The sequence below is a fragment of the Anopheles coustani genome, chromosome 2 (assembly GCF_943734705.1).
Source record: "Anopheles coustani chromosome 2, idAnoCousDA_361_x.2, whole genome shotgun sequence".
NCBI classification, from domain to species: Eukaryota; Metazoa; Arthropoda; class Insecta; order Diptera; family Culicidae; genus Anopheles; species Anopheles coustani.
In genome coordinates this window covers 37500883-37572139 of record NC_071289.1, presented here as the reverse complement: position 1 = coordinate 37572139, position 71257 = coordinate 37500883, and the positions used below count along the sequence as shown (strand labels likewise).

At 43.7% G+C, this 71257-nt stretch overlaps 5 protein-coding genes across 5 annotated transcripts; 3 read left to right on the top strand and 2 right to left on the bottom strand.

The window, feature by feature from the left end:
* The first annotated feature begins 13840 nt into the window (after positions 1 to 13840).
* LOC131261881 (stress-induced-phosphoprotein 1) lies at positions 13841 to 15964 on the top strand. The gene is made up of 2 exons (XM_058263730.1): positions 13841 to 15045; positions 15126 to 15964. The coding sequence occupies exons 1-2, from the start codon at positions 14138 to 14140 to the stop codon at positions 15196 to 15198; spliced, it is 981 nt and encodes a 326-aa protein (XP_058119713.1). The 5' UTR covers positions 13841 to 14137; the 3' UTR covers positions 15199 to 15964.
* Positions 15965 to 20592: 4628 nt separating this feature from the next.
* Positions 20593 to 47426, bottom strand: LOC131262942 (arf-GAP domain and FG repeat-containing protein 1). The gene is made up of 9 exons (XM_058265046.1): positions 47410 to 47426; positions 44122 to 44301; positions 24793 to 24981; positions 23870 to 24624; positions 23046 to 23623; positions 22856 to 22964; positions 21337 to 21570; positions 20828 to 21255; positions 20593 to 20742 (listed from the first exon to the last, which is right to left on the bottom strand). Exons 2-9 carry the CDS (start codon positions 44283 to 44285, stop codon positions 20698 to 20700), a joined length of 2502 nt encoding a protein of 833 aa, XP_058121029.1. The 5' UTR covers positions 44286 to 44301; positions 47410 to 47426; the 3' UTR covers positions 20593 to 20697.
* A 2710-nt stretch (positions 47427 to 50136) lies between these two features.
* Positions 50137 to 51806, top strand: LOC131262767 (reticulocalbin-2). The gene is made up of 2 exons (XM_058264836.1): positions 50137 to 51072; positions 51150 to 51806. The coding sequence occupies exons 1-2, from the start codon at positions 50249 to 50251 to the stop codon at positions 51319 to 51321; spliced, it is 996 nt and encodes a 331-aa protein (XP_058120819.1). The 5' UTR covers positions 50137 to 50248; the 3' UTR covers positions 51322 to 51806.
* A 229-nt stretch (positions 51807 to 52035) lies between these two features.
* On the bottom strand, positions 52036 to 60026 carry LOC131267503 (dedicator of cytokinesis protein 7). The gene is made up of 7 exons (XM_058270396.1): positions 59891 to 60026; positions 59692 to 59776; positions 57172 to 59610; positions 54764 to 56788; positions 53632 to 54676; positions 53166 to 53565; positions 52036 to 53087 (listed from the first exon to the last, which is right to left on the bottom strand). The coding sequence occupies exons 1-7, from the start codon at positions 59929 to 59931 to the stop codon at positions 52883 to 52885; spliced, it is 6240 nt and encodes a 2079-aa protein (XP_058126379.1). The 5' UTR covers positions 59932 to 60026; the 3' UTR covers positions 52036 to 52882.
* Positions 60027 to 60823: 797 nt separating this feature from the next.
* Positions 60824 to 62711, top strand: LOC131263253 (glucoside xylosyltransferase 2). Its single transcript, XM_058265420.1, has 3 exons — positions 60824 to 61322; positions 61396 to 61711; positions 61801 to 62711. Exons 1-3 carry the CDS (start codon positions 61171 to 61173, stop codon positions 62470 to 62472), a joined length of 1140 nt encoding a protein of 379 aa, XP_058121403.1. The 5' UTR covers positions 60824 to 61170; the 3' UTR covers positions 62473 to 62711.
* Positions 62712 to 71257: the final 8546 nt, after the last annotated feature.

The following is a 71257-nucleotide window of genomic DNA, read 5'->3' as shown; positions in this document are numbered from 1 at the left end:
GGGGGCAAACAGGGGCCGCGGAAAGTGCTGGCGGGAGATGGAAAAAATGGCTGGAAAACAAAGTGCTCCCAAGACCAGACGGGGAACGCTGATGTTTGCCGTAAGGAAACCAGCGTGGGGAAATGCTCCTCTGGCCCAAAACGTGCAGAGTAGGTTTGCTATAATGAAAACTTATTGTTATGCAACTCTGACTTTCCACACACTCTAACGTTGCACTTCGCTGCACTACAGTTTGTGAGTAATGCAGTTCCCATCCGTCTGGCTGGCGGGTCCGTGCTACGGAGCTTTCGTTGTGAACTGTCTGTTTGTCTTGTGATGGAACCCGGAATGGAGTCGGGATCCTAGTCCCTTCGCCCTCGCTTTGGCCAAAGTGCACCGTCCACCTGCACCATCAACTTCCATGGTCCCATGTGAAATAAACTCACTGCGTAAATTGTGCATGTGTGTCATAAAAATCGAGTCACGATAGAAATGCTACCGAGAGGATGCATAAAACGAACGAAAAAAACAGGATTCCATTTCTTTCAAGCCCAGCACGAGCAAAAGGCACCCGACGTACCGCACGTCGTCGCATCGGTAGGACGAAAAACTAAGAATCCCAAATGCATCCCCGTGCCGGTAGACTGGGCCGGCAGATTTCCAAGCATTATCATGACTACGGGCCATGCAGAGTATCACCGAATCATAAATAAGGTTTTGATTTGACATCATTCCCTTCCCGGCACGATCCAGCACCAGGAGAAGGGCTGGAGGGAGCGCAGTGGGACATGTTTGAAATAATAAAGTCAAAGGCGGCCGGGGGTGGGGTGTAAAATGTTGCGATGACGTATTGTTGACATACTATTTCGTTGGGAAAGTTTGCGGCAACACATTCAGCTTCGCTCATGCTGAACTGACGCTGTCGAGCAACATTATAGCATAGCCTTCCCCCTCACTGGCAACAAAGAAGCTGAGAAATTGCAAACGAATCATGCTGGAAGCTTAAAGCTGAACAGAAATCTAGAACTCTTTAGTTTTTTGTGTCTAATCTAGCTGTTTTATCCGTGCTTGTTATTTTGAGGATTTTAACCCACTTCCAAGAAAGCTTGACATGATTCTGTGAGAAATACAACGAACATGATAATGCTAAAGGATAGCATGGATTCTAGGGATAAGAGTTCAGTTTTTACTTTTATTCATCCCCCTTTTAATAGCATGCCTAGTAAAATTATTAACTGAGATGCTTTGGAAGGAATTAAAAGCAATGCATGCATAAGTTTCTCAAAATTATCAAAATCTATATCCAATTTTGTGGCAAAAAGTTTTTACTAAATGAAAATTATTTTCTCAACTATTCTACAGAATCATTCTAGTGTTAGATAACGGACAAACTGTTAACAGACTGTCATTCAAAGATAGTTAGGTAGAAATGTTCAAATTAAAGTGAATAGAGATTTTTAAACGTGCAGCAAAGTTTTTCTTAGAAGAAATGAAAAATCAAATGTACTTTTACGATTTTTTTTTATAAAATTGCTTACACAAGGGTTTGATCTGTTAATTTTGTTCAAGTACCTTGTAAAATATGGATCCTTTTTAGCTTGCGCTATCAAAACTTACAGTCTTAACTCACGTTTTTTTTTACTTTTTACCAATGAATAAAATAGTGAATAATTAATTTAAACGAGAGAAAAAAGCCAACAATAATGAGAGTAATAAAGAAGATTGGAGATTAGAGAATGCATTATACCATCTGATTTGGATCACAGATCATATTTGAAACTTTTTTTTATAAAACTTGCTAAACTCTTTGCTTGTGAAAAATGAATCAGTAAGGTGTTTAATTTATTTATGTGCAATTTGTAGAGTATATCACACATCGTAATTAAGAAGTAGCGTCCAACATCCGTTTGTTCTACAAAACTGAAAGCATTTCGTTATATTTTTGATTAAATTGGTCTTCAAAAGCTACAACACTTGGTTACAAAAGGTAGTACAAATAACAAGTACGGTAGATGCTTTTGACGGTAGAATAACTTTCTATAAAATGGAAGTCCACTAATGGAATCTCGTTAAACGTAAACAGACCAAACAAGTTGTTGAAGCCTCCGTGCAGTATAAATCTTAGCGCAAGCCCACCTCTTTCGCGCACCGCAGCAATCAAGCAACGCAAACAAATGCAATCGGCTCTATTTAGCGAGAGAACGCGCGGGCTTTGATTAGGATGTCAATATGAGCGTGCGTTTCGTCGAGTGGACGACGGAATGCATTAATTTCAATTTCCACCTACGGCACACGGGTGCATCTTTTTTTTCCTGCTGGGCGCTTACGGACACCATCGGTTGGAGTGGAAAGCGGTGGGCGTGGAAAGTGTAGATAAAAACAGCTCGTGGAAAAAGTATATCGTGGGTAAAATATGTTACTATATTGCGCGCGTTAAATGTGTTTACACTCACTCAGCGCGGCGTACGGACGCGGAACCGTTCACGTATGAACGCCACCATCAACGCATCGAGCGCTCATCCGCGCGGAAATGGAATAAACTTCCGGCGATATGATGATGGCGGCAAATGGGATCGACCGAGGGACAGAAAAAACAAGCTGCGCGTCGTGGCCGTGCCCGATGGAAAATGATAGAAAAACATTGCATCCCAATACCAAATCACCCGTTTAATTGGTACAAATTTAATCTGAACAAATTGAAAAATCTATCTGATTGGAAATCGCGTGCAAGTGGTGGAAAAACTGTTGGTGTGGGAAGTGGAGAAAGAATTTCCCACTTTTTTATCGCCATCGGCAGAGCGCCCGAATATGTGCCCCAAGCACTCGGCACCCTGAAAGTGGTCACTGATGAGGATAAATTTGTACAATTTATTTCATACAAATTGATTCAAATTTAACGCTGCATCTTTTTTTTGTATTTGCTTTGGCCTTCCCATCGGTGAAATATTGTTTCGACTGAGGCGTCCCGCTCTGTTTGATGCCGACTGCGAGCCAATTTTATTACGCCACTCTTGAACGGTGAATTATAGCGTAATATTTGTGCGCTGCTTCCGTTCGGTGCATTTAACTGTAATGAAGAACCTGCTCGATTGTTCCGCATGGCGAACATCCGTTGTGCAACAGGACGTTGCACGGTGAGTTGCTTTAATCAAGAGTCCAAATTAACTGATTCCGAAATGAAGCATTTTTACAATGCTTCCAGTGCTTGAAACATTCCACTTCAAACCAGTAACGTAAAATTAATTTCTGCTCCCAAATATACAAAGTGTTTTACACATGTCATCGCAATGACATCTTCTTCTTCTTCTTCTTGGCGTAACGACCTCTTGGTCATGCCTGCCCCGTTAAGGGCTTACGAGACTTGTTTCCCTGTTGTACGTGGATAGTCAGTCCTCTCGTACAGGGTAGAGTCCGGTCTCAGTTGGGATTCGAACCCACGCCGTCGAAGTGGTGGACCCAAAATGACATATAACTGTCAATTAAAAACACATTCCCTAAAATGAACAGAATTCGTTCGCTTGAAACGATGTTGATAGGAAACACTGCCGAAAAACTAGTCTTGTTTAAGGATTGGAAGTCACGAACGTTAATGTTACCTAAGACTTTATTGCGTTACCATTGAACGGTTAAGCATAAAAAGTAGTTATTTATTTTTTTCTAACATCATTGAACGGTTAAGCATAAAAAGTAGTTATTTATTTTTTTCTAACATCATCAAATCTAAAAAGAACAATGATAGAGTCCCTGTAGCAAACAACATGGCCGTTAACGTGTTACCAAAAAAGGCTACATCACAAACCTTGTAAAATTGTTTGCGGTATCGATAAATATAAAAACCGATTTTTATTATATTTTCAATGGTACTCATACGCTCGGGAAAATTTTATTCATGATTCGATTTTTATTTTCATTTGAAATATTATCTGTCAGGAATTGGATAACGAAACTAATCGTGCGTTAATCAAGTGTAACTTCTAATCTTCCATGATAGGTTTTATTTTCTCGACTACAATAATTGAAATGAACGATGTGAAACTTTTCTTCAATTTTCCTTTGATTTTAAGTCAAAAAATTACGGTGCGATTACCGTGAAAAGGAGGAACAATTAAATTATTTTGAATTTTGTGTAGAAAAATAAATAAGAGGTGTTACTAGATTCGTTCGAAATGAATAATCAATTTAAAACTAACCCAAAGGAGACTCTTCCCAATCAAAACTGGGTTTGGCTTTAATTTGCTTTAATTAATTTAGTGATAATAAAACTCACCCTTGCAACACAGATTTCAACTAAAATTTTAATGGATCTAATGAACTAACTTTCCGCTGCACAGTAATCACGTCATGATGAGTATGAGGTTTTATGTAAAAAAGAAATAAATCCTTGTGATCGACTGACAATATGTGTTCGTCACAAAAAAAGCGAAGGGATGCGCCATAACACTCCAATCCTGGACCGGTCCATTTATCGCGGTATCGTAATTCCCCCCCACTCCCGGCACTCATTCGCACGCTGTCGATAGATTTATGTAAACGGTCGTTAATCATATTTAATGTGACACTTTTAACACCGGGAGAGCATACATCATCCGCTATTAATAAGCACACGACGGACAGCGTGCACCATGGTGGTCAGTCTCCGGTCTCTTCCGGTTTCGTCGCTGACGTTGGCTCTGACTTATCGAATCCTTTCGAACGCGCCAGTCCTCACGGGACGCTTCTGCTGCACATTTCGTGCGTTCCGATAGCGTTCGGAGGTTTCTCCGCACCCTGACCACCTGACCCAACCGCTGCGGCTGACTTTTGATCCCGGGTGCTCGCGCGTATCCTGGGGTGCCTGTGATCAAAGACCAGCACCGGACCAGATGCTGACCGAACGCGATTAAGCCCAACGGGCCCTATTAGCAGGCTCGAGCCCAATCGTTGCTCCGGGCATCACACCGGCTCGGACATCCTGACTGCTTCAGTCGATTCCTGGAGGGTGCATTATCCCACCGACTCTTTTAGATCAGAGCCAGTTGCTGGGTGTGTGTATGCTTGAGCCTCCTTTTTCGAACCACCTTCCCCCCCTGGGCCAGCTGTGTCTTGCAGCAGCGCTTGAAATGTTCGACAATCGGAAAACGCTTCGCAATCGGTCGAATCATATTATATTTTCAATTATTTCCAGCGGCTTTTGTCCCGGTAATGAAGTTAATTGTTTCGAGATTAGCTTTCGTTCAATTTGTCTTTGCGCAGGACAAACCACGGCTGGAAGATGCGACCGAGCCATCGTCGGCGTTCCCAAAACCTCGAGCAAGCCTTCAAGTTTTGTCGCCAGAAACTACGTTTAATTGAATCCTCAGTACGATCAAGGCCGCGGCACGGTATGTGTCTCCGTGTCCCCGGTGGCAGCCCCGATCGGCATCGGCATCAGACAGGCAAAAGTTGCTGATTCCCGCCGTTGCATGCCGGGACGGGCTCGGGCAAGGAACCATTGTTGGCGTTTGCCAAAGACAAAATTCCTACGACGAGACAACGGCACCTTGGTGAGGGGCAGATCCTGGATGGGGTTGAAAACCTTAAAAAGCCGCCGATACCACGGCTAATGCCCCGTGGGCTGGCTCGGTGCCTGCCTGGCTGGCTGGCTGGCTGGCGCAATGTTTGATTAGAGATTTCGCCAGTTGATAATGTTTAAGGTTTGTGCCACCGTTCCAAACCGCAACAATAATGATGCGGTTTTGTGGTTCCGATTCACCGAAGCGCCGGCGCTATGGAGATGCCCCGTGCTGGGATTTGGGGATTCTCCAAGAAAGCACAATAACACACACACACACACACACACACACGTACAGCGTATGGGCCGGAGCATGGGGAAAGTTCCTGCGGGATACGCCGGGGTGTGCCTCGAGGGCGATCCCGATTGAATCACAGCGGCACGGCGGTTTTGCAGGAGATGAAAACTAAACTATGCTTATTGATAATCTTTAATTAATCCTGCGGCGGGCAAACAGTGAACTGATTATACGGACGAATTCCCGGCGAGATAACGGTGCTTTCTGTTCCGGATTGTGCCGGATTGGGACGTGATTAGTGCGACTATTGACGTATTGATCTGAAAACTTGGCGAAAGGATATGATGAAAGCTTATTCAACGGAAATAACATGACTTTTACCTCCGAATGGAATTGTCTTCATTATCGCGTGTTAGCCAAACAAACTTTGGGGGGATGTACAAACTAGCATAATATGAAAAACAGTGTTTGATTTAACAAACAGCTTATATATTAACTTTGAAGAATAATGCAAAATGAGAGAAAACAAAATAAAAGGAAAAGAAAAGTGTACTACACTAAGTTTATATTGTTGCGAAGTTATACGCGATATAAGAGAAATATTTTTATGATTAAAATTAAACTCATTGATAATTGTTGGGATAGATTTCAATCGTAATTATGCATGTATTAAAAAGCATGTTTCCAAGCTTAAACTTTAAATTTACATAGCTTTGTTTTCAAATGTACTGTTCAGGTATACTGATATTGTGTTGGTTACTTAAAATTGATCTAGGGTTTCTTATATAATTTTACAAATTCGAAAAGGATAATCTTCATATAGAAATGTTTTTACACTCAAAAATACGTTTGGCGAAATGGATTTGGTTTGGATTTCTTTTAAAATGACTTATCAAGGAGAGAATCATGACAGAGTTTCTTCATGCTCGTGTTTCTCGTTAGTTGAAAGATAATTTTGATCCTCTTGAAAACTAGTAACGCATATTTTCATTGTTTTATTTAAAGTTTGAATATTAGATCATCTTTATATTTTTTTAATTAAATGAGTAAACAAATCAACTACCTTACAACAAACTAAGAATCAAGCCGAATAATTTTATTACGACCCTTTGCTTACTTTTAACAACCGCCAGTAATGTAAAACTCCTTTCGCGATCCACCCCCGTTTGAAGTAATGTTACAAATTTGCTACTCTTAAGCATCATTATTATTTCATACGACTACCATCTACTCTAATGTCTGCATTACACCACGGATCACATCATGTTGCGCATTCAACCCAGACCCCCAAAGCCTTGTTCGCAACGACGTTCGCTCACAGTGAAAGTTACCTTTTAAATTATACTCCTCCGGGATGCGTAGGTACCGGCTGCCCAACTTTTCTACCGAGAGATCTGCCACCATGGATCCGTGGATCGTCGTGTAAGATCTTCAATTTCACTTCGAGCTCAGTTTTGTCAAGCATTATCTGACTAACAGCGTAATAAACATATAAACAATATAATATCACTTATGCTACCCCACCCGGGGGGATGGCCTTCCTTGTTGGTTCTTCCGCGTTTCGCACACGGAACAAACGGTCCGGGGGATGTTTTCCCGGGACGAAAGAAGCTTTTTACTATCTGTCGTGTGTTTCGGTGTGTTCCTGTCACTATCATCCCCGTTTCCGGGTTCCCGTGGATAAGCGCCCGGCAGACAAATGGGAGAAAACTTTTTTTTCGGAACGCGTCCCGCCAGAACGAGTGAAAGCGCTCGTGTTTATGTTTGTGTGTGCATCGGGGGGGGAGGGGGCACAGGTTTGGTGCGGTCGAGTTCTACACTTTCGGCAAAGCGCCATTGTTCAAGTGCCACCGCCAGTACAGCAAACATAAACACACGCGGCTTCGTGCCGAGAGCATCTAGCGCTTCTGGGGAAAGTTTCAACTGCATTCAACACTTTGCACAATGTCCCCCGGCTTCCTCACCCACCCCGTGCGACCGCCTTTTGGCACGAGCGCTCGCCGTTTTCCCTACATGTCGTGTGTAAAGTTTTCTATTTGCAACTACGGCAAGTGAAAATCCTATCTGCATTGGATTTCAAAAGTTAACTGAAATTTCAAATAAAACGTGTGATGTGCATGTGGAACTGGAACCGCAATTCACACCGCTGATACCTGAGGCATGGCGTATGAAGCGATGTTTCATTAATGTTGGACTCCATTTTCACCCGAGTGGCTGGTGGAAAGTTTTCACAGCCAAATTAAAAACACCCGATAGTCTCAATTTACCAACAACTAATGAACAGTCCAACACCGTTCGATCGACCATGATGGCATGAACATTCGACGAGCGGTCTATGTTGGCACCACCGGATGTGTGAGGCATGGCCGCCTGTCTTCCAGGAGCGTACGCTCGCCCTGGAAAGCCCCTCGGGCCGTGTTCAGCTAGGTACAATGCTCCGGTGTTGTAATCTTTGCCATCGGAGCGTCAGCTACAGAGCTCCCGTAAAATCTTTCCCATTTGCAGCGTCCTGTCGGAGCCAAAACGGAGCTGGCGAGAGGGTAGGAACATGGGAGGAAGTATGCCTGAGGTGAACATTTTTACCCTCCTCTCCCAGTTGCCACAGTACTTCCTCGTCCCGTGGAACATGCGCCAACAACAAGTGCATGGGAACGGCTCGGAATGAAGCAACAGCATTCGGGCGCCATAACCAAATCAGCCACTGCTTTTGGGATAGCTTGAGTGTTTTGCTGGTTTTGTGTCGGGTTTTTCTTCCCTCGGTTCCCGGGTTTCCAGCAACCGAGGTGTGTAACCACCGACCGGGCGACTACCGCTGTTCGTACGCTTGCAGCTGCGTTCCCGTCAACGTCCTGCTGATTCCGAAATGATCTGCATGTGTGAGCGGAGGGAAGTTCGCTGGAGTCGGTGAATAAAATGTTAAAACGTTGCTGTTGTTGTTACTATTTCTGGCGCTCTCGGCTCACGGGGATGATGTTCTTTCGCATTCGGCGGCCATCACCCACGTACGGCACTGCAACGTACACGCTGCTACGATACCAGAAAATGTGTAATTTTGTTGTGCCAACGTCGACTAGCGCCACCTAATTCGCCCGAAGCCTTACTCCGGCCACTAACACCTAGCGCTTGCCGACGGAATGCGTCGGTTCGGTACATCTGCATCTTGATGTTTCTACCTTTCCTCGGATCCTGTGTTTTTTTTATCATGTTTTTGGTCGGCGCAGTTGCATCCCGACCGTTGAAGGACGCGTTGGTTCCTACGGCCAAAATAAGACGTTGGGCAGAAGGCAGAATGTATCCTTTAAAATGAACGTCGCCACACCCGCGGCCGGAAAAGCGGTGGTGCCGAAGCTGCATTCGACGTTGGTGGTGTTTTGTTAATGAAGAAATGCTTATTAGTGCACGCTAGTCGGCGGTGGCGGATCCGTTGGCTCGGAAAGAAAGTAAATTAACGCACCGCGAAGCAGACACAGCAGTCGTTTTCCGGCAACAAGGTAACAACAGATAAACACACCCCCTCCGAGGCGGGAGTCGTCAAGATACTCGGCTTACAGAGGCGGCCAAAGTTTCCAGACAACTAATTATCAAACTATGTGGAACGTACGGAATTGTTGCGAACTAGATCGGTGAGAAACAGTTTGTGCACTAATTAGGTGTTAAGGTGGATATGGTACCCGAATTAATTATTCATCGTCGCTTCCTTCCGTTTATTAAGTTTGAGAAGCAGTGTTGTTAAAGTTAAAGTTAAAAAATTGTTTACGCATGTCAATATTTATTTTTTTTTTATTTTATGCACCTAATGCATTCAGAAAACAATTTATCGTCCTTAACATCATATTAAATTGTAAAGGATCAACTTAATCATATTCATACTTCGGTTCTTGCAAAACAATATGTCGCCAAAAGCCTCGCATAGACTTTTTAATAGTTTAATCTTATTACAAACATTTCTAGTTTTACAGATGCTTTAACACTAGATTCGCCAATCAAACATAATCAATCTTAAATCGGTCAGGAATTTATATGTAGTTTGTAGTTACTTTGTAAATCGAAAATCTCTTTTTCAAGCAATGATATTCGACAAAATAGAACGCCTAGTTTTGAATTATTAATTTATGAATAATGCCTAAACTTTGAAAAACATTTGCTATAAATTAAGGAGTGATATAAATTTAAAATATAGCTCCAAATTAGGGCTGGAATTCAAATTATCTTATGATTCTGTTCCGAATCCTAAATTTAAGATGAAATTGGTCTCTAAAACAAATTCAGGCATATAAAATAAAAACACCGCAAACCTGTAAAAGCCTTCCCAACGCATTATCGGCACAAAACGCCACCGAGAAACAACGCGACTCCCCGAATGGCAGCCAAAACCGAAAATTGAAAGTCTATGTTCGCGAGGCGTTAAGAAAAACAAACTCCCGAGGGCTTTGCGCGTGCACGTGCGAAACAAAAACAAAATATTAATGCATTTCCGGATGGTTCGTAAAAGATACCGCTCCGAAATAACTAGCATCGGTGGCCATAAATAACTGCGTATGAGTTGCTCGCTGCTTTGTAGGAAAATCGATTGAAAAAGCACCCTCGGGCGACGGGGGAAAGGATGCGTGGACGGGTGAATCGAAAGCTTTTTTGTTGGAATGTTCGAATAGGATCCCGCACCATCCCCCACTCACTCCTTGCTCACTGATTATTAATATGAACAACTATTTGGTGCCCACACGCCGGAGCTCGGACCGGAAAAGCCATTCTAAAATGTTCCCACTGGCACCTGATCTACATAACTTATTTATGGTGCTGTTATTGTTATTCTGTGGACGAATCAATTCCTGCATAAAACTATAAATATTATTTTGTCGCCTTTGCGGATCGGTTGGCTCGTTGTTTCGGTGCGAAAACGGGACCGGGTTCGGGTAAACCAGGAAATAATGTTAGTTTTTCGTTTCGTTACTTCGAAGTATCATTTGCTCGGGTCTGAAAGGGTGCTTTTAGCCCGCGGGGTGCAAATAACGGGCCAATTAATGCACTCGGCACCGTTCGATGCCCTGGGAAATATTTCAATTGCTTGAATGCATTTTTTCCCATTGTTCCCACTACTCCATTCGCGATCGTAAAACTTTCGACAAACGAACGTGAAACATTTTAAACTTTAATGAAACAAAATAAACACGCAGTGAAAAATTCAAAATCATGCACTACTGCAAAACCGCCACGCTGTGCCGAGTCGGGAGCAGTATACCGATAAACGGAAATTAAAAGTAGCACCAATGGCGGACGAAACTGCATACTGCAATTGTGCAGGTGCACTGCACTGGTGTTTATCATCGTCGCTCTAACGTGCACACGCTGGAATACAAATGCCGAAAGAGCCGAACCAACAAAAAAATGGTGGGGAAAAATGACTTTCAAAAATCGTTTGAAAGCGGAAATGCCACGAGCGGAGCACCAAACGATGAACATGCGCTGAGAGGGGTACGACGGAATGAAATTAATTTATTTCAACTCACTATTAACGCTCTCCGCGGAATGTTGTGTGCTCCATTTTCACCACGCTGGCGCCACTGATAGGAAAATCACAATGACTTTCACAGGGCGGGGGATGGGGAAGGGAATCGCACTGGGAACGGTGTATGCAAGGACAACTGTATGTGTGCACCCCGCGGGCTGCAGGTGTAATTTAACGCCTGGTTAAATGCTAGAGGTTGATTAAAATTAAAGCATCGAGTTGCAACACTCGTAACGATCAAGCTCCAATTCGTCCACCAGAGGACTCCCGCTGGTGTGTAATCATATTATCTCCCCTATCACTGTGTGCACATATTCGGTTTAATTATGACCTAATGCGCCCTTGGCCACAGGGTATCCTGTGTCCCGGAATCGTCGACGTCCACATCCGGTCCACAGCTGGTCCCGGCCTTCCAGAGGCAAGTCCTTTTCAAGTAGCCGGCAAGTGATGCTACTGCCCGATCCCACCCGGCACTCGGCAATGATGCAGAAAATACTTAATTGAATCGGTGTTTGGTCCTTTATTAATACAGCTGTGGGAATTTGGGTTGGCGGGGACCATGTGTGCGTGTATTTATACTTTCAATTGACAACCGACTGGGATTAGGTTAATCACCGGCGTGCACCACCCTAATCATCGGACTATTCACGCCGATTAAGTTTATTCACAGCGAAAGTTTCATCAACCATCAACCTCCCAGTATGACCTGCCAACGGACAATTGTAGACGTCCATCCAGCATTGAGGTGACACTCAGGGGTTTTAACTAACTCTCACACAATGCCGACACTTTTCGCTTAATAAAACACCCGTTGTTAAAGATTTTTCTTTTCATAAATAATGTATTTATGCTGGGTTTAAAATTTACATTACATAAAACCCCTATAGCTTACAAGCTGGGGAATAATGAACTATTCTCTTTATCACTACTTTAAGTTGTTTTAGTGTAACATTGAGTCTATGAACTATCGTTTTGTTTTTGACATTATCATTCAGGTATTTCCAATTCGAAACGAGCTTAAGCTGCTTATAGAATATGATTTATTGACCCATTTTATGTCTTGCTTAACTACAAGTTTTATTCGTCTGATTGTTCTAGTTATGCGCCGCACCACGTACGCTGTTTCAATGTGGTTATGCACCATTAGCACGATGACATTCCCAAAACGCAGTCTATCATAGGCTGGATCTGGCACCAAGGGCTAAAAAATAGGTTACAAAACTTTATCGACATGCCCAGTTACCCAGTACCACAAACGAGAAGTGGCAAAGCAAAAATACACGATCTCCATTTGGTCCATTTTGGTTTTCCACTTCGACCCTAAAGGCATGTTATTTATTCAGCTCTTAACCACAAATACATTTCAGTCCAGGAAAAAAACACACAAACGTGAATGGTGTGGTGGACTGATAACACGATTTGGAGTTGGTGCAGATAGTTAATAAAAAAAAACGATGGGGCTGACGAAACCAATGCCCTGCGATATTGCATCGTACTATAATGAAGCAGGCTTTAAAAATTGACAAAGGTTTGCAAACAAAAAGGTTAATGTTTTATTACCATCCAGGTTACAATAAAGATTTATTTTATCCAAACACTCAACAAAGGAGGGAAACATAGAAAACAATTTGGAAACATCAAGATTTTAACGTATGGCGGGTTTTTTTGTAGATTTTTGCTCTTCATTTGGATATTATTGAAATGAGGTGCAATAATAGAAAGAAATTCCAATGCCGTTAAATTTACTCGTGCAACCCAATGACAAATTATGTGTATTGAATTGTTTAGTAACCAAAAAAAATGTTTATTCAACCAATTATTCAATGATGGAGACGCCTGGTGCGCCACGACATCCTGAGGTAACGCAGAAGTTTTTAGAATTGAACTTGCAAGGAAGTAACTTTTCACAGTTTGAAGCCTAAGCATGTGTTAGTCAAAAGCACTGGAGATATGACAAATTGAACGAACAAAATATATTTACGAAGTAAATCTAGCGAATATAAGGAGCGGCCAATCATTAATATTATCGCCAAATAAAGTGATGGATAAACATGACTAGTCTTGAAACAGATCTTTGTATAACAAATACAACGCTTTGCGAAAATGTTACGTTCCAACCAAAACTGGTTTGCAACAAGTTCATAAATTTAAAAAAGTCGGTTGAAAAATCATTGTCCATTTTTTAAAATTTGACATATAAATATGCAACCCAGTGTAGCTGTCAAAATGAACGGCAGGTTACTGCAACAGAGCAAAACTACAAAAATTGAGAGCTTTGCTTCGTTCTGGTAACCTTGTGCGAATTTACTAAAAGCTGGTATTTATGACATACGCGTTTGAAATTCTATAATTAATTTAACTAATATTTTGTACTACAAATTCGAGAGGTAAATCAATTAAATTACAATTTCAAGAACTTTCCTATCTATGTATCTTTACCAACCGACGATTCGAACAGCGGAAACCGTCAAAAATGACATTTTGTAAAACTTGTCAAAATCAAGATAAAGAGCTCAAGAAATGCTTCGTTCCAGTAACCTTAACTGCAAAACATGCTTTTCGTTCTCGATTGTTCCACACATTTCACGAGAACACCAGTTCTAGATCTTGCAGCTGACGGTGATTTTACCATTTCGGTGCACAGTTAAAAACCAATAGTCGACGTATCGAGAAGAATTGCAACATCACGGACGTGTGTTCGGTGATACGATAAAATAAAGAAAAGTTGAATCATCGACGTAACAACTCAACGTTTGGCAGTGTAACGAAGCGGAAGAAAAAAGAAAGACCGGGTTTACGGAAAGTGTGGTATTTTCTCGTTTACTCGCTATCCTTTGTCCATCGCATTACCGAGCAGTACCGCACAGTGATTTGAAGGCCAAAAATGGCAACCTCTGAAGAAAATAAGGCGCTGGCGCTGAAGGAAAAGGATCTCGGCAATGCGGCGTACAAAAAGAAAGACTTCGAAACAGCGCTTCAGCATTACCGGGCCGCCCTGACGCACGACCCTACGGACATAACATTCCACAATAATATTGCGGCGGTGTACTTCGAGCAGAAAGAGTTCAAAAAATGCATCGAGGAGTGCGAGAAGGCGGTTGAGGTAGGTCGAGAGAACCGGGCCGATTACAAGCTGATTGCAAAGGCGTTCACGCGCACGGGCAATGCTTACCGGCGGCTGGAGGATTACAAATCCGCCAAGACCTACTTTGAAAAGTCACTGTCCGAACACCGAACACCGGAGGTTAAGTCGTTACTAAGCGACACGGAGAAACGAATCAAGGATATGGAGCGTCTGGCCTACATCGATCCTGCCAAGGCGGAGGAAGAGAAGGAGAAGGGTAACGAGTTCTTCAAGAAGGGCGACTACAGTATGGCCGTGAAGCACTACTCGGAAGCGATCAAGCGCAACCCGGACGACGCGAAACTGTACAGTAACCGTGCGGCTTGCTATACCAAACTGGCCGCCTTCGATCTCGGGCTGAAGGATTGCGAAACCTGCTGCCGGCTGGACGAAACGTTCATCAAAGGATGGATCCGCAAGGGTAAAATCCTGCAAGTGATGCAGAAGCCCTCGGAAGCGCTAACTACCTACCAGAAAGCGCTAGAAATTGACCCCAACAATGCGGAAGCACTGGAAGGATACCGGGCTTGCTCGGTGGCCGTGCATGCCAACCCCAAGGAGGTCATGAAGAAAGCCATGAACGATCCGGAGGTGCAACAGATCCTGAAAGATCCGGCGATGCGCGTTATCCTAGAACAGATGCAAAACGATCCAAAGGCAGTGCAAGAGTACGTGTGCCTCGGTTACAGTGGACCAAAATGCATTTTCTAATGTTTACCTTTTCTTTTCTTTTTACTGCTCATTTCAGGCATCTCAAAAATCCACAAGTTGCTTCCAAAATACAGAAACTTTTGGAGTCTGGAATCATTCAGATCTACTAAAAACGCTTATCGAACGCGATGGTATATGCAACGCATCAACTCTAATATCCCCGCTCATTCTCTACTGATACTACAACGATCCCAATCCGTACGGAAAGCGTGCTAGAAAATCGAAACAAGACCACACCATGACAAACACCGGCGCAAAAGGGACTGAAATTCGCCCTCCAACTACTGTTACATTGGGACATGTGTCTTAATTTAACATGCGGAACCGGCTTTTAACCAACATAAAGTCCTAGGGGGAGTTTTTGTTCGTTCCTTTCTGCGCATGTGATTGTTTACGATAACAGCAGGAGACCGGGATAACGGAAGGTTTAAACCATTGCCGGATGGTCGTTTTTTCGTTTAAATTTTACGTACCCTTAGTTCGTTTGGCCATTGAGTTATGGGTTTTCCTAAGAGTTCGTCTTGCGAGCGTTTGTTTCAGTGTTTATCCTCACTTCGCCATTAAGTTTGCTATTGCGTAGTTGAAAGAATATATCATCAATACAAAGGCTAGAGCGCTGTGGCAAGCACGGAGAAGGAGGTGCCCAATCTTTCCGACGTTCAGCCGCACTATTGCACCGCACCGCAGAACCGCCTAAGAACAACTGTTAAGAATCCAACTAAGCTTAGGGATACGTAAAATTTACTAATAGTTCAGTAACAATAAAACTATAAGGAAGCGATGATGATAAGAGAGTGCGCCAGTTTGAAAATAAAAATGTAGTGGTAAAAGGCGAAATAAAGGAAAATAAAATATTTCTACAACTAAAACCGCATTCAGTAGGAACTTTGTTTGTCTCGTTTTATTTTTAAACTATTAAACATCGGGATGACCGTTGTTGGTGTAAGTCTACTATAGTCTTCGGGTATAAAATTAGATTTACCGATCGAGAACGTAACCGTGATCTGGCAGAAAACTTGTTTATTGCGCCTCTGCATTCGAATTTTCCAGATTCGTAAAACCACAACGTTTAGATTAGGTAAAAATAGACGTGTCCTTACTTCTTGTCGTAACGACCGTCTTCGGCATTGTCTATCCGTTAAGGGCTTACTAGACTTTTTTCTTTTGTGTACGTGGATAGTTAGGCCTCTCATCAGTCTCCACGTCCGTGGGGAGGGTCTTTCACGGTTGGGATTCAAACCCACGCCGTCCAGGGAGTCCTTCGGCATCCGCGTTCTGATTTTTTAACCTGCGTAACCACTCGGCTATCGCAGACCCCCTGTGTCCTTTTTATTGTCCATTTTTACCCTTTTACCATTCCGGCAAAATTCAAACTAAGCCTTGCAAGCCGTGTTCAAAGCCGGCTACACCTGCTGTAAGACTATTTGGGTTGGGTGGGGGTTTCATTCGAAACTTAACTGGTTAATTAATATGTAAAAATTCATTAACCTGTATTCAACCTTCATTGCATGATTAGTTTAAACCGTTATGTTCTTTTAAGCGTTAGCGTTCATATATTCGAATGAAGAATGCATGTGTCACGCTTTGCATATCTTCATGCGCAACAGCGAGCAAGTAGGAAGACGATATTTTTTATCGATTGATAAATCCGCAAAGAATCATGGATCACCAAAGATTAATGAATCTTTTTCAATTTTTCCTTCATTAAAGATTCACATGAATAAATTTCACCCAAAGATTCATAAGATCCAACTCTAGTTTTGTTTAGTTTTAGATTGCACCGATTGCATACATTTAGGAACATCGTTTTTAGCAGGCTCACCAAAAACAGAAACCATATAGACATTTTATGAAAGATACATCTTAATCTATAGCAAAAAATAACTTATTCTTTCAACAATCTCATAGAAAACCAACCGTCATTTGTGAGAAGAGAAGATTAAATCGAATTGTGAGAATTGAGAAACCCAAACACAATCCATGTGTCACCTAATAAATATTAAATATTTTTCTTTATTTACGACTTTTGAAACATAATTAGCTCATAAACTTGTAATCATATGTTTATGTATAAGTATATATATAGACGAATCTTATCTTTTTATACCTCAAATGTTCCATTTCACTCTACGGTACCATAGTGTTGGTTGTATAATAATTTTTGTTCAGTTTAGAAGATGAATGTAACTTTTTCGATTTATATCGCTAGATCGCTTTAGTTAGTAGTTCAGTTTGAAACTTTGTGTTGAGTTAAAACCATTGGCTTACATAGTAGTTTTTCACAACAATTTGTTCATCTTTTTTAATTATTCGTGTACTTTTCCGTTCCACGTCTAACCAGCTCGTAAGCACGGCTTGATACCTACACCATACTACTTCAACCAAGAGTGAGAGTCTATCCGGCATGAATCGGTTTCGCTTTAGAGAAATTGATCGAAAGCAAGAAAGGTGTTTTCCATTAATGGTAATTAAACCATTTACAACAGCATTTTGGAAGCAAAATTTAACCGGACAAAGAACTTCTCTACTCTGTTAGGGAAAAAAGTATAACCGATACGAGGAAGCTGAAGGAATCATTATTCAATTTTCCAACTGGTCTCCGGCTAATGCCATCCGGAGAAATATAAATCTGTTTGCTAGCTCCCGTCCACCAGTAGCGATGGGAAACAATTTTAAAATGCACTTAAAACACAGTTGTTGCAAATTAAGGCACAACACAGTTGGATGTGTATCCATCTATCTGAAAATCACATTCACGTCAAATCACCAGTGCGTTACGCATAGATATACAAGCAAACAATCGTAAATCTGGTAGCCAAATCGCAATTGTTCATGTTTTGTTTGATATTTTCCGGTTGCGAGATACTCCATTGCTTAAAAAACAACCAGTAATTGTTCATTTTGTTCCGCTTTTACGATTAGAATAATAGATTATGCATTAAAGAAAGCGTTTTACGAGAAAATAAAAAAAATAGGAAGAGTAAATTTACTGAAAATGTCATTCGTAACCACATTTGTCGGTCGTTTCTTACTTTTGTTTTTCTAAGCGGACCATTTTCGTTCCTAATTTCTTATCTATTATATCTCACTATCACTTCGCTATTTATTTTTAGAAGGCGGTATTTATTATGCTCATACCAATTTCTCGTGTGTTTGCGCTATCACTTGCGTAACGTTTTAATATTTTTTATCTTTTCCGTTATGTTATTTAATATATTTCTTGATTTTTTAGCTCATTATGCGACACAGACGGATTAATCCGTATTCTTTCGCGTTTTCACTCTTAAAGTTGATAGTGAATTTAAGAACTTTGATTCGAATTAGAATTGCTAGCCAGGTAACTGCATGCAGTAAGGTTGATTCTGGAAATTTGATAAAACCCCTTCTTTCCGTCTTCTTAAAATCCCCCTCGGCTTAGTATATTTCACCTCATGATCATTCTAGCATGTCCACGAACACGCGGGACATCGAATAGGTACTGCATTTGGTTGGTATCCTTGGTGTTAGTCTTTTGCAGTAGCTGTTTGTCTATACTCTACAAACCTTATGATGCGATTTAAAAATCGTATTTAAGAGCGTTTGCTGGTTACGTTTTATTCTTGTTGTTCAATTTAGTATGTTTTTAAATATAAGGCCACATGAGCGTTTTCTTTAAAATCCACACTCTTTCGACCTTCGAAGCATCGGAGCGGAGCTTTGATCGCTAGCTGTAGGATTTATAGTTTTGTTTTAGCTATTTTTAATGCTGTTGGAGTTAGTGGCAATCAATCAAAACGAGACAAGATTGAGCAAACATTTGGTAGGGAGTGTGTTCCGAGTAGTTTTCCTCGCGACGTTTAGCTAACACCATTTCTTTGGCTTAAACGTTCAACTTGGTTTTCGCCCTTTCTATTGATTCTACCAACGATGGGTATAAATTCTTTAAGTAGAGAGAGAGATATATATATGTATAACATAGTGTAGTGGATTCAAACGCTCCTAATGTGTTACATTTCTTTCTTATTTGTAGCCCAATGACCGTTAACGTTTCTACTATCTTTATTTAACACCACGTCACACTCTCCGCATAAGGGAAGGAGCATAAGTCACCGTAAATAGGGCTCCTCTAGTGGCAGAAATCGTCCAAAAAGCTTGGTATCTAATACTCATATTTTATCACCGTTGCTCGCATATATAAATTCCACGAATTGTGAATGCTATGGATAAAACCAACTCTTATTAACTCCTACTTTGCGTCTATTTTTACAACCGTTCCTGTAGTTCTGATGCGCTTCACATTTGATTATTATGCGTACGATTATCGACTACTCTAAGAAGTTATAGGATTTCTTAAAAGTACCATAAAATCGCCTTACATTTGTTATTGGTCTGTAAACCGGTTGTTAAACGTTCTTCGATGTGATAGCTAGGCTACACGTGCTATGTGCATATTTTCTTATGCAACTTTTCTCTGCGTAAAAAAACTATACATTGACATGAAAGACTTAACAAGCATGCAGAAAACCCTTCCCGATCCATAAGGTACGGTAAAGCGGAAAAAAATCGTTTCAAATGGACTTTATCGTATCGGTCATTCGATCGAAATAGAACATACGTGTCCAAGAGAATGATGTGTCCGATTCTGAAATGCGTGACTGTCACATTAGCAAGTCTGCTAATAAAGAGGACGCCATGATATGGGGCACCGCAAGACCGCCGTCGATTCGAAAGCGTCCATTATCGTTCGTAGCGCCGGTGCGTACGAACCCAATGGAAGTATTTTGGACGATGGAAGATGTTCTCCAGTAAGGCTGTTTGAGTATTTTTAACACACCTTTTCCAGCCACCATATCGCACACAGCTTTGCAAACACTGCCAACGACCCTGGGGAACCGTGGCTTGCAGATGCGTCTCGTTCCGCATGAACATCCTATTTTGAACACTCAAAATCGGTACTGCAGGGGATTTTTTTTAACTATTGCACCTATTGGGTATCATGGCTAACGTACTGTCAATATACATCTATAATTGTAAATGGTATTTTCCGCTTGTTTGTTTTGTAAAATCAACGCTGAGAAAATTCAGCAGATGCTAAGCCGAGCTCGCTGCTAGAGTAAAGTGAAACCTCACGCATGTATGTGGACGATTTTGTGTATGTTTTAAAGCTCCTCGAATTCAAATCACTCACTGTGTGTGGTTGTGCCGATCAACGGATGAAAGCTAAGCCGGTGTCCCGAATCGCCGTAAAGCTGCATTTGCGTAATATGTCATGGTATAGCGAAGGTTGTCCGCCGGTTTGTTTACAGCATTTTGTTCTTTAAACTATGCCTTTCGTCGGAGTTTGCTTGCTTGTTCTACCCTCCTCGTGCGCATTTGATAGTTGATGATAGTTTGTTAAGTTAAAATCTATGTACACTTCTTCTACAACCACACCGTTGTAATCTCGTTCTGTCGGTTTGTCTCTGCCAGCATCCATCCATACGATTAATGACTTGCATTGTATGTTTCCAACTCGGTGCCTTCACTTATTTTCCAATCATCTGTGCAGATAATTTCATTTACATGTCGGTATTTGTTTTTTTTTTTTTTGTAAAGCAGATAATTTACTATCTATACAAGATCTACGCTACTCATAAGAAAGGATTATTCGAGCTTCCTGCTGTCGTACCGGTGGCCTAAAACAAAGGAAAAACGAGAGTGATATGTGTTATCAAACCATCGGCTTACAGTAACAATGGATCCTCATTCGAGCTTCCTTACCATAAACGGGTTTCCAAAGTTTCCAAAATGATGCACCGGGTTGGAGTTAACGCCGGGTACTACTCCGTTTAGCGTAGCATTAAATTGCCCAGCATGCAAGCCACCGTTCGGGCCACCTACTGCCATCGCGTATCCATTACCGTTCGGTTGATGGTACCCGGTGGGTAGATAGCTACCGACGGCTCCGCCAACATTCCCATTGGCCACTGGGGTACCATTGTACAGCTGCGGACTGGAACCGTGCACAAATCCTCCTTGGTACGGTGACGTCGCGTAGAAACCAGCTCCATTTGGCAGCGCCTGATCTCGCGGTGTCCCTCCGTTCATACCATTAACTGGCCATGCCATCGTTTGCTGCTGCTGTTGCTGTTGCTGCTGTTGCAGCTGCTGGAACGGATTTGCCGTTTTGAACGGGTTTGCCGTGGACACTGTGAACGTAAATGTGGAAAAATTGTATGAATATCGGATCGGATCGGAGATTACACACGGCACCGGCGCCAAAAGCATACCTTGGGACGCGTGAGGATCGGCTGTACCATGACCATTCGTTATGCCGTTGGACGTCACCGTATTGTTGTTTGCTTCGGCCTGCTGTTCTAATTTTATCTCCCGGAACTGTTCATCCAGATCCTTCAGTGCGGCGTATCGATCGACGGATGGTGTTGAGTGCATGGACGTATTGCCATTGTTGGTGCCGTTCAGGTTACCATTTGAACCGGTCGCTCCAAGCGGCATCGGAAGACCTACAGGCGGAAGAACATCAATCGGTTAGAGAAATGTTGCAAGCAAAACACGGTAACAGACACTCTTTTATGAAAAACTCAAACACTATTTCAGTATGATGCGTTATAAACACAAGCTAGAAAGGAATGTAAAACTAAGATTATTAACTGCAAAAATAAGCTTATTCAATGCAATCCACATGTATAAGTGTTAATAAAGATAAAAATGTTTGCAACCATTATTGTAACGAAAAGCGCGATCCTACAGAACAAAAAATAAATGTCTGATAACAAACGATTTGTTGCTAAAGCTAATAAGAAAATGTTTATCGTTTGGAAATTCATTCACCGCCTCTTCCCAAAACCAAAACCAACGGAATGTAAAATAACAGAAAAAATATTACCATACTAAAACCGATCAAATAAATGTACGGTATGAAGTAAAATTGTTTGTACTATTCACAATAATTGTCGTCGTTTGCAATTGCATTTAATCTATAAGTTGCTATTTTTAACACAAAAGTGGTAGTATATCACTTTATCTGGTAACTAAATTATAAATTAGCTTTACTTTTAACACATTGAACGCCAAATCAGCTACTCCCTAGCCCCAACTATAGTATTGGACTCATTAGCTAGGGTAATTATAAAAAATTATCCTTAGCAAATCCTAGTTTTGCTTGATTTTTGATTGCCTTACGATTAATACATTTTATAACCAAATTTTAGGGAAACTAATTGTACTAAGCTTGGCCGTCAACGTGTTAACTACATTCCATAGTTTTCAAAACTTTATTCAAACAAAAAAAAAAATTTTTCCTGTAGGCTTTAAAAGAAGTTCAGGTTATTCTGTACTATTGAATTTTGTCCTAATATGTTCATGGATATCTCGACACAAAACATAAGTAGAATTCCATTTTGCTTTAGTAGTTCAATCGTTATCATGATTCTAATGCAACAAAAAAATAAACCAGCACATTCAGACTGGAGGATGGAAAATAATGGACGAACATGTACAAACGGTGCCTAGTGTTACGATGGTATACTATAAAACAAAACTGAATAAAGCATCACCAAAAATGTTTAATAATCAAAACGATCGACCACAATTTCCGGCCGCATCGCCAATGAAGCACCTTTCCAAATGAGTCACTCATGCTCTGATATAAATAAATATCTTAAAACACGAAAGTCCAACGAAACGGAGCGGACAGCCAACACTCTCAAACACACAACCATCGAAGGGAAGTGTTGGGTGCTGAATTTCATTTTTTTTTTGTTTTGCGATCCGCCACACCAAACTTACTCCATCGATACTGATCTGAGCGATAGTTTGTTGTTTGGGCAACCGCAGCAGCATGTTGCGGACTCGTCATCTGCAGAGCATGATTGTTACGAAACGGTTGCTGCTGCTGATGCTGCTGTAGTTCCTGCAACTGTTGACGGTATTGTAGTTGCTGTTGCTGTTGCTGTTGCTGTTGCTGTTGCTGATACTGTTGAAACTGATCCTCGGCTGGCCAGCAGCTATTGCCAAACTGTTGCCAAAAGTTCCACTGTACCGTCTCGTTCGGTGATGTATCCTCGTTACCGGAGTTATTGTTGAAATGATTTGCATTCACTGTGCATCCCAAGGAATTTCCGTTACCCAGCGGATGGTTCTCCTGTAGCGAGCCCGGGCCTTTGGGTCCCCCCGAAGGTAAATGATACTGAAAGGGAGCCCCAGTGGGGCCACTCTGGATGGAGTTTGCATTCGGCGAAAAACGGGTTTCAGTGGTGAAAGTATTTCCGAACCCATAGCTGCGACTTTGCGGCTTGCCCGTGTGCAAATTGTCTTCCGGTGACATACAAGTGTAGCCGGCAGTACCGTACTTCGCCGACGGACCGGTTCCGGATGAGGACGCCGTCGGTGTGCCAGCATTGGACCCCGCGTTGCTGCAGTTGCCCGCCAGTGTGTGCGAGTAAAAGTTTGCAAACGGATCGGATCCGGTCAGGCTTTGCACGCTGGCCGTGCTGCTGACGCTGTTGGTGGTGCTGCTATCGAAACTGTTCGAGCTGAAGTATGATTTCATGTTTTCTACGATTGCGCGTTCCATTGAACAGAATGCCATATGCCACCGACGAGTCCAAAAGCCGCAGGAAAGGACATAAAGAATAGGATATAATGTATGTTTTATCGCAACTTCCACTGGTTGCCGTGTAATGAGTAAAGTTCTGAACCATAAATGCCTTTCTTTTTAGACCTGCTCCCATTCCCCCTCCCCCCACTCACCCAAGAATCAACGCACAACCGATATTAGCTGTTCAATCGTTATTTAATTACCTGCCGAATTGAAGATAGGATTGTGGTCGAAATCGGCAAAGTTTTCCATCTCCCTGGCGGACGCTTTGCCGTTGAGTCCATTGTGCTGCCCGTAGCTCCCGTTCTCGCTACTGCTTCCGTTCTTCAAACTGCTCGTGCTGCCGTAGTGGCTGCCCCCGTTGCTGACGTTGTTGACGATGTTTGCGCTACCAAAGTCGGCCACAAAGTCCCCGTCCGGTGTAAACTTGTTGGCGTTGATATCGCCGCTGCTTCCCGCAAAACCCCCACCGCCGGTGCTGCTGTTGTTAAGCAATCCGTTCTTCTGATTGCGCTCGAACGTTGGCGGCAGTTGACCCTTCGCTGCGGCGGCTCCTCCCTTGATCTTGATGCCGTTCTTTCGCTGAAGCGCCGACTGACCCTTCTGCGGTGTCGGTGGCAGGATTTTGGGTGGATCCGCCGACGTCGAGCCGAAAAATCCACTGTCGTCCGGTGAGAATTGCTGCTGGAACTGGACGCCCGCTGTCGCACCGCCTGCCGCCGCCGGGGCAACGATCGAAGAGGATGAGTTCACCGTATTCAGCCCGTTGCACGAGCCGGAGTTGTTACGATTCAAGCGCAGCTTGGCCGGTGGGGGCGTTAGCGTTGGCGTTTTGAGAGGAACTAAACTTTCATTGGCATTCTTGTTGCTACTCCCTCCTCCTACCGACAGTGACGTCAGCGAGCTCGACGCGTTCGTGGGCAGCGACTTCAGCGGACTAGCAGGTTCCAGGTAGTATCTGTGGTGATGGGGATAAGTGGGCCGAAGTGGAACAGATTCGTCAATTAGTATTAGATGCCGTGCTGTCTGAAGTGACCGTCGACTGGCGACTGTGAGGCCGAACCAATCCCCGTATCGCAAATAGTACTTCAGTGAACCGCCACGGTCCCCCTTTGGCCGTACCTACCTTTGCTTTTCGTATTTGTCTATCATGAAGTCACGATGTTCCTGCTTGATTGCACGCTTGGGATCCCACAGGCCCAACCACGTCCGGCTGCAGTTGTCGTTGCCATTCTGTTTGAGAAACTCTATTTCCTCCTGTGTGAATGTGGCCATCGAGATCGATTTCACTCGATGCGGTGGTGTGAGACCTCGTCTGAAAGGAAAGAAAATTCAAACACATTAATTACCACTGAAATTGTGTTCTTTTCAAAAAGAGACTTATTAGATAGATATATTGCACAATAGCCGTATTAAATTTCTCGTTCTATGAAAAAAAAACATTGGGTTCTTTAATACTATATTAACCCATTTAACGTTAAGTGCAGGTGCTACGTTTTTCAAAGAATTTTAGTTCACGGAGAACTGAAGGAACTGTGGCTTATGAATTTTCAGGCATGATTTATTCATATAAATCTTTCACCTAAGATTCATTCAGATTTTATTCATGAATCCCTAAGGATTCAAATCTTCAAACGTTGATGAATCTTACGAAACCTTAATAAATCTTTCATGGGCATTTCACGAATCTAGAAAATTATTTCATTTGCGTGGATCATGCGACAAAAAAACCGGGTCCCTCTATCTATTTTTTGATCTTTAAACATGAATGAATCTTTGGGATTCATACATCTCTCATTAAAAGGTTCATGAATCTCTGAAACGATGCAAAGAATCATTCACATTCATGAATCTGAATCAGAATTACACAACTAGAAGGAACAGCAACATTGAAGGCCGTTATAAACATATGTGCCAAATTTCCCCGTAAACATAATAACGATTCAGTCCTGCTGTGAGCAAATTAGTTGATTAAATAACTCCAATGATTGATCTCAATTGGGCGCAATTAAATAACGAATTCACTAAACGAATTAGTACAATACTATCCGAATCCAATTAGATCAACTTGCCACGGCATCTTCGGCTACTTCGGCGCATTTCTTAACCGTTTTCCCATCTTTCCGATTGCGGTAGGAAAATTGTGATTGATTGCGTTATGTCCGCCGGTGGGCCAAAGTCTAGCGATAATCAATCGATCGAGGCGCGATAGTAAGTCGATTACTCGCGCCGTGTTCGTCTTTTACGCTTTCGTCCGCCTGTGTGCCGCACACAACCGGGAAACGCCATTAGACAAATGTTTGTATAAACAGTGCAATCCACCGGGGCCGGGTGTCGGTGTGGGCCAGCCGATGGGCAAGTGGTAGGCAGAAAAGGAGCAGCTACGGTGGCAGAATTCGACGAACTTAATCACTCTCCTCACGTAACGAACACCCGACGCCCTTGGGCGGTTTGTGCGCGAATAGTTCCCTGGCGGTTAGCCTAGTGGTCCCGGGGTTGCTTGGCAAACGGTATTGCGCATTAATCTCATCTTAACAGCCGTGATTCCCGTGTCTGGTCGGGCCCGACCCCCTTCCCGAAGGGCGCCCCCCTAGGTGCCGGCGATGGTATGGCGTGCCGGGATGCATTTGTGCTCGTGTATTGCAGCTGTTGACGCCACGCTCATGTCGGCATCGATTCTGATCCTTCCCTTGAGAAGCCGAGTTCCAGAGAGAGAAATAATATAGTGCTGTAATCAAACCAAACTGACAGCCCAAAGCAAAACAAAGAAGTAAAAACAAAAGATCCTTCCTGTATCCTGTACTACTAATACGTATAACTCAAGATTTAGTATAAATCCCAGCTGTTTTGAAATGCAAATATCTTCATCTTAACTTCTTTTTTGCAGAGAAAACATACCGCGCATTTTAATTAGAGAAAAAAAAAACCAATGACCGGCTTTGTTTACTACACACTCACAGACAAATTCGCAGCCAATGGCCCTCGTAAAAGAACTGCCGTTATCGGCGAGCAAACAACAAGCGGATTTATCGCCGATCGGAACAAGCAGTCACGTAGCGCGTTTATCTTTCGCTTTATGATGGCACGTTATTATAAGGAGTAGAAGAGCAAACAAACCTCCCGGTGCAAGGGAAGTAAACGCAAAAAGGCTGAAGCGAGCCATTTTAATCTTTACTTGCGTTCAATCCGGCCCACGGACAACGGATTGGGAACCCGGCAGGTTTATTTTTGTTCCAATATCCTTTGGTGGCATTATCTACTGTCTGGAGGGATTTATCCTTTGTCTGCTGCTGCACAATAAAGCTTAACGGTTGAGGCTTAAATTTTTTATTTAACAAATTTGAAACCTATAAAGAAGTTATACCCCGTTGAGGGTTTTTACAAAGAGTTGTAGATCATTGTTTTATTGTGTTAGTTGTAGATCTTTGTTTTGTAACAAATTGTAAAACTTCTATTTAGCTTATATAAATCATATAAATTGTCATGCTCTCTTCATGGATTCTTTCAAAAGAAAGAAGAAGATCTGTTAGTTGTAGATTATTGTTTTCAAGTAAATTAAAATTTCAATTTAGCCAACGACACATAAAAATTGTTATGTTTTTATTGCGTTACCATTCTCAAAACAGTAGAAATTTAAATTGTAATAAAATGAGGAAAAATTAAATTTGTAGCTCAAAAACAAACAATCTTGATTTTAATTTCTATAAAACTAATAGGAATCAATCGACTTTCCCACGCGTCGGCACACTCCTTCTTCTCTACAAGTAGAAGTAATGGGAATAATCTAGCTCATTCTTCTGTAAATCTAGTTTCAAATGTCACGTAGTACTTTAGCACGGAGCCCAAAGCGCCTTTCACTGATTGTGTCATACACTTTTTGCTGTGCGGCGCCAAGTCGAAACTCCGAAGGGAACTCAAAAAAAAAATGCCAAGACACGACACGGATTGAATAATAGTGACGCACGCTAAGATGCAGCATGACGGCTCGACGGTAAAACGTGAGTCATTTTATTTGACTATTTTTCCCTTTTCGGTACATCTGCTAGCACATAGGCTTAGCTGAGGAGAGCCGATTGGCCAATATTCTTCTTCCTCAAATGTCAACGGCGAGCACAAATCGATTGCCGTCGCCATCGCTCGGTCTTAAGGCACAATTAGAATGGAATGTCTGCCTTGGAGGAGCTTGGAGAACGCGAATAGACGGAGATTGCAAAACTACAGTTTTCGAATGAATGGTGAGAATGGGATTCCACTGGAAATGGGTGCATTCGTTCGCGTGATGTTAACACGTTAGCGTTTACTGGAAGAACCGGGCTTGGGAAAGAAAGATGGACGATTGCATATTTTCGTTAAAGAATGCAAGGGAGGAAAAAGATCGGAAGGGCGGTGGTGTTAGTATTTGAACAAGTTCACTAGCCAGTGCTACAGAAATTCCTTTCTCATTAGTCAATATGTTTCCCATATGCAGTGTGTTCTCATATATTTTCTTCAATAAGGCAACGAAAATAATAGATCATGTAGAGATACTTTTCTCTCCATCTAAGGTATTTTTGACACATGATCCAAGCTATTAAAAACACATACTCTTCGCCCGTCTTGTCCATTTTATCTCAATCAATTTTGAAGCCATAATATGCCGCAACGGCGCGTAATCACTTAGATACGATGTTATACCGTCGTGCATGCCCGATTTCTCCTCCAGACGGCCGCCACTCCATCGGACACCACGGCTTTCAGCACGTCAATCTACGCACCACCGATGAGGTAACGCGATTGATCACATAATCTTGTCTTTTCACTACTATCGTTGCCGCGCGAGACTTTTCTTTTTATGCTCGCAATAGGAAGCAGTTTTTAAAACGACGCCAGTGGACAACATTTCTTTCTAAGGATAGTTAGAGAAAGAAAAATTGGAAGTCCCATCAACGGAAAGGGAGTATGAACGCTCGCCAGGTAAGCAATTGAGAAATGGAAGGTAGGTTGTTGGAATGGGAAGACCTAATTTTAGCCACAACACTAGCGGGTAAAAAAAAAAGGAAAAACACACCAAAACTAGAACCTATCCATCCCCATCATACCATGTGGCCGACGACGTAAGGCAATCGTCCGGAACTAAAATGCCTAGGCAGAAGTGGGTGGGAGAAACTATTTTTAAACACCTGTTTACATCCGTGATGTATTTCACGACCCCCTCCCTCGCAAGGCGGGGTTGTGTGTTTTTAACTTTGGCCAACACTCATTCACTCATCGATGGTACGTGTGGGGTTAGTTTTCTTTTTTTTCGCACAACACAAACAAGCCCTTTTTTGGGCAAGAAAAGAAATGTTGCCTTGATCATGGGAGGGGTTCCTTTTTCGTTTCTTTTTTACAATCACGGCAGAAATAGTGCGTGACGTAAGATAGGCGAATTCGATAATAACAGTGGCTGCAAAATAAGTTCAACGTTAAACGGTAGAGTGTACGCTCAGTGATGGCAGTTTTATTTGGACGTTATATATTTTTTTATATGAACCACTCGGAACCGAAATTCATGCGTTTTATGCGAGGTGTTCAGTGCGAAGCGCATTTGGTAGCGGAAAAAGTTCAGCCGTGAAAACAATCATCTGTGACGCCACTGGGGATGGAATTAGGTTGCTGGTTTCTTATTTTCCGTCACCGGTTCGACCAACCGAAGCTGCGAACACGACGGTGGTTCGGTCCGAGGGAAAGAAAACCTCATCTTTATGACCTACCGACTGACTGACTGCACGCGTAATGCACCACCCTGTTGTCGCCTCTTTGTTTTTGTCGGCCGGCCGACGTCTTGATGGCGGAACAAGAGTGTCGCGACATGGTCTGTGGCGGTTTGACGCCGTACCTTGTCGAAGGCCTCTTCTTGTCCGTGATACATCGTCGTCGTACGGTTGGTGTTAGACTCCGGGATGGAAAACGATCCCGTCCGCGGTGCAACGTCAGCGGTTAGTACTTAACGCTGCTCTGAAAATGCGCATTAAGACGCCTTCGGAGCTTCGTCTGAACTTTTGTCTTGGGTCTTAAGTCGTGCTCTGGCGAGTAATAAGATTAAATATCTTTTTGCCAACCATTTGAAGTTATTGACAACGAGTGCGGAATGAAAGCGAAGCGGAAGGCCACCACCGTAGACCGGTTTGTTCAGTCGCATGGTTTGAATTCAAATCGGTACCATTACCCATTGCAAAATGACTCATCTTAGCACCCCTCTGCCCCACCCTGCCTTTGTGTGCCCACGAAAGTGCCGAACCTAAAGTGAAAAACTTTTACTTTTGCTTGCCATTCCAATCCGGAGGGCCGGAGAGACCTTTTCGATAAGGCAAGGGGGAGTCACAAGTCTACCAATAACATACACACACACACACATTCCCTGCAGACATAATCCGGATAGGCAGCAGTTTTTTTCTTCTTTTGCAAACCACTTCACTTTCCGCGACGAGGCTTTTCCTCCGGCAAAGGCAGCGCGCGCCTCGGCCGCAACGGAGTATCGCATTTCCACGCCAGCTTGTCTCCAGTTCCCAATGTGTACCTCTCCCCGCTTGTGTGCGGACAAAACCCCCCGTTCGTCATGTGGCCGAATGAGTAATGTCTGATACGGCGCGACGAGCCCTTCTGGGGGTGCAGTGTACGGTGTTTGTTTTCCGCCAGCTCGCTTTATCCACTGAGCCATGCAACTCCTCGTGCATGCAGCACTGCAGCAGCTTTCTTCATTGTTTGGCCGCCCGATGGAAGCTACAAAAAAGGGAATTTGATTGTTTATAGCCAGAAGTGGGATGATTGTTTTCCAATCGTTTGTGCTGGCTTTGTTTTCCATTTTTCAATAATTTCATCTCCTTTTAAGTAAACTGAAGTTTCTGAAGTTCAGAGACGCTTTGGGACGCTAAAACTTTTATACCACAGTAAAAACACTTTCCAAATATTTAGTTTAAGGGACTGCAAATGATGTTGAAGATCTTACAACATAACATAACGTTTTAAAAAACACGTCTTTAAAAACATATTTCCTCAAAACATGCTTGTGTTGCATTTTAATTTTAATAAAAAGAGACCCTAAAATTAACTATTTTCAACGTTGTTAACACTCTTTGAATGTAGGCAATATTTTCCAACATCAGCATATGTGTTGTAAAACATTTTAAAGTTTAAAAAGCTATATTATCGAAATTCCACTTTTCTTTTGTTCCGAATAGGCTAAGGGGACCAGTTCTTGAACTTTTTCTTGAAGTTTTAAAGTTGAAAGTTTATAGCAACTCATGTTAATTCTTGTGTGCCGGCTTATCACGAATAAAAAGAAATAAATCAAGTGCAATGAGTAATCAAAGGGGGATGTAAGTTTTGTAATTGAAATTTACATTTTATACCCTAAAGGGCTATGTATAATCTGTAAATAACACTAGAGATAGGCTTTACAGAGCTGAGGCGCCCTTTCCGAGAACATAAGAATCTCTTTTCTTAATAACTAATACTTTGAATGACTGTTTACTTAGTAAGACATCATATATCTTTAAAGCTAGGTTGAGTCAATCGGAATTTATTAAAGTTTTCTACTTAAAACGTAGTTAAATATTTTCTGAGACTTTTTCTTGACGCAAGTTCAATTGCATGGCCGCTTATTTTGCGTTTAACACTAAAAGCGCAGTTCATCATGGCGACTGAACGGGAAACACAAACGGGCCGCACTGGTGACATTTGAGTTTCACTTGCACACCCCTCCCACAACAGGATCATTACCCCCCACCCCCTGAGGGGGAGGTAGAAAAGTCGTCGCGGTAATGACAATGTTCCTAGAGTACGGGGTTTGCACTTTTCTGCCTTGGCTGATCTCGCAGAAGAATCGGACGGGGCATAGCAATTACCCTTCGTGCCCAACGGACGCCGTCCCCGTCGTTCCCCCTTCTAACCTTGGCCCGTTCCGCGCAATAGTTAAACACATTTTAATGCCGCGTGTGCGCGGATCGACGCCACGGCCCGCCACACTCACTGCCCCATTATGCCCGACGACCCCGAAAGGTGGAAAATTGTCCTCACGGACGCCACCACACAAACACACAGAGTGTTAGAGCCGCTTTCCGCACATTAGACATGCGTGGTGTCATTGCTGAACTTCTTGCACCCTCAATGCCGTTCGCTCAAGAAGCCGTCCACCGGCAGCAGGCAGCCAAGAGTGGTGATGTCTTGCATCTGTCGCGAAACCGGAAGCCGAAACAAAAGCTTAGCGATCGTTTCGCCTGTTCGTTTTCCGGCCCGACGCCGGCAAACATACGTTGGCGGTGCTTGGGGGGGTTTTCTTCTTATGTTGCTCAAGCTTTGCGGCATTTTTAACGACCAAAGGGGTTCCGTTTCCTCCCCCTCTCCGGCAATGGGTGCCATGCGTGCGGAGGCCAATGTGATGTATGTAAAATGATTGCTGAATGGATAACACAATAAGACTCGGCTGAGCAGGTTTTCCATCTTGGAAGGCGCTCGCGTTGAGAAAATTAGAAATCCAGCAAGGACAAAACGCTTATTTTATGTATCCCTTGGAAAAAAGGCAACCTTATGTGCGGCCGAATGGCAGATTAATTATTTTCGGCTTTGTAATTCACAGCTGTCACAGTTAATTTCTGCCTAAAAGGTACAAATTATTTATATCGAATTATTTGTTTAAATATCGTCCGCCGGTAGTACATCCAATTTTTTGGTACACATTGTGAGAAAGAAGTTTGACTTAAAAAACATCAAATTATATTTGGTTGTGTTGCCACTAAAATCAAATCAAAAACGTATCACATTTTCCGTGTATAACGACCTCTTTTTCACGTTCAAAAATGATCAAAGTTCGATTAAGGGAGTCGTTATAAACGGGTAGTAACTTTTCGATGCGATCATAGAGTGGAGGTTAAAACAAACAAAAAATTGTTAGAACTGATGAGAATTAGAAAAAACAACATTTTTTTTTCAAGAATATTGAATTTTTTGGGAGGTCGTTATTCAGGGGAAAAAACGGTATATAGTTGAACTGCTATTAAACAATCGGAATTTAAAATGTAAACAAGGTAAAATAACAACGTGTGTTTATCTTTAAATTGCTTAATTGCAATTGACATCGCTGAATGTCGCTAAACTGTTGATCCTATATTGATAGTGTTTTCGAATGAAAAATGGTTGAACTATTCGCATGATAGTTAGCACTTGGGCTTCAATTTACAATTAAATTGGGTTATTTTATTCTACAAGAAAACATTATTTCAATAATACAACCACATCAAGTTGTTATAATGATGTTTTTTTTGTAATGGTTTCAGCATCCCATGGGTATTTTTTATCTTACATCTAATACAATTTCTGTACAATGTCGTGTATAAAGCTACGTTTTTCATCCAAATCTCAATAGAACTGAAGCTGTTTTTTTTTAATATTCTAGGTGAACTAAATATGACTTTCATTCATTTACGATAAGCATATAAAAATTATTACTATGAACTATAAATAAAATTATTCGTCTTTTTCTATTTTTTTAATAAATAAGCATGGCATCAAAAAATGAAGAGCTAACAGCGATACACTTTTTTTTTTAAATTAAACAAATTCAGTAAAAAATCTATGTTGTTAGTAAAACAACTTTAAAAAGAACTTGTTCTAAAAAACCCACTTTTAACTGGGATGATTATGCGAAAATTGTGTAAGCTGTAAGATAAATATTACCGGGATGCTGAAACAGTTAATAGTGCTGGCGTCAATGAGCTCTCGATATCCCTGAACTGTAACACGCCATGAATGGGACTTCCTCAAAGGCCCGAGGGACGTTAAATGGACGTCAAAGCACTGCAGATATGCAATAAAACGAGGAACTGCATCGTACTGATAAGGGTGTAACCGTTTGTGGCATTTGTCGTCTGCTTCCGGAAAGACGCTGCTATCAACCAGACTGACCCTGATTTTGTCGTACTAAACTACGTCACTGTAAATTGATAACCTATCCATCCTACGCTTCTTGTGCGGGATTATATTGCATCCGCAGCTCATTAAAATTTGATGTAAGCTTTTTCCAGCTATGGTTAGAGAATAATTTCCCGGACTGACAATCGTTGCAAATCGGTCGTAATCGAGTCCCCCCACCCTGAAGTCCTCGTAAAAAGGAGATTAATAGTGCAGTCGGTGGGACGGGAGAGATGGTGGCAGCCATCACTAACGCCCCCGAACATTCGTTCGTTTGTTTAAAGGCGTTTTTAACAACGATGTAAATCGTGTACTACAAAACCGGCGTTCCACAAAGGCGCACGAACGGAAACCTCGACCGTTTGGGCGGAAGTGGCCGCGTGTTGGCTTACGTTCGCTTCACGTCCCGTTCGCGGGCGCCTACAGGTGCCTTAATGCTGCTCGACAGACTTGCCAAGCCGCCCGCCACCCAATCAGGCCAATGGGATTCCGTCCGCCTTGAACGAAGTGAGCATTAGAGGCAAAGAAAAAATCGAGCGCCAGCGCGATGATCTGTAACACTGCCTCATACACCTCCTCTCCTCGGCCAGGTTGCTGCAGTAGATTGTGGTACGTCACGAATCAAGGCTTCTGATTGATGCATCACACGCAATGCTGGGTGGTGGATGGGTCGGTTAGTTAACAGGTGACTTCGGTTTCAATCGTTGATCGCTTGACTAGGCTTTTTTTTTCGTTCGGTTTTAATTCGTGCATCGGCGAATTAAGATAGCCGACACTTTAGAAGCATTTACCGAATGGTAAACGGGCTCATGTCTGACGTGTTCCAAGGTAATTGATTATCTAGTACCTTTGCATTCCAAATTAAGACGTTAGTCTATTCGCAATGTAAAATTTGAGGTATATTTATAAATATTTGATAAAGGGTTGCGTTTAGAAAAAAAATCCTGTTTTGAATGATCCTTCAATGTTTTGTATAATTAACAAGGTACGCTTGGTAAATTTTATTTTTTTTTTAGAAAAGGAGTTTAACGATTTTTGTGCTGTTAATTGGGTGCCGGCTTTCAAGCTATTTTTTCCAACCAATCAGACCCATTTATGAGAAACTGCATTGCAGTGCCCTGCTCCTCCGGATGGCATGATGCGCCTGGTATTCAAAGTCCGTGCACGAACCAATAACCGTTTCTCATCAGCAAGGAGGACCCCCTCGCACATGGCTAGCGAATTCCATTCTATCACGGGCAACACGACAACATTCGGGCAACATAACTGACCTTCCGTTAGACATGCATATTTGGGCCACTGCCTACCGGCAAAGGTCCAAAGAAGACGCGAGAAGCTGACACCAGCTCGGCTGATACCGACGATTGATTTCGGTCGGCGGGTCCTCCTTAGGTCCTCCGCTGCAGTGCGACGAAAAGGGATGGCATGACCCATGTGTGCGCCAAAGGAAAGGTATCGAAACGGACCTCTCCTAGAAGGTCTGCGCGCCTGATACTCCGGCCGCGGCATCAAACGATGCCGACACCTTTTGATCATCCCGTGTGTTTGCGTTGGGTTTTTCGATTCGCTTTAATGCGATAATAATTGTTTGGCCCCGGGACACCCCGAAAGGTCCGCTCCTGACCGGCGAATGGTGGAGGCGAGGCGAGCATAGTAGAACACAGCGAAGGAAGGCAGGCATGCCAACATAACACGCGAGGCGACTTCTTGGTGTTTATGTCTGGTGAATGTGTTCAGGTGGATGTTTTCACACGCGCGAGATAGAAGAAAAACACAACTGCCTCTGAATATATATTAAGAACGATTAGAAAAATGTTCATTAAATGAAATGATTCAATTAAATGTAGGACTAAAAACGACAGGAAATATAAACATTGATAATTTTAATCCTACCAACTATCATGAACATTGAAAGCTAATTTTTCAGAAAACTTTCGTTTCCGATTGCTGTAAAATTTGAGCTAGTAAAAACTAATTTAGAGCGATTTAATACTAGAATACGATTTTTGAAGATTTTTCAAAAAAGTTAACGGCTACTTTTTAATATATTTGTTGATTTTTTTTGCGGTTTTTGGTTTTTCGATGCACCTCTTCATCCTTCCGCTAGCTCGGTATAAAGCAAAGAAGATCTATGTGAATCGAATTTTAATCCTTCTCAACTTTTACTTTTTCGAGTATTTCGCAAATGCACAAAAAAGTGTGCGTTAGAATGCTGATACATTAGGCCGCCAATGAGGATTTACATAATACATTTTGAAATAATAAAATCTAAAAAAACCTCTTTTCGTCCTTTTTTGCTTTACTACGAGATGAAGAGATGCATCGAAAAACCAAAAACGTTAAAAATAGTCAATAAATATACTGAAAAAAGTCTTTTACGGATTTGAAAAATCTCCAAAAATAGCGAAATTATAACGGTTTAAGAAGAGTCAAATTGGTTTTCGGAACAGGTCAAACAAAACAAAATTATTTTAGTTGTAGTTTTGGATTTTAAGAAAAGCCTTTTTTTGCAAAAAGCTGTTAAAATCGAAGAAATCGTTGCGGTCAATATGACCGCTGTTTGGATTCTCGTGTTTGGAAATAACACATTTTGTACGAACAACGTGCAAACATGAAAAATTGACCAATCTCTGAGTCACCTACTACTGGTTCGGAAAGTGAATGAAGCCCCGGCACCGGAACGTCGTGGAACGCTTTCTCAAGGCGCTTTCACGAGCCTCGACATTGATTTGGCATGCAAATTAGATCATTAATCCTAGCCCTCCCTCCTCATCCTACCCCGCCTTCTTCCGCTCACCCTGGGGGCTCAGACAGTCTCATCCTTCTCACCGTTCGCCTGCATTTTATGCCCATCCGATGTAGCGTCGTTTGGCTTTCTCATGTGTCTACCTTCGCCCCTTCTCACTCTCCCCCGTTTGGCGAGACCTCTTTGTCGAGGAAGCCAGTTTTTCCTCCATTGTGGCATTGTTTTCGCCTGCAATCTAGGTTTTCCCGGTTGATGTGCATGCATCTCATTTTTGCCGACCGACACACCACCAACTCGAAAGAAGCCACTCGAGCGCAAATGAAACTGGACAGTTGGAAGGCTTCTTCTTCTCCGTTCCCCCTCCCCCATGGGCAGCTTCGGTGACACTGCTCCACTGTACAGCGAAATTTGTTATGCATTGCAAACGCCAACAAAAAGGCGCTTGGTGTGGCTTAACAGTGCATCATTGCGATCCGGCGATCATATTGCCGCGGCCGACCCAGTTTCCGGGGCTCCCAGCGGCCGAAGCGAAAGAGAGAAGCCGGCTTCCGATGGCGATGGTTGTGGGGAGGGAAAAGTAGTGCAACGTTTTCATTTTCCGCTAACGACATTGACTTATTTTCATCAGCCGGCGGATGTGGGGATGGTGGGGGAGTCACTTTCACATCTTAGGCTCATGAATTTTCCATACCGTGCAAAATTTGCTTTTAAGATTTGATCGGAAACTGTGTCTCGGCCGAGATAGAAAACAAAATGCGCGTGGTTTTATTGTTTTACGCCACAACCGGCTCGTGAAAAACACAAGCACTAAAATTAATTTAGTTTTCAGCATAAATCATTGATAAGGACCTTAACAAATAAACCACAAGCCAGTTTGTGAAACAAAATGTAGTTTGTAAGATAACTGTAGATCTGAAGCAAATTTCAAACCATGAAATTTAAAAATTAATATGTTTTAAAACAATATTACGGAGGCTTCCCAAATGAAACGATGAAATTTGTACAAAAGTTTAATATATTTTTTAGTATAGGTATCTTACTTTAAAAATATAAGAAATAGTAGGAGAAATACGTCAATTTTAACTTCAAAAACAAATAAAACAAACATTAATCTTCAAATTGGTGCTCATTTTTCATATTTTTTGGTGTACCTGCTTTAATATAAAAAAATAAATACTATTATGAAATTAATTTTTGAAAATTTTATTTCACAAAAGAGAATTGATGTAGGGACATCTGGCACCTCAATCTACTTCATATTTTAGCTTTTTCTTATGTATGGAGTTCTGTGTACACTAAAAACTCGACCTATACTGAACCGTCGCTTCTGAAACTATTCACACGTTAAGTTTAAGTACTGCAGATGTTGTTGATGGCTTGTGTAGAGTAAGTATATTTTTGTATGCAAACCGCATTGTAAAATCATGATTGAACATTTTCGTTAAATAAACGATTCCTACACGACCATCTGTCGTTTCGTCAAACGACTGCAAATAGTGATTCGTTTACTCCACGGTTCACTTCAAGTGACCATACTGGTTTTAGCTTGTGTTTGCTTTTTGGTCCGTGGGTTTTGAGTGTGAATACTTCTTTTTGTTTGCGGCCAACGTTGTTTGCCACGGTTTGGTGATAAGAGACAATCTCCTAACCAGAGTGTCACGGTCATGATGCCTCGGTCGTTTGGCTCGACAAATCACCGACAACATCGAGCGGACGAATGACTGACCATTGACATCATCCGAAAAATAATGGCACAGCAGCACGTTCTCCCATACTAACCCCTCCCGGGAAAAATCTAATTTAAATTATAGCTCACTTGTTTTTAATTTATTTTATTATCGACCCCAGGACGACGTTGCCTTGGAACAGTTGCAATATGAACTATTTCATGCACAAGCTCTGTCAAGAAATCTTCAACTACTTTTATAAACAATGCGTCTCCTTGTAGAGGAGGACATTTCTAGGTGGTAAAAATAAACTGAACGAGATTGAAATTGCTGCTAGAGTGAGTAGTGACGATGCAATTTTTCCCCGCTTTACGTACGATTTGCGTTGAAAGTAAAATGCAACACGCACCAAGGGGCCATTTTTCCGCGTCCAGTTCGCCAAACGAACCAGGCGAACGCTTCAGTTATGCGGAAAGTGAAAGAGGAAAGTAAACCCCCATATGCCGACACAAAGCAGCACCCGGACGGTATGGTGATTGGTTGGCCACGACGGCGGGAATGGAGTGTGTTTGGAGGAAAAGATGTGGAGAAATTTTAATAATTTAACGACCGCCACGGAACGGGTTGCGGCGACCGGACCAACTCCACCGTTTGCGTGGTGAGTGGGGTGATGAGTTACGTACTTCGTCTTGTGTGAAGATAAACCCCAAGCTTAATGCTTGCCAGTGGAGTGCAGCAGAAGTGCTAAATACTCCACATTTCCTTTAAATTTTCCGATTGCAATCTGGCTTCCATGAACTGCGGGAATCCATAGCTGCAGCTCCAGATGGTCCGACGGGGCTCTCTCGGCATCGATCGAGAATTTGCATTGCACATCTCCCACCCCCATGCTTTTTTTTCTTTGTTTTGCACACCACGATGCACACCAAAGCACACCAGCCCCGCCGGCGAACGACGGTGCGTAGGAAGCATTTATGTATTTTGCCGTAGAGAGGTGGCGTCGTCAAACATTTGAGGCACTTTCGCGGAGACACCAATATCCGGTTTCGCCGGCGCGAAGAGAGAAAGGACAGAGAAAGGGGATCAGTTGTCAATCGATATTCCAACGACCTTTTGCACCGCCCCCACTGGGGGCAAACATCCTGGGCAAACCTTTTTATTTTTCGCAGCCCGTTTTTCTCCATCCATTTAGCACGCTCGACAAACACCGTCGAGAAATGCAATTTTGAATTGGGCGAGCCGTTTTTTTTCTTCTTCGTCATTCCCAAAGGCGGGCACACGGGGGTTTGGAAAATCGAACAAGCACCCTTCCTCGCAATAGGGGTATCATTGGACTAATGGAAAAAAGGATTCGATAGTATGGCTTTTGGCATGGTTGCTGCAGCGGCCTACATTCTTCACGCCAACCGAAACACGTGTACGGCCCAAAGCCTGAACCAGAAAAAGGCGATTTTATCGACAGCCAATCGAAACATACACCGATTGGCGTTCATTCCCCGTGTGATTGCCAACACAAAAAACGAGAAAAAAACAACGGCCAGAAGCAGAAAGATTTGCAAATCAATCCCTGACAATGTTTGGGTGATTTTTTTTTCATAAGACCAAAACACATTACACGCCTCCGTTTTTGGGAGATGGATGTGTCATTTTTGTTCAATTTCAAGGACAGTTTTGTTTCGACGATGGGGTGGGGGGAGGGGGGGGGGGGGATGAGTGAGGGATGGTTTTCAATCAATTCAACTCATCCATTTCCAACAACCGGGATGATGATTGGGGCAAATATAAATCACCGGGCGAACGTAACTACCATCCACCAGGACGATATCATGAAGTGACGATACATTTCGTTCGTAACCGTTATCCACTTAATTTTGATCAAATAAGTCCATCAGCGCAACAGCATCCTACGGCCATTATCGACGCGTTCTGGCATAAAAAGGTACATTATTCATGGGCGATGAAACCTGTTTCTCATCGGCGGAATGGATGTGACCCAAAAAAGCTCACAATCACCCGGGTATTTGGGAAAAAGGAGGGCGAAATGCACATTCGTGGGGGGGTAAGCAGTCTCGACCAAGAAGCGCAATGGACCGCTGTTTAATTGATGACTCATCCGGTGGCAAGTGCGGGTCGACTGTCACATTCCGGTCCTCATTTCTGGGAGAAGGCGTCCCAGACAAAAAAGGGGTTATTTTTGTGAAGAGAATCCACCATCGTCGATTATTTGGGATTGGCCGTTTCTTATGTATTTTTATGCAATGACTTTGAAAGATTTGTCCTTTGGATGGTAAATAACATGTTTGCATAGGTACACCCTAGAAAAACACAGGGCAGAAGATCAACGCCGCTTCTTTCTACGGCTCCATCATCGAGCGTTTTCGAGTGAAGTTGCTTCCTTCGTCGGCATGAGTCAACGAGTCATCGAACAAACGCAATACAACCGCCGAGCAAGCTCGCGAGCAAAAAATGCCAGCAAGCGGGAAAGACCAGTATCACGTACTTGGCGAACCGTACGGGGTAGCTTCGGAGCGGTTTGGAATTTCATAAATGGAAACGAAAACCGGTTCTGCCATCGCCATCGAAATGACGGGCGGGCGAAAAGGGGTTGGGGGGGGCAAATCGCAACTGACCGAGCAAGCCGCAGCAAATCGGACACAGAAACGCGACTGGAATGGAATGCGCGGAAGAAGCTGGCCCATGGAGGCGAAGGGGGCACCCAGCGAAGAAGCCTCCGACGTCGTCGTCTCTGTTCGCCATGCGAGAGTTTTTGTACTTTGTTCGCGCCCTCGGCGGCGCTGTTGTTGTTGTTGATGGAGGAAGTTTTGCTTTTGGTCGCGATCGCTCGAACCTCGAGGAACCTCTTTGGCGCTGCCACTGGCCACCACCGTCTGCCAACGCGAAATGAGGTTTGTTTTGAATGCATGCGCTGACCTAAACAACGGAAACGCCGCGCAATGGCCGCGATCTCGCCGCGGCGCAACTATTTTTCCAATACACAGTGTGCACGGGCTGAAGCATTCAACCATCAAGTAATAATAATAACAATCCCAAGAGAACATTCTGGCCACTGATAAGGAACAGTGATTGCAGTTGAAACTAGTCGGAAACGGAAGCAAAAGTGTTGGTTGAAGCAATTTACAAAATGAGATCATTAAAATCAATCCAAAGATAAACGAAGAAAAAACCCTTGCAAAAAGAAGAGCATATACAAGACATATGGAAAACATAAATCAAAACGTAATAGAGCTGACTTGGTTCTGTCTCGCCTGAAACCTATTTTTAGCAACGATCGCATGTGATCGCATTTTAGATCGCATATCAGGACCAGATAAGTAAAACGTTCAATCTACACTAGAATCGTCTATGTGGCTGATGAATACAATAAATTAAGAACAACTGTTCCGATACGGGATACAAAAAGGACTTATTTTTACTAATTTATAAATGAAGTTGTACAACGTTGAAAATTAAAAAAAAAAACCCCAACCCCCATCATTTATTTATCCATCAATCCGAAATGGTTCATACTCGGATTTTATACTCGAAGTAGTTTCTACTACTAGCGATTCCCCACATGTCTTTCCTACTTAAATTAAAAAATGTGAAACGTCAAAATTAATCCAAATTTAGGTGATGATCATGCCTAAGCCTATCGCACTGTCCAATGGCACAAGTGTAATATGTCATGTTTAATTTAGGGATATTATTTGTAATCCATAAAGTACAGTATAATATCGCTTTAACATTTTTTCCAGTTTTAAAACTTCTAAATGTAATAGTCTACTAGCATGAGACACGTCTGCACTTATTAATGGAACACATTAATGTCTACTTCAAAGCTTAATAACTGTAGCATAGTCGTTTGTTTAAACTGCCATCGAGATTTGCTTTGATATTGCATACTGCTTGAGGAGCAAAGAATAAATGCATTTTAAACGAAATCGGGACCGTGGAAAGTGCATCTGTGCAATGGGAACTGCTCCCTTCGTGTAGCCTTAATTTACGCGGCAACAGTTAACTTCGTGTCGCTCCATAATTGTGGGCCGGTGCGAAGGACTTAATGCAATGATCCATCGCCGACAAGTGAGGAGCGGAGAGGCAACTCGTTAGGGACCATCACAGCTTGGCTGCCATACACGGGCCGGAAAGGCAATCATCTCTGCTGAACTGTGTGTATGTGTTGACGGTCGTACCTGAAGGGTGTCCATTCGGTTCCCTTCTAAGTAGGATCGCCCGAACGGTGACCGTGTGTTCCATATGACACCATTAGGGTGCTCTCATCAGGGCCACTACTACCTGTGCGACATGTCGGCCACGGTGAGCCCATCATCCGGTGCAGTTATGTGCGCTCATTCCGAACCAGAAATGCAGGTTTCTGCCATCAACGCCGCCCGAGGGGAAGGTGGCCAGGTAGGTCGGTGCAGCCGTGCGATCGTCTCGGCAGGTGGGATGCTGGGGTGGTGGACAGAAACATAACCACAAATACCTGACGGAAGGGGACCTCGTTCGACACAAAGCTCGATCGCAGCGGAAGCGGGCCATTCTACCAGCCCAGCGCGGGATCATGGGATGTATTGAAATGTACTTCTACCACGTCCGCAACGGGGCCCAGCGGGGATGAGGGTGTGCGGGGAGAGGTAGCTGGTTGCTGACAAAACGACGCGAAGAGCCTTAAGAAGCGGAGCTGATGTCGCGCTGGGTCCGTCAACGTCAACCCGGTGGCAGTGGCCCCGAGATCGTCGCTGTCTTCAGGCGTCTTCGCGTGTGCATCGCACTGTAACGAATTGACAATTACGGGCGAACGACCTCCGACTTCTTTTCTTCGTTCGTAGAAAACCCCAGTGTACACGTACACAAGGCACGATCGATGTGTGGAAATGCCGAGACTATGCGAGATCAGTTTGTGCCGAAAAGGAATGGAAAGGAATGGGACTGGAATGTGCTCAATTCCGATGCGCTTAGGTAATCCCAGCCAATGAACAAGACGTTGGTCAACCGTGTAAAGGTTCCCTAAAGTATACGAGGCGGATAGCATTTGGGAGTAATACGGAACTGCCCTACACTGTCAGACCTTGGTTGGTTATTACCCCTATCTAATGACATTCTAGCAATGTACAAATGAAAATTAAATTCAATTGCTTGCTGCCATAATATAAAGTGCGCTCACCGTAACGTTTTGGTTTACAAACTAACTTTTTCACGTAGTTATGTGGGATCCCTGTTTAGTGAGGGATCCCTAAGAGAATACCTTTGTTTTACAGTTTCTACCTAAAATTGAAATTTCGTGCCAGTGTTACAACACATGAATTTGTTTCATTTGAAATTTTACAATTGGGATGGCGAAGTAAAGGATGTAAAATATAGCAGATGCATGTTGTAATTTAATTCCTACCATTTTGCCTCGCGTTAAGGAAGCTTGAATCAATTCTATTTAAATTCACTTCAAGGTTGAGCATGATACTGACTTTTATAAACAGTTCCAGTCATGTAAGTGAATGTATATAATTTTCTGTATTTCACTACAAGTGGTGATTGACTTCTAATCTCATGTGTTGTACATACAAATATCACATAAAAACATAAACAAACCTATGGGTTAACCATGATAGCAAGATGCTTACAATTTGCATAGTGATACGGTAATCGTGAATCATCAAGCGAACAGGGAAAGTTTTGCGAATGCTAAAATAAAAATACAATCCTAAGATGAATCACACGTCGCAAAACTGAAAGCTGTTGACGCCAGAAGAATTTGAACAGCTTGTTTTTTTTACTTCTTGACCCTTTACCATTCAGATTCTTCTTATCAAACGGTGCATCCTGTCCAACATCTCAACCCTCCCCAGCCTCTCCTTGCGAATCCGCCTAATTGTTTGGATTATTTACTCCCCAAAACCCGGCGTGTGTGGTCAGATAGTGCTGGGGAAAACCCTGCGTCGAGAGCAGTTCTTTGCTCGCGCACGATATTGTGACACATTGTTTACAAGAACGTGCTTAACCGTTTCATGGAACCCGCACTTGAACCGGAGCGGAAGGAAAGCCGCGCGGGAAAACCATGACGGTCGCTTAAATCAAATTAACGGCGTCCAGAGGAAGGGCCGGGGCTAAAACTTACAGTATGCCGGAGCAGCTGGTGCAGACGAAGGACCCGATGGTCATGTTGATGTAGGTTGGCCCTTTCTGGCCACAATCGAAGCATTCTTTGTTGCCGCCAACGGCCACCAGCTCCCGTAGCGTTTTCAGTATTTTGTCATCAAGTTTCTTCCGCACCAGGGCCATGGTGGTGGTTATTTGTGTTCTCTTTGCTTCGCGCTTGGGTTGGGGTTTGTTGTGTTTCTCCTCTTTTTCACGTCGACTGTTATGCTTTTACGTATGCCCTCCCGCGCCGAGGAAGAAACTCTTTGTTGCGTCGCACTCGCCTTCGCCTATCTCCGACCACTTCCGGTTGCGATGGGGAAGATGTGCTGCGGCGGCCTGAATTTCACCCGCACTACCACCGCACCTCCTCTCACGCAGCTTTTCTTGCTTTTCCGCAGAACGGACGCGGCGAGAGCAGAGAACGCGGTTCAACGCACTTGACACGGGGAATCCAGTGTTGGGAAGCGGGTGAATTTAAACACTTTCTACCACTTAGGGGCACATTTTTGGCCGTGCTTTCGTTTCACAAACACACGGTACGATGACACTGAATACTTTATAAACAGCAACACTATTCTATTGGTTTTTCCCAACTGCCCAGTGAATGACACCGTCGATGTCAACGGAGCACTTTACAGGCAGAAAGGCAAACCCACAACACGAACCCTCTCCAAAGCAGTCTCTGCTTTCCGAGCGCGCACAAAATCAACAAACGAACTGAATCAGCCACACAGCGACTGCCGACTTTCTCTTTTGTGCTCCTCTGCACACACTGCACTGAGCGATGCCGAGCCAGCAGCCAGGGAATTCCGGATCACACAATCGAGCAGCGCACTCCGTCGTCGTCGTCGTCGTCTTCGCCGTCGCGAGGCTTTTTCACTACTCGCAAGCAGCAGTTTTTTACCTTTGCATCTTGCCACTTGACAGCTCGTTTTCTTCGCTTGCGGGACACACAACCACTACTCGCCTACTGCCTATCGCACTGAGAAACAAACACACACATCGTCGAGCCCGAACGCAATCGACAGCAGTTAGAAAGCGATGGACGATAGACGTGAAAGGGATCGCGCAAAGATGAAGAACAGAAAAGAAAAACAAACAGAAAAAAGGTGATTTAGAATAAAAACATCAGCGCGGATCAAAATCGTTGATTCATTCGTTCGTAAACCAGCGATTTTCGCGTATATTGTGCGTGTGTGTGTTACGACCCTTCAGCGGGGAAAAACGGTCAGCCTACTGCGGGCGAAGGTGCCACACACGAGGGGACGAGAGGGCGACGGGGCACACGAAAATATAATTCAATTTGTGTTACGTAGTCCGAATGGCGTAGCGGGTTTTCAGAGATACCACTTCTCACATCCGATTTCTCTAGACTGCTGCGTTCACGGTAGTGATGAGAAGAAGGAATAGCTTCTTATGATCCGATCTGCTCTCTTGATTATATGATCTGATCTGATCCGAAGATATGAGAGCAAATGCTCCATTATGATCCTAGTGACGCCATTACCCGTAGCGCTATGGCGATGTGTTCTGATCTGATCCAATACGCTCTTTACCGGCAGACCTATGGCGATGTGATCTGATCTGCTCCATTATGATCCTAGTGACGCCATTACCCGTAGCGCTATGGCGGTGTGTTCTGATCTGATCCAATACGCTCTTTGCCGGCAGACCTATGGCGATGTGATCTGATCTGCTCCATTATGATCCTAGTGACGCCATTACCCGTAGCGCTATGGCGATGTGTTCTGATCTGATCCAATACGCTCTTTGCCGGCAGACCTATGGCGATGTGATCTGATCTGCTCCATTATGATCCTAGTGACGCCATTACCCGTAGCTGTATAGCGATGTGTTCTGATCTGATCCAATATGCTCTTTACCTGTAGACCTATGGCAATGTGATCTGATCTGCTCCATTATGATCCTAGTGACGCCATTATCCGTAGCGGTAAGGCGATGTGTTCTGATCTGATCCAATATGCTCTTTGCCGGCGGGCCTATGGCGATGTGATCTGATCTGCTCCATTATGATCCTAGTGACGCCATTACCCGTAGCGGCATGGCATTGGAGTACGATTATGCTCTTCTGATCTGATCCGATCTTTGACTAAGAGCAAATGATCTGATCTGCTCCTGAAATTTTGGAGTTTTCTCATCACTAGTTCACGGGACTGGCAGTGTTTGCTTTCTACGGGCGGCCTTCCTCTTCAGCACGTCGGTCGATTGGCCATCACAGTAGTGTGTTGGTCTTCAATTACCGCTGGCTTATTGCACTTCGCACCATTGCACTCACTCGCCCATCCCAATACCCCTAGCTTGGTCAATTAAACAAATAAAACTATTCTTACTGTCCTCAAAAACGCCCGTAACATATGGCATCGGACGGACGAGCGAACGCAAACGCAATTGCTCCCTATTTTCGACTATCAAGTGACAATTTCCAAACGAACACAACAAAACCACTAGAAATTTCCTCCACAAAGCGAAGAAATGTATGCTTTGCTGCCATCTGTAAAAACCTCAAACGAAGTTAATTTTCACTGGCAATTTATTGTCTGGCAAATGCGGACCGAACGATATTGCGTTGAGTTGACGAATCAGGACAGTTTGTTATGAGGTACCACAGAAAGATTATTTTCTCTTTCAACAGCTTGCTAAACTACAACGAACAAATATTTACATTTTTCACTTATTCAACTCTCTTGTCAGCTTGACAATGACAGCCAAGATGCATATACCTTTCTTTTATATTTTTCTTGGCGACCCATGGAACAAATCCGCATTTGTTCCCCCGTCTTACCAATTGCGTTTACAACCCTGGATCTTTGTTAACCGTCACCCGTTCAACCGCCTACCCGGGTAGTTTTTGGAGTTTTGTTTTGTTCTAACTTTTGATTGGATTGACGTATCGGCATGAAATTTATAGAATACCTAGAAAAATTCATTTTCTATCGTTCTGCTAAAGAAAAAAAAATTTCCAAGGAATTTAAATAATTTTTATTTGCGTTTTTGGGTTGATACCCCTCAAACGTTCAACCGGACTACCCGGGTAGTCCATACATTTTGTATGGGAGATTCCGTTTTCCTGTACTTAAGACTTAATAACTTTTTATCTAGTCGTCGGATCGATTTGAAATTTTCAGTGAAGATACTTGAGGATGTTTCCCAAAATATTGTATAATTTTTATAATTTTAAAAATTCATTCAGTATGTTAATTTGAGGTTCCACAAAATTTCACCATTCACATCTATAACCATTTATCTGTGTAGTTCATATATTTTACATAGAACTTTGCTTTTTCTGTATTTTAGTACTGATATATTTGCTCGTAGATACTTAACTACTTGAAATGTTTTGGAAAATTGCATAAAATATTCTAAAAATTAATAAACTCTTAGTCGCTTCATGCTATCTTCATGCTTCAACTGTGAACAGAGTTTTGTCCGTTATTTAATTCTTTTTTAAAATGCATTCGTCAGAAATGCTGTTCCTAGTAATTCTTCTATTAGTCTGTTCGGTTTTGTCTATTCTAAGGATTGAGTTTTTCCATAACGTTCACTTTTACTTAGCTGTTGTTGTACTTTGAATCACACGCATAGTCGACTAGAAACGGATTAATAAACGTGTTTGTGGCGCAAATTTTCTGAACAAAATGATGTGTAGCATACTTGTATTTAATATTAGATTAAGATTTGAATACCTAATAGTAAGGCATAAATGTTTAAATTATTGAATTCGTGTTTTCGAATGAAAGAATCCTATTTGAACATTGAACATTTCTAGAACACTTTTAGAAAAAAAATTGAATAAATTTCTGAAAATTTCAATTAATTAAGATTCAATGATCAAAGATACGTATACTGAAATACAGAAAATGCAAAGTCCTATCTAAAATGTTCAAGCTGCACAGGTTTGGGTCATAGATGTGAAGGGTGAAATTTTTTGGAACCTCAAATTAGCATAATCAATGAATTATTAAAATTATAAAAGATACACAATTTTGTGGGAAACATCCTCAAGCATCTACACTGAAAATTTCAAATCGATCCGACGTCTAGATAAAAAGTTACTAAGTCTTAAGAACAGGAAAACGGAGTCTCCCATACAAAATGTATGGACTACCCGGGTAGTCCGGTTGAACGTCTACGTATGTAGGTTTGGTTGAACGGGTGACGGTTAACGTTCGGTGGTAGGGTAGTATCCAACGAGAAATTTTGGCGTTATTTTGGGGTAAAAGAATTCTCTTCAGAACTGCACGCTCTTCTTTTCAGAATTCTTTTACCCCTTCTTTTGCAGCAGATTTCCTATACAATCTAGGCGTAAAGCGACTTCTGAAAAGAAGTGTAAAACAATTCTCTTTACACTTGCGGTACACCTCAAAAGAGAACGCTTTTGACGTGACTGTGCGTTTATAATACCTATTTCTGACTATTCGCGCAAAAACCGTATACCCATTCGTAGTAGATTACAGTCTGTTCCCGAGTTACGCGGTTTTTGCGTTCCACAGAAATCCGCGTATCTCGAATTTCCGCGTATCTCGAATATTGCTTGACACATAGTTTATATTAGGAGTTAAGAGATCGAGCTATTGTGTACATGTATCATCGAATATTCAAAATTTTTCTTTGTCCATTAATATGAATGCAATGCAAGCGTATTCAAACTACATAAATTGCAACAAACGAAATTAAAAGCGTAAGTTATGCAAATGTGTAATTTACACATTTTTTCGTGTGGTTGTACATCTCAGGAATTTAAATCGATGTAATAAACCCAATCTACTGTCAAGTTTTGAAAACCACGTATCTCCGAATCCGCGTAAGTCGAGAACCGCGTAACTCGAGAACAGACTGTATATGAGCTGAGTTCAGGATATATTTTCTTTCCCATAATAATTATTTTCATGGAGGAAAATATTTTTGTTTGTTTTATTTTTTTGATATATCGATAATAATAATAAATTATCGTCCGGTTCGGAAGGCGATCAGGCGAAACAACCTGAAATGTTCCGACCCCTCCTCTGGTTCGTGCTGGCAAACAGCGACCATGGATCGTAGTAGGCTCCTTCGATGTACGATGTGCAGCACCACTCCGTGATGGCCAGTGAAAACACGTAGAACGCGTTGATGTTCACTTGAAGCCGCTTCTTCCTCCTTGTCGAGACACTGAAATGTGTGAAAAGCGCGGAAAAATCATCATCAGTAAGAACTCTGCTGTGGGTTCTTACACACGTACTTACTGTCTGATGCGAGTTAACACGGCCCCGGTTAACCACCCCGAGTCGGTCGATCCAAGCGCTGCTATCGAACACTGGCCACCGATACTATGTTACACCCGGTAACAACCGATGATCGCCGCGATGTCCAACCGCCACCGACCAACTATTAACGCTGAGTTGCAGTTTCGGCGCCTGTCGCTAAGGGTCATCGTCTCATCCTGTTTCCTTTCCTGCCCTTTTCCTACCATGTTCCATGATGTCGTTTAAAAACTTGTTCTATAAACTTCACTCCGATTCCGACACCCAAACCCGAGAAAGCTTTTTTATTAACTCCCGCTCCCGAACAAGTTGCTTCGATTTCATTAAAAAGAAAACAAATTTTGGCAATCGAAGCCACATGACGTTTCGTACGGCGATTGTGCCGAATACGCTTTGGTAGGTTATGAGGTGTAAATGGCAAAAAAAAGCCTACCAAAAATACACAATACACTTTGGATGGAGTCTCTAAACGACGCTTGCGTTATCTTAATAGCTCCGGCGATCGTATTAATGTTTTGGACGGTGTCACTAAAGGCTTTGGCCATCGCGCTAAATAGTGGTAAAAGGTGTAAAAGCTACTGAGCATAACCGTCAATTTAAATGTGCAAAGGAAATACAAAAATGATGTTTCTACACAAATGTCAAATGGAACCTTAATGAGCAACCTTGATGGAACAACTGTCACTGTTCGGTAATCCCCAGGTACATTGTTTACATCACGATCACGATTTTTCCTCCACAATCGTTGGCTACCTTCTGGTGATCATTCTGCGGTCAACAAGGAATCCACGTTGAACGGATTCTAGATTCGCTACAGATTCCTATCCGCGGCAGAGGAACGGAATGGCAATGTGGATTTCGGCGGTCTACATTCTTCTGATTGCCGCCTGTGTGCAGAGTGCAGCGACACACAAGCATTCGCATACGGTCAACAGGGAACGTACGGAAGATGGCGCATATGCACCCCGGGATGCCCATCATATGGAAGGCGACGAACACTTTTCCGAGTTTGACCACGAAGCAATCCTGGGCAGTGTGAAGGAGGCAGAAGAATTTGACAACCTTTCACCGGAAGAGTCGAAGAAGCGCCTGGCTGTGCTGGTTACGAAGATGGACCAAAACTCAGACGGTTTCGTCGACCGCCACGAGCTGAAGGCGTGGATTCTACGTTCATTCAAGAGCCTGGCGGAAGAGGAAGCTTCCGAGCGATTCGACGATGTCGATTTGAACAACGACGAATCGGTAACGTGGGAAGAGTACCTGCAGGAAACGTATGGCATGGACAGCGATGACGAGGAAGGTGTGCGTGTATTCGAGGAGCCACGAAACGAGGAGGAACGCAAGCTAATTCAAGATGATAAGGAGATGTTCGATGCGGCGGACAGCAACAAAAACGGCATGCTTGATGCGACCGAATTCGTTCAGTTCGTTTCGCCGGAGGAGTTCCCCCAGATGCTACCAATCATTTTGAAGCAAACGCTTCGTGACAAGGACACGAACAACGATGGCCGTATCGATTTCCAAGAGTTTGTGGGGGACAATGCGATGGACCACGATAAGGAGTGGCTGGTGGTCGAGATGGATAAGTTCAAGGAGGACTTTGACAGGGATGGCGATGGCTATTTGAATGGAAACGAAATCCTTTCCTGGGTTGTACCGAGCAATGAGTAAGTAAATCGTTTAGTGATGGATAAAAAGTGACCGGTTGTATCTAATCTGCAATTCTTTTCCTTTACCCCCGCAGCGAGGTAGCTAGCGATGAAGTTGACCATCTCTTCGCCGCCAGCGACGACGACCATGATGATCGGTTGTCCCATCAAGAGATTATCGAAAAATACGATATCTTCGTGGGAAGCGAAGCCACCGATTACGGTGACCATTTGCAGAACATCCACCACTTTGACGACGAGCTGTAAGGAAGTCAGTCCGTTTAAGGATTGTAAACGGTACTTTCGTATTTTCGCGTTTATGACACTACTCTTTTAATTTAAGTCGAAAAGGAGTAATAGGGTGTTTTCTTCGACATTGACCGTAAGGCATAACCGAGCTTTATCTGTAGAAGAAGTGTTCCCTTTGCATCCGTGGGAATATCTCTCGTACTCTCTTATGGTTGAATTATACACGCGAAATACCCTAATTTAACGGCTCTCTGGCGCGATTGTCTTCTATTTATTACGTTTTTTAATTCGGTTCAAAAAGTAATTTTTCATTTAATCTCTATCTAGCGCAAAACTAACTTTCTTCGTATGTGTAACGAGCTGCCATAAAGATAGTCAGTCGAATGTGTATGTCCGTATGTTTTACGTATGTTTACCAAATAGTTTAGACTTTGTCGATTTATCATGCTTTTTAAATCAATATTTAAACTTCTACTAAACCAAAAGTTGTTGGAGTTTTTCTTTTATAGAAGAAATGAGAAAATATCACAAACAAATGTCTAGAATTTAAGGCTAGAATTCCTTTAATTATATTCGCCTCTTGTAGATAAAATTTGGGATGTTTTACCAATGTATATGGAAAGCCTTCGTCGATTGTATGTAATGGGCCAAACTGGCCCAAGTGCGAAGTTATTCATCTGGGCATCAGAATGTAATATTTCTTTCACTCCAATCATAAGTTGTGGATTAAACTGTATTGCCAATAATATGTTATGTTTATTACCATGGTACGTATGAAAAAGCTCACTGTTGAATTTTCTTCTTTCGTATAAAGTATTTGCCACACGCTTTTCCTGCTTCTTGCATTTCAAGCAATGCTGACCCTAGTATCAATTCAAACACAACTCTCAGCGTTTCAAAGTGACAATTACTGTCTAAGTTCGATGGAGAGCAGAATAGTCTACTTAAAACGAGAATCTTGCATAAATTCTCAACTGAAAGTAGAACAAGAACCATTCGAATCTGGTGCGAAAGCAAACACAATCTAATTGAACCGCGAGTGTTGTTCTGCTTAGTTATGCTTCTAGAACCTTGCATTATGTTGCTGGTTATTTTCAATTCTTTGGCACTCACTACTCGCATTGCTAGAGATATACGAATCGGTGGCAGTAATTCCAACTTCTTTTTTCTAACTTAAAGAGATAAATTCATATTCAAGATTGAACTTCAAATGAGGTATAGAGAGCAACGTTTTAATAGGTGCTTGTATTGTGTGATCAAACAAATATTCTATGTTCAAACAAACGCATCGGTTCTGTGCACCGTTCACACTAATCTACCTTGTGCATACAAAATGAACATTTTAATAATGTTTCGAATATCTTAACGCTACTACAAATATGACAAATATGATTAGCAATAATCGCACACGTACTGTCTCCCGACTTCGTTTTTGTCCTATCAATGAACTTACAGGAATAATGATATTTTTTTGGTTAAATTGTTTTCCGCTTCCGAATAAATCATAACGGTGAGATACTCTTGCAAATTAAATTATAGAGAGGATTAAGAGAGCATTGTATAGTGCGTGGGGTTCGCTTTAAAAACGCAGCGTACAGGTTAACCGATTGTTGTTGTGCATATCGTTCTTTACCGCCACTAACCCTTGGGCCTGCGAAGGGCTGATGGTAATAAGCGGCGAAAGGCGTTCGGTGAACACCTGATAGTTGCGTTCCAGTTCCTTCTGATAGTCCTTCTGATCGGGTAGGATGAGATTACGGTTTTTCTTCAACGCATCGGCGCATCTAGAACGAAAAGGGCGTTTTTTTAAAAAATATTTTTAATTAAGAACCCACCACCGCTCCAATGCGGTTGATGCGTACTTTTTGGAGAAATCCTTAAAACAAAGTCGCAGTTTGTTCTGGTGCTTCGTCGGTATGGTGTTTCCGTTCGCAATGCTGGACAGAAACACGTGAGCCATCTCCATTGGGCCCTGGTTGACGGTGGTACCGATGCATCCCTGCAGCACCATTTGCAGGATCTTTGGATCGGCCGGCTCCTGCGTGGTAGCCGTGGCCAGCTCTGCCGTCTTCTTCTGTATATCCTCAATGGCCACCTCGATTGGCTCGAGCACTATCTGCTGGCGGTGGACGACCTGAATGCGCGTTTTTACGTACGGAAAGTGGTTGGCCGTGGTGAGGATCGTTTTGCGCTTGCACTGCTCGTGCAGATCTCCGTGTGCTTTGCCCGATTTGGTGAAAGGTGTTGCGAAAATGAAACGCTCTGAAAGTGAAATCAAATGAGGATTATTTAAGCCCGCAAGGTAAAGGTTGGCGAGACACGACTTACTTATATTGAAGTTACGCTCGAAATACGTTTCTCTGTAGCGTAGCTCGTACGTTTCAAAGTACGGCTCTACGTACGTAATCTGTATGTAGGCTTTCTCCGGATCCAAACTGCCCACTTCGACGGCATTTGAGTCCTTTATGATCTGCACCACATCCGGGCCGAATCGGTCGGCGTAAAAGTTCTGCAATCGACTGAAAATCTCCGGCAGCTTCGTGAGCGTCGGCTCCTTGTAGATGAACTCCTGCTGGTCGAGATCGCCAAACTTGGTGCCGTAGAAACCCACCCGAAAGTAGGTTCCGAAGACCCGCTTGCCCTGCAGCTGCGCGATGCGATTGAACGCTTCCAGCAGCTTACCGTGGATTTGCGCCAGCTTGCGGAAGTCCCGATTGGCCTCGCAAATCGGTATCAGCACCTTGTAGACGTCGTTCATCGCTTCGTACATGCCGGCGGCCTGGAACGCGCCAGCCGCATGATCCAGCAGCTGCTTTAGGCCACCCTCGGTGAAGCTGTTCCCGAGACAGATGCCATCTTCGCCCGGACTGACCACATCATCCGAGACGGCCGACTCCATCAGCGCGTTGGGGGAAATGTGCTTGAACGAGACGGCACCAACGGGCAGGTGGGTTTGCGATTCGAGCATGCTCAGATACTCCGCCACCAGGGCCGCGCTGTGGACGTAGCACATGGCCGCCTCGGTGTGGTTCGCCCGTTCGGTGTGCTTTTTGGCCATGTTCTCCAGCCACGTGAGGCGCAGGTCCGGGGAGTTTTGGTATCCCTTGGCTATGCGGTTCATCAAGTCGAGCAACATTTCCGGGTCCTCCTGGTACTCCTTCATCTTGACCGTGTCGGAGAGGATCATGTGCAGGTTGAACAGCAGATCCTGAACCTGCTCGGGAAACGACGTTTCCTGAAGATCGGTGTCCGACTCGGCGTAAACGAGAATGGTTTTCAGTGCTCTCCGCAACGATTGCTCGCTGAACGATGAGCTGGTTCCGACGAGCGAACTCAGCGACATGGTCACTTGCATTTTAACACGTGCAAAATTCTAAGGAATAAAATGTTGAGATACAATATTGCGTAGACCTATTATGTGATCATTGTTCTTCTTGTTAAAGAAATTTCTTTTACTTACATTTCCAATTTCAAAATTTTGTCTCATCAGCAAATACAACGAGGCAGCCGCCTGTGACCGCACGGTGGGCAGCTGTGAACCGCAATGCTTCAACAGCAGCAAGCACAAATCTGCACAGTTGTCCGTTTCTTCATCAAAGAGCAGATTGTGGTACTTGAAGACCAGCGAACGCTGCGACGCGAACAGATTCTGCAGTGCCAGCGTGCTCTGGTTGCGCGAGAGAGCATGCAGCAGCACCTTCAGCACGGTACCGAGCAAATTGTGATGCATTTCGGAGGACGACGCCACTTGCACGATCATCTCGAGCGTGTCGAGAATAGTCAGGCATACTTCCGTCGCGAGCGATCCCTCGATGAAGTTGCTCATCTCGAGTTCGGCCTCGTTCTTGATGTTGCTATCGTAGAACTGTGTCCGTATCTGGTCCTTCTTCCAGCGCAGCTTCTCCGTCGAGTTACGTCCATCCTTGCGCCGGTTGATCAGGTCGTTGCGAGCCGAACCGGTGCCGCGGATAAATTCTTCCAGCTTTTCACGCATGTCCGGCGTTTTGCGGAAGCTCGAGGTGTTCCGCTTGGAGGCGCTGGCCGGTTGCTTTTTGCCGCGGTACTCAAAGTTCGGTATGCAGATGTTCAGCACCTGCAACATCTGGTGGACACGATGCGGACTGAGACCCATCGTGTACTTGACGAGCGTGCTGGGTTCGAGGTTCTTCAGCACCCACAGGAAGCAAGCCAGCAGGTGGCGCGTGTCACCGGTGAGAGCGGTCTTGGGTTTCGGCGTTTCCGACACGTAACTGTAGCGCCGGATGCCCGAGATGGCAAAGGCTACCTCGGGGCTGATGGTGCTGGTTGCCGGCACCGCACCAGATGGCCCTTGATAGTCATCCAGCTGGCCGATCGTATTGAGCCGATCGTGCGACTGTGACACGGGAATGTGCAGCTGCGGAATGACGTCCATCACGATGCCCAGCAGTGGCAGATAGAGGGCGGCTACGCGGGCCCGTGCCTCCACCTCACTGTATCGCGGGTCGAGATCGTGCGAGGTGAGTAGATTGCGAAGGCAGCGGATTGCTTTACCGTGCAGCTGCGTGTTCGAAATGTCCAGCACGTTGGAAAGCTCCTGCAGTACCAACCCGACCAGGAAGTGTTGTTGACGAAACTCTACGCTTAGATCCGAGTAGAGGCCACGATCGTTACCCGTCATTGCGCTGACGTACGAGTTTTGACTGTTGTTCGAGGTAACGCTCGGCGTTGGACTGCACGGGGCTGATAGGACCGTGTACGGCGTACCGAAGGGGAGATTCAATGCTACAAAATGCTCGTGGCTACAGACGATTCGCAAAAAGTCCAGCTTGTAATGAATCATGTCCGGTGTGGACGAACTTTTCGTCATGATCACCTTGTAGTACGTCTTGATTAACCCGTACACAAAGCCACGGTCCATGATGCTCAGCAGATCGAAGATGAAAAATGCTAGGCTGGAATTGATCGACTGTGCCAGCTTCGGATCGCTGCTATTGTAGCCGACCACCTTCGTCGTTACGAGATGCACGAGCGTAGCAATATCGTCCGTGTACTGATGCGGGAACCGACTTTTGCGCGGCGAATTCAGCGCGTTCGTTAGGTCCAGGTGCTCGATCATGCTTTTCACGATCAGCTCGAACAGCATCCACGAGTTGGTCATGGACAGCTCGGCCGCCGAACCGCTGGCCACTACCCAGTTCAGTGCTATTTCTTCGTGCAACAGTCGCACCAACCCATCCTTCACGCCCGATCCCGGCGAGCATCCGTCGGAACGGATGTTGAGCGCCCGATCGACGGTACGACTCGTGCCCAGGTCCACCAGTGCCAGCAGGTCGGGGTTACTGGTGCTGCGGTTCATTTCCTCTGCCGACGCTGGACGCCTTATGGGCATCTGGAGTGAGGCGAGTTTACACTTCGGATCCATCGGGTGGGGAATCTTGCACTGGAATTGGATGTACGTGCTGAGGATGTTCTGTCGTCCGTAGCGTTCTTCCGGCTGCAGAAACTAAAAGTAGAATAAAAAACACAATCATTATCAAGAATGTTATTATTTTTACAGAAAATCTATAGAAAATGATTGTGAAAATTATTGAAGGGTACATTAACATTGGAGTGAAATTTTATATAGATAAAAATGATTGATTTAAAGCTAATAGAATGCAATGCATCCTGATTCTTAAGGACATCGATTTTTAACTTTGGTTTTGGTTTAGAAGAAAAATGAAGAAGCAAATTTAATTAATGTTAAAGAAATATTACTTGCCATTTTCAAAAGCATTGAATAAACAAGCCGAAGCATGGTCAGAATGAATTCAATAAAATTTGATCACTAGTTATTGCTGCTTAACAGCACCAAAATCACATTAGGTAAAACCGCTTAATACTTACGAATATTTTATCCGATATCTGACAGATCGTTTCAAACACGGTCTGCCCGAGCGAGAGCGCTTCTCCGCCAATTTTATAACTCGTCACCAGCAGCTCAATCAGTTTGTCCAGTATGACCTGTAGGTTCTTCACCAGCTGCTCCTGGTCGGCCGCCTGCAGCTCCTGGAGCGTCTTTTTGAACTCCTTCTCCATGTTGCCCTCGCCGATGCGGGGCGGCACCTTGCGCATATCGAGACACTCGCAAAGATAGATAAACTTATCCAGATAATCGTCCAGCGCGTGCACCGACGTGACGGCATCGATCGTCACCGAGAACACCTGCCGGTGGTTATCTAGCCACTTCGTCCCGGGAAGCTGCACGTCCGGCGGAATGAACGAATAGTTGCTCGGAGGTTCTTCGACCATGACGGGAAGGTTAAATTCGCCCACGTTCAGATGTCCGCCGTCCTTTAGCACCGGCAGCCAGGTGAAACCGACCGGCGTCTCCACCGTTGACTGTAGTTCTTGCGGTTTCTTCTGACAGGACACGTGAAATAGGGTGAAAAGTATGTGATGGTTCTGCTTCAGATTGGCGGGAAGTTCGATTTTGATTTCGTCGTAAAACGTTGGCTGCTTGTTGTGATAATTGACGGCACTGTACGCCTCGGTGCTAAACTCGGCACAAGAGCTTCGGCCGAATATGGCCGGCAGGGCGTCGTTTTGCTTCTCGCCGGCCATCAACTGCACACGCACGGCAATGTTGCGTGCGGAACCGGCTCGGGTAGAGAAGTTTAGTTCCTTCGGTGATACGAACAACATGTTCCGGTAGGCGTAGTGTGGATTCAGGACCGGAGTCGATGGAAATTCCAGTATCTCCTTCACCGGGCGCGTGTGGCCGTCGGGGTAGGGATCGATTTTCGCCAGCTCGGGCGTTAGAGCGTACTTTAGCTCTTCCGGAGCCGGCAAAATCTCTACCTTGATCGAGCCCGGTATGCATTTGTGCTTTTTCATCAGCGCTGCCGGTCGTTTCAGCTCCGGCAGAAACTTGTACAGCTCTTCGTCCTTCATTTTATCGGACTCCTGCTTGAAGAAGCTCGCCACCGTAATGGTGATGGGTCGGAACGTTTCGATGCTGTTGGCAAAGTCGTCCGGCGACCAGGATCGTCGCTTTTCCATCTTACGTTCTAGTGAACCACGACGCGTCAGTGTACCCATGTCGCTGGCTCGCTTGCGAAACTGATCGAAGCTGCTGGTGGAAGATTTACGATCCAAACTGTTCGAGCTCGATGCCGAACCAATACTTTCGCGGTCCTCCTTCTCCATGCTGTCGCCATTGAAGATGCTCGTGAGATAAATGCCCGTCCAGGCGAAAGGCATACGGTACTTTCCCAGCCGCTCGCAGTAATCGGCCGCGTTCGACTTGGCCTTATCTTTATACTTATCCTTGTCGTCCTTGAGGTACGGCTCGACCGAGTCTTTGATGTCTCCCTGAAGCACTTTTTCCAGTCTTATAACCAGGTACAGCTCATTGCTGGGGTTCGTGATGTCGAAAATGGCCTCACGAGCTTGCGTGCTGATGTCGGCGGTCGGCACATGGTTCACCAGCATGCGCCGCAGTGATTCCGTGTTCATATCGAAGTAGAAATTTTCCGACAGTTTCTTCTTCTCCTTTGCGTCGTATATGGCCATCGACGCGAAAATCGGCTCGACTTCCAACTCCAGCTTAAGGTGCAGGCATTTCACGTGAATTCGGTTTCCCAGATGTTCCATCGGCATCTCCGCCGGGAGTCGTTTCTCGATCGCATCCTCCATTTCACCCTCGGCGTACAACCCGAACAGGGCCTGCTGGCGCTCTTCTTGTCGTTTTGCTTCATTGCTTTGGTCGATGCTTTCCGGAGGTACCCGCTCCAGAACGCCCGTAATCAGAGGATCATTGACCGAGCTTCGCAGATCGAACGATGCCCACGAGCCACGCGGCGTAAGCGTGTCCGTGCAGGTGGACACCGACGATAGGCTAGCGATCGATTGACGGCTGCTGGGCGTGCAGCTTTCACTCGCGTACAGTGTGGTCGACGTGACTGACTCATCCAGCGATACCAAGCACCCGAAATCACGATCAATTTCGAACTCCTGCTGGTACGAGGTGGGACTAAGCGCCCCTTTATCCTTCCGTTCGCGGGCACTGCACGAGCTGGAGTGATGGCGGGCGGACAGCTCCACCACTTTCCATGGTCGCGTGAAGCAATCGACGCAATGCTGCACGTAAAGGGGCAACTCTTCCAGCGGCTCCTTCGGGACAACATGCTCGATGGTGCGAATTTTTCGAGGCACAATTTTCACCTGCACATCTCCGGGAGGGAAATCGAGGATGGACCTTAGGTGATCCTTCTGCACCAGGGTGCTATGTTGCGCCAGAAACTCCTCATAGTCGATGGGTTCCACCAGTTCGCACAAAGAAATCTGTGAAAGTTACCCCGAGCAAACGGATGATGACAAAGGCTTTCCCATAAAAGGTGTTGTTTTTTATTCTCGCATACTTACCGAAGAGCTGCATACGGAGCTGCTGTCGCTTTTCGATAAAAGTTGGTAATTTGCCACGTTTTTACGGATGTCGGAAGAATTGTGCCTGCGGGAGGTGCGGTGTTATATTGATTTTGGGTGGAATCGAACACGTACAAAAATGGTGCTGTTTGCATTGCAGGGCGTTGTATCAGAAAGCACTGCTTCACCGTATACTTACTTTGTCAGTTTCGAAGCGAATGCACGCTGTGCAGACGACATCGTAACTGTTTTACTTAACGGATGTGGGCACGTTTAAATCGAACTTTACTTTTTTAACGCACCTTTGACTCACTGCTTTTCACACGTAGTAGCACACGGATTGTTTTGGTTTTTAGACGCCATAATTGAAGTGTACTGTCGAGTAGTGTTGACAGAATCGGGATTCGAAAGATTCGAAGACTCGTTCCCTTCACGGATTCCAAACGATTGGATTCCATTTAAGGGAATGAGATCATATTTGATTCACTTAGATTTGAATCAGATTTGGTTTGTTTTGGATTCGTTTTGATTCGATTCTTACTTGATTTAGTTCTCTATCAATTCGAATCTACTTGATTTGTTGTGTCTCTATTCTGACACGAGTAAGCTCATTTCACCAACAAACGAATTAGGTTCGAGTCCCAAGTATGGGTTCGATTATCCCATCACTAGAAGCTGGCATCAACAAGCCCAAAAACACCTTGGTCACAATTTGGAATAATTGCTGAAATAACTAATTTATCAATAACTTTTTAGCTACTTGGCAAATTTAAGCATTAGACCGATCGAACCAAAGGCCGTTTGAAAACAAACAAATTCAAACAACAAAGATTATTTTTAAATTCTTAGTCCAAGGTGCATACAAACTACCCTTCTGTGATATAGCTATCTTGGGTGCATGTTTTTCCAAAAAATGTGATCTAGTTTTAGTTACAATCAAGTGATAACGACACAAATTATTTTGGAAGATTTTATCAGTTATTATTTATTTCAACATTTTAGATAAGCTACTTCTATTTCTTAAGCTTTTTAAAAAGAATTTTCATAATTAGATCACAATACTTCTTCTTTTATAAGAAAAGTAGCACATGGCTGATTTTGACAGTTCTTCGGATCCCGATAAACGCAACAGTTCAGATCGATTTGTTTAGATGGAACGGATATTTTATGAATCGTTTTCCATTGCGACCAACAAGTAATTTGAAGAAAGTTAACAGAATACTGTGCACAATCGTTTCGTAGATCTAATTTGTGTATATCTAATTTGTGTGTTGTGTCATTAACTTGAGCACGTGGAGCAAAAGTCACGCTTAGCATTGCAAACAGAAAGCAACAAAGCTTACATTCATCCCCCACCCGTGTGCCGTGTTGGGAATCCTTTATCAATTATGGTATACCAAGCCTCGTTTGCCGTTTAATTCAGACCGAGGCCTATCGTGGATTAAACGATGCGCCAACGCGTTTTGGAGCTAGGCAAACATGAAAGCTTACAAATATTTACTGCTTCTTGCGGTGACATCCTTTTTACTCCTGTGCTACTACATCTACCGAGTGGGCAATGCTCCCACGTACGGCGAACCGGATTTGGTTAACCAGGCTTTTGGGGCAGCAAATAAGCTTGTCGCACAGAGGTTCGTATAGTATTATTCTATCCCGCAGAAAACGTTCAGTACTAATACAGTGTCATTTCAAACGAAATTAAAGGAAACCGTCGGAAGATGTTCTACCAAATGGGACGGAAATAGCAGTGGTGGTCGTTGCGTGCAACGAGCGGCACAACGAAGCACTGAACATGATTAAATCCGCGATAATGTTCAACCGCAATCGAGCTCCGTTGCGGTTTGTCATAATTGCGGAGGAGAAGCTGAAAATAAACTTCATGGAAAAGCTTAACGATTGGCAGGAGCTTACGGAGCGCATATTTACATACGAAATCCATTCATTAACATTTCCTCGCGCCAATCAATACGAATGGAGGAAACTTTTTAAGCCATGCGCAGCGCAGCGCCTGTTCCTTCCTGTAAGCACCCGAAAGCATGCGCCGGTTTGCAGTTTGAAGGTCGAGGTTTAAATCTGACTGGTTTGGTTTTTGCTTTGATTTATTTCTAGTCGCTTCTGACACATCACGATGCGGTGCTGTACGTAGATTCCGATACAGTATTTCTGTCTCCGGTGCAAGAAATATGGACACTGCTGCAGAACTTCAACGCATCCCAGTTTGCCGGCATGGCACCGGAACACGAGGACAAGAATGCGGGATGGTACAATCGCTTCGCCCGACATCCGTACTACGGCGAGCTTGGTGTAAATTCCGGCGTGATGCTGATGAACCTTACTCGAATGCGCGAGTTCCGCTGGGAGGAGCACATACTGCCAATCTTTCGTGAGTATCGGCTGCAGCTCGTGTGGGGTGACCAGGACATTCTGAACGTGCTCTTCCACTACCATCCGGATCGGTTGTTTGTATTTCCCTGCGAATGGAACTATCGGGCCGACCATTGCATGTACATGAGCGTGTGCGAAGCGCCGGACGGTGTGAAAATCATCCACGGCAACCGAGGGTACTTTCACTCACGGGCGCAGCCCATTTTCAACCTTATCTACACGACCATAGAAGAGTATACCTTCCGCAGCGATGTCTATGGTAACTTTATCCGCACAATCGAAGAATCACTGGTGCTACCAAGTAACTCGAACTGTGATAAACTTTTGGACAAATTTCTTCAGGATCCTCGAAAATACTTCAAGGAAAATCAGTACGACGATATGGCTCAGCAGTGAGCGTTGATACGTATAGTTAACGATATTATTTCTCAACTCTCAACCACCCAACTTTGACTCGAACTCGCAACGTCCATTCCGAGGTACATACTGCCAGGGATAACTTAAGAGATAAACGACCAATCGGTATGGAGGGGATTTCATTAGTTGGTAGCGAACAATATCATACGAACAAAAGTAGTGTTTTCGATGTAAGTAGTGTAGTATAAAATAATGAATGTGTGTAAATAAACATGATATTATTTTTGAAATTGCTCCTTATGCTGAATTCATGTGAGAGAAAGACGAAAACCTATCTTATATAATTGTCTCGATTTTCAATTGATATATATCAAATCCAACCACATGATTTTCAACCTTTTTGATGAATTCTGTTTTTACACATCGTATTACGGTTGAAAATGGTTTTATTTGTATGCTAGCATGTGAGAAAAATCACCAACCACGATAAAAGACTCCTGAAGAAACAAAAATAATCATTCCATTCCAGTGTACGTACGCAAAAGCGACCGTGAGCGAAGGTAATGAGGTTATTGCATAGTTACCCTCCCGCAACAAACGTTTGCCAGCATCTTCACCTGCTCCGTGTCGGTAGGTACAGTTCCGTTTCTTCGCGAATTAGCACCAAAGGCAAAAACAAAAAAAACATTGCAAAGGCCGTTTTATGTGTTTTTCTTTCATCGTTTTACTCAAATCAGAAAACAAACTTCATCGGGTACTAGCAGCAATGGCTCCTCACGAACCTGTTTCACATGATGAATCCGAGTTCAGACGTCGCCACAGGTGTACGTACGGTCGGGTGTGAAGGCAGAGGTAAAGTTCAATCCAAATGACGATATGGTCTCAGAGGTTACACAGCTGCCTCGAAAAGCCGGTAATCGTCTCGTCGCCATCGCCACCAGCAGCATCTCGTGGTCGCGACCACGACGTCTTCGCCGTCGTCGTCGTTGTAAAGGTCGTATCTTCTGCCAATGAATTGGCAGGTTTAGCGGCGGCGCAAGGCAACTTTTGCTAAATGCACTTGGCGGACAGTTTCATTAATAATAATGTAAAACTTCCCCGCGCTTGTTGGCCCTCGCCGGTGCACACGGTGAAAAGGTGGCTGGATGGCACTCTGTTAGTACCATCTTCATGAAATGTACACATGAAGTAGAGACTCTTGGTGCCGCCCGTTCCACTCTTCGCCGGTTCGGTGTTGGTCTGTAAATGTTGTTAAACTTTAGAGTCAATATCAGCTGGGGTAGTCCGTTCGGTTCGTCAAGTAGAGCCAGCGCTGTGTGCCGCCGCATAGACGTATTCGTGCGGTGGGTTCCGTGGCGGACAGAGAAGTAGTAAAAAGTAGTAACACTTTGCTTGCGTTGACATCCGACATTCGTTGGCCGCGTGCAGTCGAGTTTGTTGCGGTATGTCTGGTCAGGCCTAGGGACTGGATTTGTATTCCGACGGTGAACCAAACCATCCATAAGCATAATAAGCCAGCGACTATTTCAGTTTGCTACACGCCTCGTACCAACGGACCACAGCTCGCCGGTTTCCCTTCCAAATAGCACCTGCTTTGCGGTGGCGACTTCTCGCCTGACGGCTTAATGTGGCCGAACCGTACCCGGGAATGCCGGCAGGACGAAATATCTTCGCTATGCGATGTGTAAATATGTATTCATATTCGAGCACCCTTAGCGGGTCGTTACGATCATCTTTTCGAGGGTGCATTGTTATGCTGGAGACGACGCTCATCTCCCAATCGATTGCGTCGCGCCGCTGTGACTTGTTTATCATCCACCTGTTTCGGGGAGGGCAGCCCACCGTTGGGAGTGGTCGTCGGGCGGCCGCGCTCCAGCAACCTCCATTCGTAAGCTACGTGGCGATGGCATCGATAGTGCCGAAAATGAGTCAAGGTTATGCCTGTCCTCCATCCGTCGCTGGCCATCTCCCGTGGTGGATGCTGCGAGGTGCAATCGGTCGAAAAGGTTTCGGACCCTTCGCTACTGCCCCATCGTTCAAGTCACCGCTAGCACGTGGCGGCGTTTTTCGCCGGCGATCACGCTTACGTGCGCCTCACCGTTGACTCCATCGTGCTCGCAGGTTTGCTTCGTTTACTGTTGAACCTTTAAATTCACATTTTCAATTTCTTTTTTCTTTTGTTTTGTTCGGTGGAAAGTGGTGGCATAGGGAACGTTTTAAATTCACTATTTACCATTGGTACAGAGCGCGCATCTTCCATGCTTTCGATTGCGCTACAGTAGCATCGTCCGGATCTCGAAACGAAGCATGCAAAGAAGCAGAATTTCGACACGTTACTTAATGTAACATTTAGTATGATTTTGAGTCCATATTACGAAGGTACACAGGGAATCAAATGCATAACATGAGACATTGACATGTTTTAAGGTGTAAAGCCTTTGAAAATTTTAATTTCATTAATTTGTTTTTGGTGAAGAGATGTCTTAAAAATATTCATTTCAAAATATACTGAGACAATTATTGAACTATTTATTTAAAATTGACGCAGAAAAATGGTAGGTTCTTTCCAGGGGTTTGACTTTACAAAGAGTACACGTTGTTTCACCGTAGCGTTTATTCACACACAGAGCAAGAATTCCTGGCGCGCTCGCCATTTTATATAATCCGACATATGTCACAATGACAGCTAATGTCCCATGTAGCAAACTGCTAACATAGAGGTGGTAACATTGTTGTTACCGCAACACTCCTCCTCAACGATTGTTGCCACCGCTCGACGAAAGTCCCATCATCTTACTGAATTTTAGTAGTTTGACTGCACCTAGCGGCTTAGTCAGAATGTCGGCGGCCATCTCCTCAGTGGGGCAGCACTTCAGCTTAAGCACGCCACGGTCACCCAGCTCCCTGACAAAACGTCCACGAGCTTCGATGTGTTTCGAGCGACGACTGGAACGTTCAGATCCTACGAACGCCATACAGCCTTGATTATCCTCCAGAGTCTTGGGTTCAATCTCCTCCTTAAGCATAACTCCATTAGCATATGCTTCCTCGATCAGACGAACCGGAGGGATCCCTTTCGTTGACCGGGTCGACCGTCTATCGGTCTCATTCAGTCCAGGTTCTGCAGCTTCAACTGCTTCATCGGCCATACAGAATTCCTCTCCATTCTCTTCCGCGTTGTTGTCCGGATGAACTTCAGGAATTTCTATTAATGGTGCCTCACGACCAGGATCGTCATCAGCATCTGCACATGTATCAACAGCAACCTCCTTTATTTCCCCCTTTTGCTGTTGTACTTGTGGGACTACTAATGGAATGAGGGGAATGTTGGCTTCAACCTTCTCTTGCGATTTGAACGGAAAATCTTTTTCGTTAAATCGAACATCACGTGCCACGAATACTTTCTTTGACACCTGATTCCATAGACGATATCCACACGGCGCATATCCAAGCATTACGCAACGTTGGCTGGTTGGATCTAATTTGCTCCGTTTCTGTTTCGGTATCCATGAGTAAGCCGCGCATCCAAAAACTCGCAGGTTTTCTACCTTTGGCCTCACACCATGCCACATTTCCGCAGGGGTCTTATTCTTCAGAGCTTCTGTAGGACTTCGATTTAACACGTAAACGGCATTCAGCACCGCTTCACCCCATAGTGATTGTGGTGCTCCAGATTGAATCAATATAGCTCGCATTTTCTCCGTTACTGTTCTGTTAAACCTCTCTGCTACCCCATTTTGTTGTGGTGTGTAGCCTACCGTTGACTCGACTTGAATTCCACGATTCTTGTAATAATTCAACTGTTCGTTGCTGAAGTATTCTCGTCCTAAATCGCAGCGTATTTTCTCGATTTTGGTACCGAATTTTGCTGTTGCCATAGCCTCATATTCCTTAAAGTGGTCGAACAACTGGTTTTTCGACTTCATGAGGTATACAACGGCAAAATGGGTGTAGTCATCCACAAAAGAGGCAAAATATTGGAATCCATCATGTGTCGCTGGTGTGATTTTCCCACAGATATCTGTGTGCACCCTTTCCAGTGGTCTTCTAGTGGCCGGTCGTGTACCATTGAATGGTGAACGAATTGCTTTACTTTCCGCACACGTTTCGCAGAAAGTTTGTTTACGTCCTATATCGAACTTCAATCCATCCACCATGTTCAGCTGCTGCAACTTAGCCACATTTTTGTAGCCCAAATGGGCGAAGCGCCGATGCCATAGTTCCATTTGCATACTGCCTTCTGTTTCGTGTACTGTTAAAGCAGTATTCCCAGGAACTTCCATGGTAAGAAAATATAGGTTACTTCGCATTACTGCTTCGCCTATAATTTCGCCATCTTTGGTGAGGATTGCTCGATCCGGCTTGAACTTCACATTGACACCAACTTTCAAAAGGCAAGCAAGTGACAGTAAGTTGAAGCTAAGGTGCGGTACGAATAACACTTTGCTGAGCTTTAATGTTAATCGTCCACCTTTTGTAGTTACCTGTCCTCTTACAATGCCTTCAGTCGCGCTTTTCATGCTTGCAGTGCTTTTAGCGCTACTAATGATAACGGGATTTGGTAGCTTAACAAACGAAGAGAACAATGTTTCATCGTTTATCATGTGTCTACTGGCCCCTGAGTCAAGAACCCAGTCCAATTTTCTGCTGTCTCCATTGTTCCGCGCGCTATAGCTCGCCAAAGCTACCTCCCGATTATCTACCACTGCTGTTTGTGCATGAACGTGTCGCTCTTTTCTCGCTTTGGAACATTCTGCTTTCTTGTGCCCAACCGCACCGCACACAAAGCACTTTCCAGGAAATTTTGGTTTTCCATAAGTTTTCTTCGTTTTTGTCACCAGAACCATACTTTCACTTCCACTCATTGTGTCCGTATTTCTGCCCAAACGCTTTCGCTCCTCCGCTAGCAAACGGGCCTTTATAACGTCCAACCTTATTTGATTATCTTCAAGGTTTTCCATTGCGGTTGTTACCACATCGTAAGAACTTGGTAGCGAAATGAATAGCTGACTTACTTGGTCAAGCTCCGTTACTGTTGCCCCGGCTTCCTTCAATTGTCTAATGAGTTCGTCGAATTTTCTGAAGTGGTCAACCAGCGCCGTTCCTTCCTCCATACGCAACAATGCGAGTGTTCTACGGATATAGGTTTGTGACGCAAAACCCTTTTTAGAAAACGTGTTGGCCAGTGTTTCCCACATCGCCCTGGCAGTCTGTTTGTCCCTAACGTACTCCAGGTGGGTATCCGCGATGTACGCTACAATCAACGCCTTTGCTCTGTCGTCTTTTTCCACGAAATCACGTTTTACTTCAGCACTTGCCTTCTCCTCGGGTGGATCAGAGGTTAGAACCTCCTTCACACCATGGGCGGCGAGTTGGGTTTCCACTCGAAACTTCCATGTATCGAACCCTTCTCCTGAGAACTGCACAATACCAGCTTTTCTTGCACTGCTGGCCATTTCCGTGCTTTTTCTCTAACTTGCCGATTCTCACAATGCTTCTTGTTCTAATTTCGTGTTTCCCTGGGCTTACGCAGCACTGGGCCCATAACCTGACGCAGAAAAATGGTAGGTTCTTTCCAGGGGTTTGACTTTACAAAGAGTACACGTTGTTTCACCGTAGCGTTTATTCACACACAGAGCAAGAATTCCTGGCGCGCTCGCCATTTTATATAATCCGACATATGTCACAATGACAGCTAATGTCCCATGTAGCAAACTGCTAACATAGAGGTGGTAACATTGTTGTTACCGCAACAAAAATATTATCGCATTCTTCTGTATACTAATTATATGGACAAGAAATTAAGTTCCTGGTTGTTTCTTGTTCCATTAACTTCGTTGCATACGAATGTGCGTTATAAATGTCGTTTAAATGCCATTAAAATAATGCTAGCAAACAAGATAAACTCCAGTAAGTACCAATATAACGCTACATCCGATATTCTTAAATGAATGTGCATGAATGATGCACAGGATTGCAAGCATCGAAGCAGACAAAATAAAACATTTTTAATTTTCTTGTAACTTCCTAGGACTTTCTTTCTAAAAACATCATTTCTTATTCCTCCCTTGAAAATTCGGAAGATTCAAAACCAAACACATTAACTTTTGTGAAAACAGACATTGCTTGTATAATGGTTTTGCAATGGTATAACCCGATATCGTTCCACAACTATTGCGCCCACTTTGCACAACCAGGACAATATCTGGTTCGACCTGACCGAATGCGAAAGCGCCGAAAACACTTGCACTTTCGCCAAAAAATATTCGAAGGCCAATGAAACAGCCAGACACGTTTTGGCATCGCCGATAACACAACGGACAGGTTTAATTAGCACCACGCGGGTTGCTAATTATTTTGACGCTGGTGACATCCAACGATTCAGGATACGCGATCGTGCGGACGTTAATGCATCGATCCATTAGCAGAACGGTGAGGGGGTGCCTACTTTTGCAGAAAATCCGACCTCCCGGTCGACCACACGCTACACATTTTGCTCCCAAAAAGGAGCTTGATTATATCGGCTCTATAAGAAGACGTCTCCAACCGGACACCTTTTGTCGGGTTGCGTCATGATTGTTTGTCGATTTGCGAGCCCGCAAGGAAGCGGAGCCTCGGGTGGCAGCACCAACGTCTCAAGTGTTTATTGATTGTTTGATTGTTACACCACCACTTCGGTCAGGGTAGTTCGGTTGGCGGAGCCCCGCGAGATGTATCTCACCTCAGAGGGTTTGCGGTTCCTGTTGTAAATCATATCAGCAGCCCCAGTGCGCAAACACTTCGACACCCTCCAGCGGCGTCATTTCGCTGTGGTCGTACTGAGAAGCTATGCTGGGGCCTATCAGAGGAAAAAGTGCGTCGATGGTTTCGGTTTCTCTTGCGTTCCTCTCTTACCGCAGATGGTAAATAAATCATGTTGATTTAATAGATTGCCCAGCTTCATTATATCATTCCGGCCCTCGCCCTTGCCGAGAGTTTGTAAATAAGGCGACTTTGGCGAAATGGGCGTCAACCTCGAAAAGGGACTCTCTGTGGGCACTATACAGGATAGCGGTGGAATAAGGGGTATGACAAGTGCCTCAAAAATGTTCGTCTACTCTAATGTTCGTGGACAAAGACTCAACGTAACAATACGGCCAGCATACCAGAGGGAAAGTCAGACTGTTTTTATCAACTGCATTTCTCGTTTTCAGGAGTTTATACTTTCCTTGAAGAAAATTTAAATTTTGCACAATTGCTAGATGGTTTACTTAATTTTTATGCATAACTGGTCGTATATGTAAGGAGAAAAGGGGTCGACAGTATTTGAAAGTATTTCCCAAATGTACATTTTATATTTTCAAAGGCTGCAGAAACACAACTTCTCAGTTTTTCAATTTAAATAATTAGTTAGAGTTTTGAAAAATGTTATAAGCGTCAAGAATTACGTTTTTCTGTAAAATGTATCGAAACTGGAGAAATTTAAAGGAAAAAATGGGTAAATTTATTGATACCCTCAGCTTATTGACACAGACATAAAATACTTGATAAAAAATCATTTCAACTCAGCACATCGAATGCTAAACGTGGAATTGGAAACTTGATGATAGGAAGCTGATTTCTTGACTCCGCGCATTCTTTACCATCCACTTAACAGTGTGAGTCAACAGTGGAATCTTCCGCGTCGGGGATTTCATCTGATGGAGAAAAACGGAAATATTTGTTGTTGTTGTAACCTTGAGGATTTTTTTGCTTAGATAAAGTATTGAATGATGTAGGCAAATTTTTCAGTAACTGGTATTTGAGCATAAAAAACGGTAAAATAAAATTTCCCACTATCTTCGTGGCGTGAATCAGAGCAGATGGGTTCGGTATAATTTTGCATAGTCAGTAATGCTTAACTTGCAGAACAATCGTGATTGTGCGACACAAAACGAAATTAATTTCCAACCTAAGGGAATGGGCATGAATTTTTGAGTATTTTTTTCCTCCCGTTTTTGACGAATTACTGCGAAAAATTATTCATGCAGAAATGGTACACAACAAGATTGAATGACAAGATTTTATGGTCTCATCAAAACCCAAGCGGACATTTCGTTCGAAATCCGCCACAAGTGGATACTCACTTTCTCCTGCCAACCAAGCCGTCGCGTTGTTGCGCCTGGCTGGACAGTTGTGTATTGATAAAGAAAGCTTTTGATGTGCACCATTAATCACGATAGCGAGGTATTGTTTTTCATATCTTAAAACCATACAAAGCAACGGAGCAGTCGGTATGTCATGGGTCGCCCGGCAGGATATGTGCAGAAATTCGCGTCCGAGGGCTTTTTCTTGGCGTAGTGATCTTTGCGGTAGCAGCAACGTCCGCGCTGGAATGTCTTGCAAATCTCGCACCAACGTACCTAAGGCTGGCCGAAAACTCCCGATGGCGTGAGTTTAAGGCGTTGGATCCGGTTTAGCGAGTTCTATGTAGCATCCGCAAATATTGTTTCTTGAAACCTTTTGGTCAGTTTTCTTTTACATACGTTATTTATGCTTTTTTTGTTTGTAAATGCTTTGACCTTTTCGCGATTAGAATTGTCAGAAAACGATATCATGCGAACTGCATGCGAGGTTTCACGATTCTCTGTATATGGAAGGAAATTTATATAATCGATATCCCGTGGCGTGGTGATGTCTTCGCGAAAAAATCGGAAGATGTTTGCAGTTTGCCGTTTGCATTGACAAAAACTTACACACAAACATAACGTGAGGTGTTGAAGAAAAAACTTAAAAAAGGTTCTACTACACATGCCTGAAGATCCTTCCAGCCGTACATAAACGTCGACATTGACCTCGAAGATAA

Excerpts from the sequence above, each read along its gene's own strand:
- LOC131261881 (XM_058263730.1), top strand. The coding sequence starts at position 14,138 with ATGGCAACCTCTGAAGAAAATAAGGCGCTGGCGCTGAAGGAAAAGGAT. Across the intron at positions 15,046-15,125 it reads GATCCAAAGGCAGTGCAAGA|GCATCTCAAAAATCCACAAG; the intron begins GTACGTGTGCCT and ends TGCTCATTTCAG.
- LOC131262942 (XM_058265046.1), bottom strand. The coding sequence starts at position 44,285 with ATGGCCCTGGTGCGGAAGAAACTTGATGACAAAATACTGAAAACGCTA. Across the intron at positions 24,625-24,792 it reads GACAAATACGAAAAGCAAAG|ATACTACCTGGAACCTGCTA; the intron begins GTAGGTACGGCC and ends CCATCACCACAG. Across the intron at positions 21,256-21,336 it reads CGATCCTCACGCGTCCCAAG|TGTCCACGGCAAACCCGTTC; the intron begins GTATGCTTTTGG and ends TTACGTTCACAG.
- LOC131262767 (XM_058264836.1), top strand. The coding sequence starts at position 50,249 with ATGGCAATGTGGATTTCGGCGGTCTACATTCTTCTGATTGCCGCCTGT. Across the intron at positions 51,073-51,149 it reads TGGGTTGTACCGAGCAATGA|CGAGGTAGCTAGCGATGAAG; the intron begins GTAAGTAAATCG and ends TTACCCCCGCAG.
- LOC131267503 (XM_058270396.1), bottom strand. The coding sequence starts at position 59,931 with ATGTCGTCTGCACAGCGTGCATTCGCTTCGAAACTGACAAA. Across the intron at positions 59,611-59,691 it reads GCTCCGTATGCAGCTCTTCG|ATTTCTTTGTGCGAACTGGT; the intron begins GTAAGTATGCGA and ends TAACTTTCACAG. Across the intron at positions 53,566-53,631 it reads CGAGCGTAACTTCAATATAA|AGCGTTTCATTTTCGCAACA; the intron begins GTAAGTCGTGTC and ends TTTCACTTTCAG.
- LOC131263253 (XM_058265420.1), top strand. The coding sequence starts at position 61,171 with ATGAAAGCTTACAAATATTTACTGCTTCTTGCGGTGACATCCTTTTTA. Across the intron at positions 61,323-61,395 it reads AATAAGCTTGTCGCACAGAG|GAAACCGTCGGAAGATGTTC; the intron begins GTTCGTATAGTA and ends ACGAAATTAAAG. Across the intron at positions 61,712-61,800 it reads CGCAGCGCCTGTTCCTTCCT|TCGCTTCTGACACATCACGA; the intron begins GTAAGCACCCGA and ends ATTTATTTCTAG.